This window comes from Crocuta crocuta, unplaced genomic scaffold (assembly GCF_008692635.1).
Source record: "Crocuta crocuta isolate KB4526 unplaced genomic scaffold, BGI_CrCroc_1.0 scaffold231, whole genome shotgun sequence".
NCBI classification, from domain to species: domain Eukaryota; kingdom Metazoa; phylum Chordata; class Mammalia; order Carnivora; family Hyaenidae; genus Crocuta; species Crocuta crocuta.
Genome location: NW_027528357.1, coordinates 7,565,807 through 7,637,895, shown reverse-complemented (window position 1 = coordinate 7,637,895; position 72,089 = coordinate 7,565,807). Strand labels below are relative to the sequence as shown.

Genomic DNA, 72,089 nt, shown 5'->3' with positions numbered 1-72,089 from the left:
AAGAATGGTTAGGCAAACAGTAGTACATATATATTATTAAGGTATGGTACATACAGTATTAAAATTAGAATTATGTGAGAATTTAGATACAAGGAAATACATAATCCAAAGTACTTAAAGAGTAAAGATACCCAAATAATATGTATGTTTGTGCTATTACTATATAAAAATAAATGGCTGAAATTGATTTAAAAAATGAGAGTAAATTTTAGACAACATAACATTTTATATACTTTATGTTCTATTTCCCTGAGATGTTAAATGTACATAGAAATGAAAAGCTATCAAGGAGAACTCATTTGAGCTGCAATAGCTCTCTAATCTCATATTCATTTGAGGCAACAGTAAAGATTTTTAGAGGGGTCAGACGCCAGAGCCCAAGGTGAGAGGAAACACTTCCCACCTCCCAAGGCCACTAAGCTTTTCCATTCATAGAATGGAGAAACCCTAAGATGACGCCAGAAAAAATGCCACCATTAAGGACTTAGGCAAAAGAGAAAATTAGCGGGTGCCTGGGTGGCTCAGTCAGTTAAGCCACTGACTTCAGCTCAGGTCACAATTTCATGGTTTGTGGGTTTGAGCCCCACATTGGGCTCTGTGCTGAGAGCTAGCTCACAGCCTGGAGCCTGCTTTGGATTCTGTGTGTGTCTCTCTCTGGCTCTCCCCTGCTCACGTTGCCCCCCACACCCTCTCAGAAATAAATTTTTAAAAATATTAAATAAAAAGAAAATTAGGCAACTTGTTTTCATAAGAAAATCTGGTTCTTTTCCACAAAATCATTTCAATATTTTAAAAAGCTAAGCACATGGAAGTAGCCCCATTAAAAATCAAAACAACTTTGGGGCTCCTGGTGGCTCAGTCGGTTAAGCATCTGACTTTGGCTCAAGTCATGATCTGATAGTTTGTGGTTTTGAGCCCTGCGTCGGGGTCTGTGCTGACAGCCAGCTCAGAGCTTGGAGACTGTTTTGGATTCTGTGTCTCCCTCTCTCTCTGACCCTCCCCTGCTCACACTGTGTCTCTCTCTCTATCTCAGGAATAAGTAAAAAACATTAAAAAAATTTTTTTAAATCAAAACAACTTTGAATTCACCTCTCCTATAAAGTCCAATATCTCACTGATAAATAACAACTTCTAGCCACTTTTTCCTCATTAAGATCCTAGATATTATGAGTAAAAATAAAAGAAAAAAGGCTCTATGTGGAGGTTTGGAAAGGTATTCAAATTATATCATAGATTTTCCATTAAAAAGTATAATCACATTGGAGAGAATATTCCAAAAGTCCTGTTTCAATGTTGGTGTTAAAGAACAGAATAAACTTTCACTTAATCTGCTATAACATTGCTTCATTCAACTCTTACTTTGTGCATAAGCTATATTTTGGTAGACATATATGGCTTATCATATAACTAAGTAAAATTAACAAACCATAATATTTATAATTATTGCATATTATGGATTTATCAATTAATATTCATGGCTTAGGTGTACATTTAATCATCTCTAAGCCCTCTTTGGGTTGATAAGTAAATTTCAACCTATGTTTTAAGCAATAGTTTCTATACAAATTGATAGGCAATGGTAACACAAAAAAAATTTGGAAAATAATAGTTATTGAAAAAATTTTAATTTAAATGATAGGACTGCAATTTTGAATAAGAGATAAATAATAGTCTTCAGGAGGGTATTTGCAAACTGTAATCCTAAAGAGAAAACTTCCAGTATTTCCTTTCAGCTCAATATTCTTCATTCATTGGACAAATATTTATTGAATGCACATAATATGCCCAATAATATTGCTTTGGAAATAAACAACAGGACCCCAGACTGCTTCATAGAAATAACAATTCAGAGGTGCCTGGGTGGCTCAGTCGGTTAAGTGTTCAACTCTTGACTTTGGCTCTGGTCATGATCTCATGGTCATAGGACTGAGCCCCCGTGCCTGGTTCTGTGCCAACAGCATGGAATCTGCTTGGGATTCTCTCTCTCACTCTCTCTCAAAATAAATAAACTTTAATAAAAAAAAGAAATAACAATTAAGCAGCAAAAAGTATTGAACAATTCATTATAAATGTTTATAAATTAAGTAAAGGATGCCATATGACAAAGAGAGTATGAAAACATCAGGCCTTAGGTTAGTCTTGGGTATTATGAAGCGTTATTCTAAGGAATTTCCATTTATTTTCTCTGTCCTCTCTTTCTTTTCAGCTACCTCTGCAATCCTGATGGCTGAGCAGCTTTTATACCCCACAGTTTACCAAATCCCAATCATAGTGAAGGACAGCTTTAACAGAGCATGTGAATTGCCACAGATCGTGGAATTAGAGGCCTGCGATTGTGACGACAACCACATATGTTTGTACTCTAGTACCACGGGCATCAACACAGGAGACGGCAGCTCAGTGACCAGTGATATATATGGGACCATCACTGATGACCACATTGAGGGTTCAAATGTTGGTCTTGGACCAACAGGGATTGGCATGATCGCTCTGGGACTCTTACTACTGCTTTGTAAGTACTGGATTGAATCTCCGTTTTCAGCAGTTCTTCAAAATAAGAATGTAACCAGGCCCACTGGGATGGCTAGGTTCATTTGGCCATTTCTTTTTGGTATCTATAGCAATTCTTGTGGGAAATTTCAAAATAAACAATGGGACTAATAAGGGCATGTACCTGTTCAATAATGATGATTAGAGTTAGTGAGGGTCATAAAGATGAAAAACACAACAAATTTGTAAGTATAATATAGCAAAACAGAGAGTAAATCCTATAATGAAAAATTCAGCAAAGTGCTTTAAGAGAGATAGAAGCAATTAAGTCCAAGTGGGAAGGCTGGGAGTCTTTATGGAGAAGTCTTTATGGCTTCAAGCCAGGCCCTAAAAGCTAAAGATTTTCTTAGAAGGAGGATGATATCTGGAGACATCTGAAAGGAATAACACAATCATAAACAGGGAGAGGGATGGAAGGACATAGAACACTTGGAAAGTTGACAGGTCTAAAAGATAGGCTGGGATCCATCTGCAGGAATGTTCGTGATAAGCGAAACATTCTGGGCTTCAGTCCACAGGCAATGAGAAATCAGTGAGACTGTGTGAGATCAGGTGACCTGTGTTCACTCTGGTATAACAGGAAGCAGACAGAAGAGCTTAGAAGAAAGAATTAGCCTCTGGACTCTTGACAGGAGTTCATTTTAGGTCCTCCCCCCAATACTTTAGATTTTGGGGAAATCAAAAATTGGATTCTAAAATTAATGACTAAATCCTTCAAACTATAGCATTAGCACGTTCCAATGGGTAAGTATAAACTAAAATATTATCATTTTGAGGAATGAAAAAAAACAAATGACTTTTGGGCAGACTTTCTTCTCTTAAAATAATATGAATTTGCAAGATTCTACCAGGATTATGAGTGATTATCATAATGATATTGGAGATATTTTTCCAAAACATGACAAAAGCAGATGAGTCAAGGTGTCACCTTGCCTTTAGGCCAGTGGTTCTTGGGGCACCTGGGTTGCTGGGTCACTTAAGCATCTGGCTTTGGCTCAGATCATGATGTTGCAGTTTGTGAGTTTGAGCCCCACATTGGGCTCTGTGGTGCAGCTCCGACCGTGGACCCTGCTTTGGATTCTATGTCTCTCTGCCTCTCCCCGTTCATGCTCTGTCTCTCTCTCTCTCTCTCTCTCAAAAATAAACATTAAAAAAAAATTTAAGCCAGTGGTTCTCAATCCTTGCTGTACATTAGAATCATTGGAGGTCTTTAAAATTAATCATATTCAAGCAGGAGTACTCAAAATGAGACCCAAGTTATGGCATGGGTAAGCCCTCTAGTGAAGCTAATGTGTAGTTCGGGGATTAAAAATCCAGAATTAGACGCATTCCCAGAGGACTAGCATTCAAACTTTCATAACTGTTCCTTAATCAGGTCAAGAAAGCACAAGAGTTGTTATGCTGATTGTAGAATAGAAGTGGAAGACCCTTCTGGACAGTCATTTGCTCTCAGAGGGGAAGCCCGGGCTGTGTTTTGGAGGGGGAGGTGCAGTGTTGATAGTGAGAGGAGAGGTCCTTGACCCAAACTTATATTCTCAAAGGGCCATCATTCCACACTTTGGATATTTGCTCTGAGTGAGATCAACTGTTTCAGAAAAATCAGTAAAAGCCCTGACTCTGCAGCTTTGATATTTTCTTCCATACCTTTAATTAACTCAGTGGAATGTATGTTATATTAGGGAATTTGAAAAGTATAAAAAAACAACTAACCCAAAGAACTAAATTGAGTACATTCTAGAATCTTAGAAAACTTAAGAAAGGTCTATATTTCTGGATTAAAGTGTAGAACTGAGGTAAAGTTTTCATTATATTTTGTAGACAAGATCTTAAAATAAATGTAAAGCTCAATTAAATTTAGTGGGTGATAATTTGATTGGTTTTAAGTATAAATATAAGGGTTGAAGAAGAGTCCTATTTCTAGGTCCTATAACTGAAACCTGCATTCAATCTTTTTGATTACATATATTGATTATGTATTTATAGTGTATATATGATGTTTGGTTACGTGGATTTCTACATATCCGTTTTTATATGGATATGCAAATATATATACATATCCAGAGAGATAGTCTATGGGTATATATATATATATTCAGGCACCTGCACTTATACACATGCTCTTGGAGATAAATACATATTTATTCATGTGTGTACATAGGGTTGCAAATACGTATACATATGCAAATGATTACATGTGCGGACATACACACATATAAATGCACATGCATGCACATGGGGGACTAGGAATCAGAAAGCTAGATTTGAGCCCTGGATCTGCCAGCAGCCAGTTGGGAGTCTTGGAACAGAGGGAAGAAAGGGCCTGACTTTCCTAATCTATCAGTAAAGAACCCCAATTACCTGAAGCCCTGATCTTCGGTCCAGCTCTAAAAGTCTATGAGATTTGGTGGTTTTGTATATATAAACATAGACATGTATATTCAACTCTTCAGGGAAAACTGATGCTTTCTTATATTTATATTCATCCCTCTGCTTCTAAATATAATTCCACGTGTTTAAAAAATGATACATTCAGTGAGTTGCTAAATTGAGCAACAGCATGTGAAGGGTCTATCTGCTTTCTTGGGCAGTGGCGCCACTCCTGCTCCTCATGTGTTGCTGCAAACGAAGACAGCCCGAAGGCCTGGGGACGAGGTTTGCTCCGGTGCCCGAGGGGGGAGATGGAGTGATGCAGACCTGGGGGATAGAAGGGGCCCACCCCGAAGACAGGGTGAGTTGATGGCCATGTTCCAGAGTGGGTTGGGGTTTCAGTGCAAGCGAGCACATCTTGACAATTGTACGACACATGAAAAGAAAAATATGTCATTTTTTGTGTGTTTCACATAAAGCATTTATTTTAAAAATTGTTTTTCTTTCTTTTCAGGATGTGTCAAATATATGTGTACCAATGACAGCCTCTAATACCCAGGATCGTATAGATTCTTCCGGTCAGTAGACACCAAAATCTGTGTTTCTTGTTAAAATTTGCAAAATTATTTAACCTGATAAATCTCACATATAAAAAAAAACAGTATATTTGCCAATCTTTTTGGATGATAGCATAATGAGAGGGCAAGTGACATGTTTGAAGTCATTGCTTTACTTTTCTTAAACTACAGGCAGTGGAGTACGGGGTAGCAATTTAAAAGGCAAACTCTAGAACCAGAATGTTTGAATTTGATCCCTAGCTATGCGCTTGGGCCAGGATTTAACCTTTCTGGGCCTCATTTTCCTTATCTCTGAAACTGAGTTTATGACAGCACCTGCTTCAAGGTGTCACTGTGAAGAGTGATACACACACATATATACATATTATGTATGATAGATATATAATGTATGTATTGTATATTATATAAGTTATCTGTAAATTATAAATAAGTTATCTATAAATAACTTACATAATATACATCACAAAATATACACATATATATGTACATACAAAATATGTATATATATATTACAAAAAAAACTTTAGAACAGTACCTTGCACAGAGAGCTACTGGAGCCATTATCTGTAATACAAGCTGTTCAAAAATAAAAATAATAAGAGAAAAGAAAAAAGCAGCCAATATCTTCTTCTAATAACACACTGAAGAACTTTTCTTAAATCCACACATGTATTTGCCTCACCAGACATATTCTCCAACTTTACCAGTTCCATGGTATGCCTAGGAATACTGTAAAATACTCAGCTAGTGGGCAATGACTGAACTAAGTAGAGAGGTTGTTCTAGGATAGACATGAGAGTCCTCCATGGTGGTTCCTCAGTATTCCAAACCAGACTCTGATGTAAAGAGCAACTGAACCCTCCTATGAAAGCCAGCTCTCCCTCCAGCACTGGAGTGAATGAGGTCTGTTTCAGTTTCTACTGGCCTTGCTGTGAGGTGCTCCTGAGGGGGGTGCAAGCCCCCTCAGACCGGCCAGGGAGCTTGCCAGAGGCGGTGACAGAAGGACTGGTGCAGAGAGGCAGAGGCCCTGCTCCCCTTGGCTGGTTCCATACCTGACACTCTAGGGCAAATGTGAGGCCACGTCCAAAAGCTGGCTCCCTCTGTATGATTTACTGACTTTCATTTTATGAGCTAAGAGTGAGTAGAGTTTGAACGGCTCCTGGCCTTGCTTTCCAGGACCCACTCACGTCGTGTGGTGGTGTAACATGGCAGACAGTGGCTGGCAGTGTTTGACATGGATGAACAGTGCAGGCCACTCAAGCACGGTTCCGTGAACACCCTCTCCTTTCAGAAATCTACACGAACACCTACGCGGGCGGAGGAACGGTGGAAGGCGGTGTGTCAGGAGTGGAACTGAACACAGGCCTCGGGACAGCCGCCGGCCTGGCGGCTGGAGGATCCGCAGGAGCTCGACGGAGGAGGAGTTCCACAACAGGAACCCAGTGGGAATACGCAGACACGGGCCTGAACATGGCTTTCCTGGACAGCTATTTCTCTGAGGTAATCCCCCTGCACACGGCTACATAAAATAGTCTTGAGACGGAATGGTAACAATGACGGCAATAGGTTCTTCTGAAATACATTCAATTATTCTCAACTCTACCTCAATCCTGAATAAAAAGTACGTCATTTCTCCTTAGAATACAGAAAGCCAATTTGCCACAAAGCATTAAGTATTCAATTGACATACAACCATCTTACTATTGTGGAAAAGGCTAGCATCTCTCATTATTCCTTACTTCATTTTTTCCCATTTTTCTGTCTTCTGTCTCCTGGTTTTACCACTTGGTTTCCCATTACAGCAGCAAAACAGGAAGACCCTGATCAAGAAAAAAAAAATGTGTATCCATGTCCTCTATTTATGGTGTCCTTCCTACCCTGCAGGTACCTCCAATGAAAGGAGGAAAAAAAATAAATTAAAAACCAGGACTGGGAAAGGAAGAGAATGGTAACTCAGAAACAGAGCATCAGCATGACTTGGTGATAGATCAGGGCCTAGAATCCCAGTCTCCTATTCTCTCTCCAGTGCCCCGTCCCCAAGGGATATGTGTCCCTCACTAAGAGAAGGGATCATAGGTCTGAGCATCCCAAAGAAGAAAGCTCCGTAGGCATTGGGTTGGCCTACCAGGGTAGCACAAAGGGTAAATAAATCCCCTGTGAATCTCTATATAGTATGTTTATTTCATTTAAGAGCAATCCATTTCATCCCATATTTCAACTAGTCTGTTTTATTCCCTATGTGGTAATACATGAGTTATTACCTGCTACTAACAACAACAACAGAAATGCTAAGGATGTTGTTGTAACTGTCAGCTATACCTTAAAATTATCAATTATTTAAATGAGTGATAGATATCACTAAGTACACTCAATAAGTGGGCACAAATTATATGTCATAGAAATGTCATAGAAATTATATTTAATGAATCATTCATAAAATTCACACCAACATTAAAAGAGCTTTACCATTAATGTCAAAATTCCACTGGACACTTTATCCGTTGGTTACAACTGGTGCCTGATATGTTAAATAAAATCAAAATCTGTTCTCCTTTCCCTATGAGCACTTGAGGTCATCCTTCCCAAAACATTTTAGGGTCACCTGGGTGGCTCAGTCGGGTAAGCGTCTGACTTCAGCTCAGGCCATGATCTCACGGTTCATGGGTTCGAGCCCCACATTGGGCTTTGTGCTGACAGCTAGCTCAGAGCCTGGAGACTGTTTCGGATTCTGTGCCTCCCTTTCTCTCTGACCCTCCCTGCTCGCACTGTCTCTCTCTCTCTCAGAAATAAATAAAAAACATTTTAAAAAATTAAAAATAACATTCTAGCTCTACACTTAAAAAAATGGCACTTTATTTCAGGGGTGCCTGGGTGGCTCAGTTGGTTAAGCATCTGACTCTTGGTTTCGGCTCAGGTCATGATCTCAGGGTTTGTGAGTTCAAGCCCCACATTGGGCTCTGTACTAACAATGCAGAAGCCTGCTTAGGATTCTTTCCCTCTCTCTGACCCTCCCCCACTCTCTCTCTCTCAAAAAAAAAAAAAAAACCTTAAAAAAAATGGCACTAGATTTCAGAGGTGGTGAGATGCAGCCTCTCCCTCTACCAGGTAAAACCTCTGCAGAACAGTACAGTGTTTCTTTTCTGCCACGTTTTACACCACTAGCCTCCACCCCCACAAGCAACTTGTGCCCCAGGCAAGAGGGGATTATCCTCTCACTGAGGTGTCATTTGAAAATATTAAACAGCAAAGTTTATGGTAATACCCAACTCATGAATAATTACTTTCAAGACTTAAAACCATATATTTTTATTGGTAGAATTTAGGGTCTCGTACAGACCAGTGGGTAAGCAGCATGATGTAGGGTAAAAAAGGATAGTTGGATTTGAGGTAGCATTCTATGATTATTTGAGTCTGGGGCATGCCATTCACTCTCTCTGGGCTTCTGGTTACCTTATTTATGAAACAGAGAGGGGGAAGATTATATCAGGCCCCATAGGATTTCATGGACTCAAAAGAACCATAGCGGCTGGGAGAAAGCATTCCCCTCCCCCTACCCTCTTCCCACAGACAAGTTCCCTTTCATTTGTTCTACATACAGGGCTCCTACCTAGGATTCCATTCAAAGGGTTTGTCATTAAAAGTAATTTGAAAATCACAGTAGATAACCTCTTAGTGCCTTCTTCCTGTTAACCTAACTCCAAAGACATCTTGGCTCTTTTTGCTTCCGTCACATAAAAGCACTGAACATTTGGACATAAGTCTCTGAAGCTTAAAGATACTTACATCTTTATTTTATACATGTTTTTCTTCCAACTTGATCAAATATCTCTTCTTAAATAAATAATATATTGAACATCACTAAATATATTTTGTTATTTCTAGACCCCCTTAGAAACAGGAGACTATAAATCCAAAAAGTTAAAACACTGTCTCTGACAAATTCAGATTGTCAAAATCTGAATAAATTATTATTTGTTAGCTTTCAAATAAGAGCAGTTCACATTTATTCGAAGTCTATGCACCACTAATACCCACTGATCTCCTTTAAAATTTCCAATTATTTAGAAATACAGCAAAAAATCATCAGGGTTTTTTTTAGTTCATTCCATTAAAATCTTCTCAGATCAGATGTCTCTAAAGCATTGTTGTTATTCTTTGGTTATTTTTTTTAAAGTAATTTCTAACTTCCTGTTTTGCCTCTAATTTTAGAAAGCATATGCTTATGCAGATGAAGATGAAGGTCGACCAGCCAACGACTGCTTGCTCATTTATGACCACGAGGGAGTAGGGTCCCCTGTTGGCTCCATTGGTTGCTGCAGTTGGATTGTGGATGATTTAGATGAAAGCTGCATGGAAACTTTAGACCCAAAATTTAGGACTCTTGCTGAAATCTGCTTAGACACAGAAATTGAACCATTTCCTTCACAGCAGGCCTGTATACCTATCAGTACTGACCTGCCTTTGCTGGGGCCTAATTATTTTGTTAATGAATCTTCAGGAATGACCCACTCTGAGGCTGAATTCCAGGCAGAAATGGCGATGCCGGAACCCATGATCCACGGGGATATCGTAGTGACGGAGACTTACACAACTGCTGACCCATGTGTGCAACCCACAACAATTGTTTTCGATCCTCAGCTTACACCCAATGTTGTAGTGACCGAAACAGTGATGGCACCTGTGTATGATGTTCAAGGGAATATCTGCATACCTGCTGAGTTAGCCAACACGCACAATGTAATCTATGCAGAGAGAGTGCTGTCTAGTCCTGCTATGCCTGACACGAGCAATGGTAGCATGACTGAAGGCTGTATGGGGCCTGTAATGAGTGGCAGTATTTTGGTAGGGCCAGAAATTCAAGTAACACAAATGATGAGTCCCAACATTCACATAAGCCAAACATCTGGCTCTACATCCCCAATGACATCTCGACACAGAGTAACGCGATATAGTAACATACATTACTCCCAACAGTAAGTGCTTTTTGGTCAGTATCCTATATGGACAGCTTGCACCTAGTGATCACCAACATACCCATCAAAGATGTATAATGTACTATGTTTAACATTTTAGCACAACAAATATTCAAACATTCTAAGATCAATGCCACTCTTTGAATATATCTTTCAGGGGGTGAATACGGCTAAGCACTTTAGATAAGCCTTTTGTAATTCTTTCTGGTTTTAAGTAACGTGCCATGAAATGTAAAGAAAATGTTTTATATCCTTTGATACTGTCTAATAAATAGCACATAACTCATAAGGTGAATCTTAGAGGTCTTAGGCCCATAGGACTGGTCACATAAACCAAGAAGTCCTCGTTCTTGGAGGTTGCAAAAGAAATCTTCCCTGCATTTACCAGTCGTATTTATCTTTAGAGAAATATTTCTATTAAAATCTGTTAATTGAAAAAGTGAATGAAGTACACATTTCTGAAAGATTTGAAAGGAAAATAGAGCAACTATCTTTAGAGACCTGAAGTCATTTGTCTCTTCAAACAGTTTCTCAAGATATGCAATATCTAGGGCATGATTAATATAATACAGGGAAAGCGTTTGCCAGCTGAATGTACCACTGAAAATGGTTCACTGGAAAGAATTATATATGCATAGATACATAAATCAATATGGATGAATTTGTATCGCACTTTATTGATTTATAGCAGTAACTGTAAAATAATTTAGGATAGTAAAAAGAATTATGACAACAGTGGAATACAATTCTTAGGGAAAGTAATAGAGTATTTCCTTCTTATGGGACTGTTTTCTCTATTCTTGCTAATTATGTCAGAAAACTGTATGAAATACGGTTATTTGGTCTCATTGACCTGGGTCGTTGAGCTTTCATTTTGCATTCAGATAGTCTCCAAAGCACCCCTGTAGTTATGCACATATTCAACAATATTTACTTAGAATCTACTCTGTGTGGAGTGTTGGTCTTGTGTGTGTGAATATATAGGGGAAGAAGACAAACGTGATTTCTCTCTTCATAGAACTTCTAACTCATTTCTAGACTTAAAACCCTGGGGAGACAGCTTTGGGTTCCTATCAAGAATAATTAACAAAATATTTAAATCCACTACCAAGTTGTGTCTCTCTTTAATATTGCTGCTTCTGCTGAATGAATACAATGGAAACACTTGCACAGAGAAGCACTCCCTGTAGGTATAAAGTGGGCTTGTGAAAAAGAAGTTCTAGCAAGACAGTTTTATTTAATTCTGTAAAATATGTAAACTATATAGTGGTAGCTATAATGTGACTAGTAAGACAATGCAAATGAAATAAACTTATTGTCAGGGCTTATTCCTTTTGGAAGCAAGTAACCACAGTGCTTCTTCCTCTATTTGTTCCTTTATAAATAAAACTACTGTAGAATTTAGAGCACCCCACATCACCTCTTGCCCAATTCTCTTATTTTACAGAAAAGGAATCTAGAACTAGAGAAGTAAAATGACCACAACCTGATAGTTGTGGTACAAAACCTTGAGGGCGTTGCTTGGGCAATCTGGCCAGTGTTTTAATATTATAACTTCATCAGTCAAGGAGAGGATCTAGTTTGGTCTGTTGCAGGATCTTTGCTATTTCCTAATTGAGAGAAAAACTGTCTATCAAAAAAATGAGGTTTTGTGAAGTCTAAATGCCGAATGGCTAAAACAGTATAATGCCAGAAGGTTATTTATATGTTTTCTCATCTTTTCCAAATCATATGTATTACCAGTTGTTATAGTCATTCCATACTGCAGTTATTCACAACCAAGATTCTTCTATATTTCATAACTCTATAATTTGATGAATCCATAGCATAGCCAAGGAGCATTATGGCCACTTTAACAGTCAGCAATCAGCCCTGTAAAATGTCACATGCATTCAGTCCTATGGCATATCCTGATGTGCATATTTCTCTTTTGAAGTTTGCATTGTATTGGGCCAATAATGTTTAAAATTATGAAAAAACTAGTGAATAATTAAATGTAAGGTGCTAATGGTATTAAAACGGAAAATACTTTAAGATTGAGAAATTAAGAAAACAGCACTATGCATAAGCGTTTCACTGGAATCACTTGTGAGAAGGATGAGAAAATTTCTCCATGCTTTTTCTTCTATCAATACACAAAGATTTAAGGGTGCTTCTAAAAGAGATAATCTGCATCTGGTGGATGTTTTCCCTTATACTATTCATGGAAACAAGACCACAGCCATTTCATTTTCTCTTTTAACATTATCAGTGAAGAGGAACTCCTCCATCATTCCAAGACAGTCAGTATCACTCACATATGACTTAAGCCTCTGAAATTGCGTATTTTTAAAATATCATTCCAAACAAACAAGGAAAGCAAGATTTCCTCTTCACTGCTGAAGAGTTAGGATACTGATTTATCTAGGATATAAGGATGATATAGCACTTATTTTAAGGTTTGAAAATGAACCCAAAAGCCCAAGAAATGAGATTTAATTAATAAATATAATAATATATGGTTTCAGTCATATCTCTTACCCTAGATAATTACCTGTAGGGAAAGCATTATCAAATGCATAAATGGTTCACTTAGAAAAGTTTTATTAGGTGAAGGGAAAGGAAGACATTAAGAAGACAGAGTATTTAAAAACTTGTTTCCAAAAAAAAATTTTTTTTTTAATTTCCTTTTCAGGTGCCTGGGTGGCTCAGTCAGTTAAGCCTCAGACTTCATCTCAGGTCATGATTTCGCATTCTATGAGTTCGAGCCCCATGTTAGCTCTGTGCTGACAGCTCAGAGCCTGGAGCCTGCTTCAGATTCTGGGTCTCCTCTCTCTCTGCCCCTCCCATGTTAGTGCTCTGTCTCTCTCTGTCTCTCAAAAATAAATGTTAAATTTTTTAAAAAGATTAAAAAAAAATCCTCTTTTGGGTTAGATATTTCTGATTGCAATGTATTCCTGAATGTAATAATGTTTTATATATTTCTTCAATAAAAATTATGTGATAAAGAAAGAAATGTTTCATTTCCTCTTTGGTGCATGTAATGTTCTACACACAAACACACATCTAGACAACTTTTTTCCCCAACAAACAACTAGACAACTTTTTTCCCCATCATGTTACTAGGTGATTATCATCTCTATCGTTATGTGTATAACACAGGAGCATGGATTCATTTGTAAAATGAAATTCAGAATAATCATTTACTTACTGACAGTAAAATTTGTCAGTAAAATCATTATTTTCTTACTAGATGCTCACTATAAATTAACAAGTCAACTGAATAAATTCCAGAAACTGCTCTAGACATTGTATGTGTTAGAGAATTAAATATCCTCTTTTTCCCACTGGATTTAAATTCAATAAGATTGTCATTATTGTTCCTCTTCTACCAGAGGCACTAATTTCTGTTGAAGTAAGAAAAGAATAATTAACTTCAATAAGGGGGATTGAGGAAAGCTCCTTGAAGATGGTGAGATCTGAAGGAGGCCAAACAGAATGTCATCTGACAGGGCTTCCAAAGGTATAAAAACTAAAAACATAGCACATTCAAAAAATATTGAGTGGTCAAATGACATGTAATAAAAAAATGTTTGAAGCAAAATAGGCATTATAAAATTAGTTCATAGTCAGCCATTTTATACGATGCTTACTATACTAATTACTCAGAATAATATTATCCTATTAAATTCCTAAAACAACACTATACGGTATAACTGATATCCATCTCATATGTGAGGACATTAAGCAAAAAGAACTTCTTATTTTTATGTAGAGCTTAGTGAGTAGCAGAGTTAAAATTCAAACCCAGGATGGCCTACTCTTATTCTTTTTTTTAAATTTTTTAAAATTTTATTTATTTTTTAAATGAATTTATTTTTGAGAGACAGAGAAATACAGAGCATGAGTCAGGGAGGGGCAGAGAGAGAGGGAGACACAGAATCTGTAACAGTTTCCAGGCTCCCAGCCGTCCCAGCCATCAGCACAGAGCCCAGCATAGGGCTTGAACCCACAAACCACAAGATCACGGCCTGAAGTCAGATGCTTAACTGACTGTGCCACCCAGGCGCCCCAGGCTTACTCTTATTCTTAACCTTGAAATTCTTCTGATTTAATTCTGGAAGGATATGTGAGAAAGGCACATGGTAGAGAATCTTGAATCCCATTAGGGGTTTGGTTTTAACTTGGTATAAAAGGAGGAACAAGTGAAATTTTGTGTGCTGGTAAATGGCCAGGTATTATTTTATTAGATGACACTGGGGCACCATCAGGAGGCCTCCCAACAGTTGGTGTGCTGTTGATCAGAGACACCGCCGAGGCCATCACTGAGGCAGAGAGCCTAGGATTCTCCAAAATGGCAACATTCCAAGCGAGCTTGCTGGCCCTAAAGCCTCAGAGATCTTCTTGGGTCATCACTGCAATGAGCAGGTATCTGTTGAGTGGTCTAACGTGACTCCAATCAGGGGCGCCTGGGTGGCTCATACAGTTGGACATTCGACTTGATTTCAGCTCAGGTTATGATTTCACAGTTTGTGGTACCGAGCCCCGTGTCCGACTCTGTGCTGACAGTGTAGAACCTGCTTGAGATGCTGTCTCTCCCCCTCTCTCTGCCTCTCTCCTGCTCATTCTCTCTCTCTCTCTCTCCCTCCCTCCAAGTGAATAAATAAACCTAATTTTTTTTAATATTATTAAAAATATTTTTCAACATCTATTTATTTTTGATAGAAAGAGACAGAACATGAGCAGGGGAGGGGTAAAAAGAGGGAGACACGGAATCTGAAGCAGGGTCCAGGCTACAAGCTGTCAGAACAGAGCCTAACTCAGGGCTCAAACTTATAAGCCGTGAGATCAAGACCTGAGCGGAAGTCAGACGCCACCGAGTGAACAACCACGGTGCCCCAGGTAATATTTAAAATGACTCTAAACTTTTTCTACACTGAATGTCCTTTACCCTTTTTTTTTTTAACTTTAAGTGAGGTGCGTGGACTATTTGCAGCTTCTAGAATAGGGCATGCTTTCTCATACCTCTGTCCCTCTGTCCCTCCTTGGTTCTTTTACCTGGAGCCCTCTTCACTCTGCTCATCTAAGTAGCTTGTTCCTCCTTACCCTTCAACACTCACCTCAAGCACTGCCACTCCTTGGGAGCATTTCCTGATAACTCTTTCACAGCCCAACCTGCTGGCTTAGCTAAGTCTCCTTGACTCCCACTAGTAACACGCTATTTGTCCTATGCCTTGAGAACAGCAGCACTGCTTTTCTCCAGGGTTAATAGAATGCCTAGTACACAGCATGTACTCATTAATTTTAGAAGTGAAGAATATGGTCCAATTCTCTCAGGCACCTAAAAGGAGGTGTCTGCAACTCAACAATATTGCGTCTTCATAGCAGTCCTTAGAATAATCTTTGAAATACTTGTGTAAATGTCACTCTTAGCAAGAAAATGCAAGTATATAACTCACAAAGACAGTTAATTTCAGGAGAAATTCACCTTTTGCAGGAAAAGTAATAAAGTTATTGAAAGCCTCATGTGCCTTTTGAAAGAAACTATGTTATAGCTGAATAAAATACACTTTAAAATGTTACAGAGAAAGTGATTTTAGGCAAGAAAAATACTTCAGAAAAAAGTTAAAATTTCTGAAACTTTGAGAGGCTGCTGATAATAAGATTACCTTTCATTAGAACAATTGATTGTGGGTTTTTTTCTCTTTCAAAACCATTTCTCCTCTTTAAGTTTGGTAACAAAATGTGTGTGTGTGTGTGTGTGTGTGTGTGTCTGTGTGTGTATACACAGAGTGTACAGCAAGAAAAAAAGAGTTCCCAATATTAAGATAAAGGTTCTTAACTTTTCATCAAAACAACCATTAAAAACCAAATAAATGAACTCTAAAAATTACACTTAACTTGTTACATGGCAAAAAACTCATTCCCAGAAAGCCAACACCTACTGTCACTAAATATGGTATAACTTCTTGAACATTACAATGTTCAAATGGTTCTTACAATATTTTAAACATAGACTAAATACAAAGCACAGATAATGAAAATTAATTTGCTAAGACAACTTCTTTAAATTCTATTTCAATTTGTTTGAAATGACAGTGAGACCGAAGAAACAATTCACATCGGAAGAGATCCCTGGTGGGTGGTTGCCAGTGCTTTTGTGGATTGCTAAGAAAGTGAACAAAAGATTGTGAGATGTCTTATCATTTTTAAAAAATATAAAGAGAAAGGCAATAAAACCCTTCTACTAATTACACATATAACTTCTCCTTTAGAGACAGAGACAGCAATTGTGTGGGCCTGAACTGCCGGCAGACAGGCATCCGTGCTAGCACAAAGTGCTTGTTGATCAGCTCGTATGTGGGTGGAACTGTGCACAGGAAGGCAACATAAAGGTGCCAATATATAATGTGGATAAAGTGAGTTGAATCATAGTGGAACAAATGAAAATTGTGGACAACCTCTATGTATTGTTGTTGGCATAAAAGATCAACTCTCAGCATTGAAAAGTTTTTCTCAAAAAGAGGACCCCACTTGGGCTGGGAATCCATAGAGCTGAGTTTCTCTGTGATTAGTAAGATGACTAAGTCAGAGGTAAGCGAGATGCTGACTGTGTGCTTAACAGGAAGGCAGTGAATATGTGTGGTGAGTGATGGTGAGGTGTTGGTACAAAAGTCACAGTGTACACATGTGGTCAGCATAACCACTTGTTGACTGGAAAGGCTTCATTATGTATTTGAATATACAGGAGGCACTGACTGGGTGGGGACTTTGGTGTCAGTGGGACATGAGCCACTGGGTGTGAGAAACATGAAAGTAGATAGGTGTTGTAAAGAGAGAAGAATAAAAAACCAAATGTTTCTTTATTATTATATGCAAAGCATTGTGCTAATTGCTTTTCAAACATATTCATATTTAATCCACTTATGATCTTCCTTTAGAGATGGAGAAAATTAAGAGAAAGAAGTTATGAGAACACTGTGACTTCATTCCAAAACTCATTCATTCACTTATTCAGTTGTATTTGCTCACTTCACTGTGAGCTAACTGTTAGGAGCAGAGAGGTGAACTAAGCTCCTTGGCACCAAGAACCTCACAGTTCAATGCAGGAAGAAGAGGTGAAATGCAGTATGACAAGTGTTACCCAGGGAAATAAACAAGAATGCTATAAGCAAAGACTGGGGGCCCTCAGCTGAATGAAGCTGGGAAAAGCTTCTCAGAAGAAGTGGCCCTTCAGCTGAGCCTGAAAGGACCCACGAGAAATAGCCAGATGAAGAAATAGGAAGGGCACACGAGAATGGGAGAGAAGCAGAGAAACAGGAGACATAGAAAAAGAGATTAGCTCCTCTGATAACTGGAAGTTTTCTGGTAAGGCTGGAGAATGAAGGAAGGTGGTTGTACAGACAAGAAGTCAGAAGCCTAAATATGTATGACATACTAAGGAATTCTTATATTTATCTTAAAGAAAATCACAGAAATATTTAAAGGAGAATAGTGAATTTGAAATCACTCATGTTTCCTTTGCTGTGCAGAAGTTTTTTACCTTGATGAAGCCCTAATAGTTCATTTTTGCTTTTGCTTTTGTTTCCATTGCTTCTAGAGATCTGTCAAGTAAGAAGCTGCGGCAACCAAGGTCAAAGATGTTGCTGCCTGTTTTCTCCTCTAGGATTTTGATGGATTCCTGTCTCACATTTAGGTCTTTCATCTATTTAGAATTTATTTTTTAGTATAATGTAAGAAAGTGGTTCAGGTTCATTCTTCTCCATGACACTGTCCAGTTTTCCCAACACCATTTGCTGAAGAGACTGTCTTGATTCCATTGGATATTCTTTCCTGTTTTGTCAAAGATTAGTTAGCAATATGTTTGTGGGTTCATTTCTGGGTTCTCTATTCTATTCTATTGATCTGAGTGTCTGCTTTTGTGCCATTACCATACTGTCTTGATGAGTACGGCTTTATAATATAGCTTGAAATTTGGAATTGTGATGCCTCCAGCTTTGATTTTCTTTTTCAATGTTACTTCGGTTATTCAGGGTCATTTCTGATTCCATACAAATTTTAGAATTGTTTCTAGCTTTGTGAAGAATGCTGGTATTGTTTTCATAGAGACTGCATTAAATGTGTAAGATTGTTTTGGGTGCTATCGATATTTTGACAATGTTCTTCCAATCCATGAGCATGGAATCTTTTTCCATTTCTTTGTGTCTTCTTCAATTTCTTTCATAAGCTTTCAATAGTTTTTGGCACAAAAGTCTTTTTATCTTTTTGGCTAGGTTTGTTCCTAGGTATTTTGTGGGTTTTAATGCAATTGTAAGTGGGACAGATTCCTTGATTTCTCTTTCTGTTGCTTCATTATTGGTGTGTAAAAATACAACTGATTTCTGTATGTTGATTTATATATATCCTGTGACTTTGCTGAATTTATGTATCAGTTCTAGCAGTTTTTTGGTGGAGTCTTCCAGGCTTTCCACATAGAGTATCATGTCACCTGGGAAGAGTGAAAGTTTGACTTCTTCATTGCTGATTTGGATGCCTTTTATTTCTTTTTGTTGCTGTTGTTGTTGCTACTGTTGTTGTTGTTGTTGATTGCTTAGGCTTGGACTTCCAGTACTATGTTCTTTTCAAAAAAAATTTAATGTTTATTCATTTTTGAGAGACAGAGCATGAGTGGGGAAAGGGAAGAGAGAAAGGGAGACACAGAATCTGAAGAGCTGTCAGCACAGAGCTTGATGCAAGGTTTGAACTCAAGAGCCATGAGATCATGCTCGGAGCCGAAGTTAGACGCTCAACTGACTGAGCCACCCAGGTGCTCCAAGACTTCTAGTACTATGTAGAACAATAGTGGTAAGAGTGGACATCCCTTTAATGATCCGGACATTAGGGAGAAGCTCTCAGTTTTTCCTCACTGAGGAATATTACTCGGTGATCAAAAAGAATGAAATCCTGCCATTGCAACGATGTGGATGGAACTAGAGTGTATTATGCTAAGTGAAATAAGTTAGTCAGAGAAAGACAAATGTCATATAACTTCACTCATATGTAGAATTTAACAAACACAATGGATGAACATAGGCAAAGGGAAGGAACAATAAGATTAAAACAGAGAGGAGGCAAACCATAAGAGACTCTTAAACCCAGAGAACAAACTGTGGGTTGCTGGAGGGGAGGTGGACAGGGTATGGGTTAGATGGGGGGTGCATCTTAAGGAGGACGCTTGTTGGGATGAGCACTGGGTGTCATATGTAAGTGATGAATCACTGGGTTCTACTCCTTAAACCAATACTACATGGTATGTTAACTAATTTGAATTTAAATAAATAACTTAAAAAGAAAAAAAAGAAATCATTTGTGAACTTCACTCTGGTACAGATCGAAGAGGCACAAGGAGGCTGTTGATAAAGAGATCAGCGTGGAAGTTGTTTCAGTGAACCAAGGCAGTGAGAGAATGGAGTTTCATCCACTCATCATAATCCTTGGGATAATGGACCAATGAACTGCCCATATTAACGGCCCATATCACAAAACCATATTATAATTGTGTATTTCACATCATCAACAAATGGTGACAACCAGCTATGCCAGCCATCTCCCAAAGATGGCACTGTAACCTCAAGCCATCAAGCCAAGCACATGCCCTTGAAATAGGTGTCTCCCTGGAGGACAATCTGCTAAAGGAGCAGAATATGGATACTAAGGCCCAACCTTTCATCTCAAGAATAAAATGCTTTCTACATTTACAAAGGAAGGAAATAAAAATTTTGAAATAGGTCAGTATTAAGATTTTAAGGTTTTTGTTGTTTTTATTTGCTTGTTTGCTTGCTTTGCTAGTAGTGCAGCTTTCATTATTTTCCTAGGATAAAATTAGTATGCAGCTATTGCAGAAAATTTAGGAAATATAAAAAGATAATGGAAATCATATACAATTACCCAGAGACAATCACTGCTAACACTATGATAGTTTTCCTTTCAGTTAACACTTTCCCAGTTCTACCTTTCAGCTGACAGACTAATGCCCAAGAAACAAACCCAAACTTGTGACTGTTAAACCTAGCTTCTATATCCCTCCTCTACACTCTTATTCACTGAGTCTCATTTAAAAAAAATTTTTTTAATGTTTTATTTATTTCTGAGAGAGAGAGAAAGAGGCAGCGTGAGCAGGGGAGGGTCAGAGAGAGGGGGAGATACAGAATCGAAACAGGCTCCAGGCTCTGAGCTGGCTGTCAGCACAAAGCCCGATGCGGGGCTCGAACCCACAAAATGTGAGATCATGACCTGAGCCGGAAGTTGGACACTTAACCGACTGAGCCACCCAGGAGCCCCTAAAATACTTTTATAAAGAAATTTAAATATAAAGTAGGCACGAACTTTTCTATATGATAATTTCAACTTTAAAATGATACTCAGGGGTGCCTGGGTGGCTCAGTCAGTTGAGTGTCCGACTTCAGCTCAGGTCATGATCTCACATTTTGTGGGTTCGAGCCCCGCATCGGGCTTTGTGCTGACAGCCAGCTCAGAGCCTGGAGCCTGTTTCAGATTCTGTATCTCCCCCTCTCTCTGACCATCCCCTGCTCACGCTGTCTCTCACTCTCTCAGAAATAAATAAAACATTAAAAATTTTTTAAAGTATTTTAAGGGATATTTCATACCATGAATGAACACTGAGGTTTCTTCCAGTCTTTTTGTATTGTAAATAATGATGTGGGACTTTACATATGCTTTACATTATTTGCATTGGAATTTAAATTTCTACCAGACCATGCACTTACTTAAGAAACTGTATGTTAACTGTATATATGACTTAAGAAACTGGGTGGCTCAGTCAGTTAAGTGTCCAACTTCTGCTCAGGTCGTGATCTCCCATCTTGTGGATTTGAGCCCCACACATGGCTCTGCGCTGATAGCTCAGAGCCTGGAGCCTTCTTCAGAGTCTGTGTCTCCCTCTCTCTGCCCCTCCCCTGCTCACACTTTTTTCTCTCTCTCTCTCTCTCACTCTCTCTCTCTCTCAAAAATAAACATTAATTTTTTAATTTAAAAAAACTTTAAAGAAACTCTGTATTACAACACATTACCAAAATAGTCCTGGATGTTTGTGAAAATACCTATACACCAAAGTACAATAATCACAGCTATAGTATACATTGTTCAACTTGTGAAGTTCCAGTTTCCCTTCCAGTACTGTGACAGAGGCCATGAATTCAAGAGATGTATCACATCATTATGAAATATATTTGTTTGTAAGGATGACAGCATTATAGAGGAATATTTAGATAGACTCCCCCCACACACACTATCAAGGCTTAAATTACACCAGGTTATTTCTGATGGCCCTAAAACTTACTCATTCTTACCCCTCAAACAAATATCACAAGCTAATAAGATTCATGAACTCTTACTGATGGGTGTTATCTATTCAACAACAGTATAATCTTCACAACGTGGAGAATCAAGAGCTTCGACTGACTGCTAAAATCGAGCAGTAACTTAGAATCATATTACACAGCAAGCACTACAAAAAGTCAACTGGAATCTTAACATTTTTCCACCACCCAGTTTCATAAAAATGTATCAGTGAAAAATAATTGATTATCTAAAGAAATGGAAAAGAAAATCCATTACCATATTCTGGTAACCAACTGGTTTAAGTACTTAGTGTCTTCTCCCTCAATCTTCAGATTTTCTGATAGGAGACCCCAGGAAGACTTGCTTCATGTTGGGAGGAAGCAAGTGGGAGAATCTGAAAGAGGGAGTAGTTCTTCAGTGGAACAGGATGAAACAGGACACCTACTCTCCTATAATTCAAACCTCTCCCAGTCTCTCACCAAGTCAGCGGTGTCTTTCTGCCCTACACCACAGGTTGCTTCATAAAGGAAAACCCAGAAGGTCAAGAATGCAGCACACTCCTCTAGGATTCCTCTTTCCCCTAGAGAGCAGAAGAAAGGGAAGAGAGAAGAGACTACAGAAAATCCCACTGGTTTAGGAATGATGGCTTACGTGGAATCAAAAGGGGTGTCCTTTCTCTGAAATAAGGGTGTGTTCAGTTCATTGCATGTTTTGTCAAAGTGCTTGTTAAGTGATCTCAGCTAAGACAGAAAAGCATGTAGCTCAACAGGAAAAAGGCTGCGAAAGGAAATCTGAAGTTGGAACCACTAAGCTCCATGACAGACTGATTAGCAGTGAATACATAAGAGAGAAAAACATCCATGACATTGTCAACTGGAAAATCTGGCCAAAATAAAAAAATGCTTTATAATGAGTTTTGTAATTTGGAGCAGCTGGCGATACTTAGGGTTGGGTGCACGATTAATAGTAACCATACTTCCTGGATTTCCAGGACAAGAAGTATTATCATCATGCCTTTCAGTCTTAACTTAAAATCATCTACCTGTTATCCACTGACATACTCATTCTCGTTAGACAAGTTGAGTTTTAGAAAATACAGTCACCACTGTAGGTATTCATTAAATACTTTTCAATGTCACATAACTAGTTAGTCATGTAAAATCTTTCGCAGCACGAACTAGTCACTCTATTTCTATACCTATGCGCACACTCTGATTCAAGATTCCACCAGTATTTCATTCATCTTTGTATCTCTAGTCCAAACTGTACATGGTAGATATTACACACTCAATAATGCCAAGGAATGAATACTTGTTTATTGAATGACCTTCTTCAATCAATTCTTAATATTGTTGTCAAAATTATCTCGTCTACTACCTGTAGATAATGGGAGAATTTATCTTTCTAAGAGAAAAATCATAAAATCAAAAATCATATATTAATAACTTACCAGGAGGTAAAAACGATTAGATATTTACCTTCTAGCTATGAAGGCTTATAGCTCTGAATAACTGGACTGGGAAATCTTTTCATTTTTAGGACAAATTCTTGGGTAAGTCACTTAAATCTGTTTACCTTACTTTGCTTATTTATAAAACTAGAGAATTGGATTATACCACTGTTTTTCACATGACAATGGTCATACTCCCTAATGATGAGTCATTAAGTCAATTTAGTACACCTGTCTAGATGAACATTTTTAATGTAATTAAACAAGATTTTTAAAAAAAGGAAATAGAGCACACCACACATACTACGAATATGTGTGCGTTGATTGGTGACATACACTATATTTTTGACCATGATTAAAAGAAGTTTGAAAACTACTAGACTAGATCATCTTAAATGCCATCAGGTTCTCAAATGCTGGGATTTTTTAAATAAGTTAAAAGAGAAAGGAGAGGGGTATAGTACTAGAAATGGGGAAGCTCAGAGCAATAGACAGGGGCTGTGCCTCTTGGAGCAGAGCAAAAGCAGTGCACGTGAGAGATACTATAGATCATGTGTCTATGATCCCTGCTCAGTAGCAATCTGCCATCCTAACCTGGATGCTGGAGCTGTGTTTCTCACCTATATTGTACCACTGATGAGCCTGCACTGGTAGACAAGTCCCTTACCTCTCTGAATTTCATGGTTACCACCTTCTAAATACATGCTTCTGGAACAACATATATCCCTGGGTATGAAATTGTATTAACTGCTCTTGCTTAATAAGATAATCCTTATTAGACACTAAATCTTTCCTACAATGAGAGTGACCTGAGGCATTCCAGGCATTCTGTTCAAGAAGAAACCAATTTTGGAGGATCCTCTGTGAGTAAAACTACAAGTATATAATCCCCAGGATGTCTTATGGTCAAGTGAGAAAGTTGGGGAATGAAGCCTCTTGGAGAGCAGCCAACTATTGTTCCCTTAGCAGTAAGTCTTCTGAAAGAGCCTCCGGAATTCCCTGAGATCTTTGTTTCCCTTTCCCTGTGCTGCCACTCTGGACAGGCTGGGGGCTGGGAGCTAGGCTCAATGCATCCACTGCCCTCACCCCCACCAGATATACATAGTAGCTTGCTTTTCTTCACGCTCTAGTGGAGTGGGGTTTAATTAAATTTGAATGAACAGTAAGCAATTTTATTAGTTGGATCTTCCTTTTTGGTTGTTTGTTGAGTTGACTCTTCTTGTAAGAGTGAGAAAACAATTAAGGGGTGTTTGTTCTAATGAAAAAACAAAACACAAAATGTCCTCTGATAAGCAGACTAACACACATTTCTGAGCTACATTTTATCCAGAGGTTGTGTAGAAGAGGGGAAAGGAAAAAGAGGGAAATAATAGAAAGAAAAGAAAGAGTGGATGGTCATATAAAGTGGGAAAATCTTAAAGGAGCAGGAGGGGAGAAGGATAAGAGGGAGGGAGAGGAACAGGAATGGAGAGAGTGGGCAGCATCCAGGGAGACAGGCTGGAGGATGAGGCACATACCCTGAAAGGGGATTTGGAGCCTGGCTGGGTCCCTAGCCCTAAGGTCCCCACTGTGCTCTGGAACCTGCCACACCCGCCCAACCTGATTCTGACCTCACCAGGAAGCCTGAACAAGGCAGAGTAGAGGTAGCCCTTCTTCTAGGAGAGACAGTCATTTCCTGGTTTGGAGCCAGTGAACTGACTCGTTGCCTGATCTGATTCCTATTCCTACTTTCTACTCCACTCCCATTGTTGTTGTTGATGTTGTTGCTGTTGCTGTTGTTGTTGCTGTTGTTGTTGTTGTTGTTGTTGTTGTTGTTGTTCTTCTTCTTCTTCTTCTTCTTCTTCTTCTTCTTCCTCTTCCTCATCTTCCTCTTCTCCTTCTTAGTGTTGTTCTCATGCTAATCCTAGATGCCAAACTCAGCTTTTATTTAGACTGCTCTGCCTCACACCTGACTTGGATTTCTGACTGCTAATATAATAAGAACTTGGTCAGACACTGAAATTTGCCTGCATCCCACAGCCTGACCTAGAGTCTCTGAACCTCATTTTAGCTTATCCCCCAAGGCCCCTGATCTGTCCTTTCAATGTAACATTCAGATGCATGATTCCCAGCCCACACTTTGCTGACTTTGAAACCACTGATTTCATTTTACCTCAACAAGTATTTTTAAAGAGTATCTTCCAGGGGCGCCTGGGTGGCTTAGGCGGTTAAGCGTCCGACTTTCGCTCAGGTCATGATCTCGCGGTTCGGGGGTTCGAGCCCCGCATCGGGCTCTGTGCTGACTGCCAGCTCAGAGCCTGGAGCCTATTTCAGAGTCTGCGTCTCCCTCTCTCTCTGACCCTCCCTTGCTCACGCTGTCTCTCTCTCTCTCTCCTAGAAATAAATAAAAATATTAAAAATTAATAATATTTAAAAAATAAAAAAATAAAGAGTATCTGCCATAAACAGACAAGGCACTGGGGCTACACCCTTGGATATGCCACAGAATAGTAAGAGGAATCAACTCTTAAGCAAATACTTCAGGATAACCTTTAAGAAACCTCTACCCAGTGCTATGTATGGGCACGCAGACACAGAGCCCCAGCTTGTCTGGCAGGTCAGAGATGGCACCTGAAGTACATAGGACGAGTTCTGGACAAAAATGTTTGAGTTGAATCTTACAAACCTTCAGATACAGTACACAAGGGATTAGAAATTCAAGGAGAGGGGGACAAGTTTTACACAAGATCAACCCAAAAGTGGGACATTTTATAGGATAACTGGCTCAGCCTATTTAACAAATTAGTGCCATTTTAAAACAGTGGGGGATGCTGCTAGAGTAAAATAAATTCAAGGTGGACATGCAATCCTGAGTTAGATCCTAATGTGGAAAAATCACTTCTAAAAGCCATTTTTTGGCTTATTTGAGGAAATTTGAATATGGGCTGAGTATTAGAAAAGATAATGTGTATTGACATGGAAAGACAGAGAACACATAGGCATAAAGCAAGTGACAAAAAGCATGTATAATAAATTTAAAAATGGTGGGGGTATGTGGTGGCTCAGTCAGTTCATCGTCCAACTCTTGATCTTGGGTCAGGTCATGATCTCACAGTTCATGATTTCAAGCCCCATGTCAGGCTCTGCTCTGACTGTGACCCTACTTGGAACTCCCTTTCTCTCCCCCTCTCTCCTCCTCCTCCTCCTTCTTATTCTCTCTCTCTCTCTCTCTCTCTCTCTTTCTCTCACACACACACACACACACACACACACACACACAAAATAAATAAACTTTTAAAAAAAGCATGTACAGTTGAATCTCCTTTTGGCTAAAACAAAAAATCAAACATGTGTATGTAGAAAAGTAAGTGGAAGAATTTGAAGCAGGAAAGCAAAGTTATATTTACCTTCTAGGTACTTATATGTTATGCTAGGAATTTTGTTTCTATCATTTGATTTTTCCAAACACCCTGCAAAGAAAATGAAATTAGCCTCATTTTCCAGATGAGACATGTATTTGAAAGCTGTTAATAGAACTAACCTCTTGGTGGTCAAAATTTGATGGCTTGATTTTCTTTTTGCTTGCTTGGACTTTTAAACTTTCTACAATGTATGTTTACTACTTACATAATAACAAAAAGCTAGTTTTTTTATTAAGAAATAAATGAAGACAAAATAGGCAAGTACCTTTCAACTTCTGTGACGCTACATCGCCTTATGTCTTTCTTTCTAGAGTCATTGAGGTTAGGAGTAAAGCATAAACTTTGAGATCAGACAAATCTGGTTCAAATCCCAGTTATAATATGTAGGACCTTAAAGAAATTACTGAGCTTTGGTTGTCTCTTCTGCAAGATGGGGTTAAAAATATCTTCCGTGGGGAAATTAAATAATTAAACAAACAATATAAAGAAAATAGTATCACACTTAAGCACATAGAGGGTACTCAATAAATATCAGTTCCCCCGCTGACTGAAATGAAAACGTATTTAGGTGTTCAAAAAGCTTGAGCTCTAGCCTCCTTAGGGGAGCCCTACTCGGTGCCATTCATTCCCCTACCAGGTCCTCTGCTGTACCTCTTACTTCTAGCTTTGATTCATCTTCCCGCTCAATCTGGAGCCCAACTAAGAATCACAGTTCAATACCCTTCATCTCTACCTCCTCTTCCAATCATCATCCATCCACTTATTTACTCAACAAGTGGCTATTGCGAGCCAAGCAGTGGACCAGATAATAAGTGGCCCCTGCCCTCTCGAAGCTTGTGGTCTAGACCTTGTTAAGAAGACCCACTCTTTGCATTGCTTGTATTCATTCAGGACTGCCTTGATTTATGATGGAGTCACCCACCTGAGGCCACTGCCTAGTGGCCCCACAGTCTACCCTTGTGAATCACTGGATGGAGATGCTAGCTCACAGTTGACTAGATGCTCCAAGAGTGTCCCCTTGGACTTGGTGATGAGGACAGCTGCTCCCACTCTCATCTGCAAGGAGCTACCCACTTACTATAGGCCAGGCCCCCAGCCAGGACACAAGGGATCACTTTTTTAGATCTTTTATGCTTCTAGAAATTGCCAATAAATCCCCATGGGACTAGTAACATCATTTTCTCATTAATAGTCATTGCCAGAACAGGAATTCTCTCCCTCTATCTTCAGCATTAAGAATGTTATATCCAAAATAATTAAATATGTTATTTGGGCTTTTCATTTCAGATTGCTACTAAAAATAATGGTTTTCCTTATTTTTGTCCCATCTCTCTCAATTTAAGTGCACATCTCTACCAGTAATACCAGAAAAAAATGCACACAATTGGTCAATATGCCAACACCTTCAGCAGCATGTACAGAGCTGATTCATGTGTTTTCAGACCACATTGTTCTTATTTAGGGCAAAACACACACACACACACATACGCACATATGTATACACAATATATATATATTAAGTAAAATATATATTTTTTAATTTGACATAAATTAACAAATGTGATATTACTATACGTTTTTAGTGCGGTTTTTTATATTTCCTCCTTAGCTTAATTATCCCTCCCACTCCTAAATGATAGTAGTAGTATTCTCTTGCATGAAAATCCATTCTAACAGCATAGTATTTGTGCTTCATATTTTATATTTTTCTCTATGTTCAAATAATCATTTATTGTGATACATATACACACACATACACATAGACATGCACACATACATGTAACAATGTTATATACACTATTCTATATCTTGTTCTTTTCTTACCCCATATAAACATCTCTAAGTCAACTGGCATATCTTTAATTAATTATTCTTTTTAGTGTCTGCAGAATATTCTACTTTTGGTATTCTATTTGTCTATTCCTAAAACAACCCCATATTTGTTAGAATATTAGAGAATCAACTTTTGTCACCTCCTTATATCAGAAGCAATTGAGAAATAAGGTATAGGAGACACATACACAAAAATAAGTCATCAGTTTTATTATTTGTAACAACATAGATGTGGATGATGTGGTTGAAATGAGCAGTCATGATGAGTACCCTAATATTCATTCCAGAATTAAACTTGCTCACCCAGTCACAGACAACTCCCACCACCAAGACCAAAGCATGGAGCCTGCCCCTGTGAGCGTATAGCTAGGAAAAACAGGAAAGGTGTCTTGTCAACAGGCTGGAAGTTTCTCTAAAACAGAAAACCCTGTCTGGTAAGTCGGGAGCAGGCAGTAGGCTGACTCCATTGTGTAGAATTCCTTTTCCCAAACCCATTAATTGGATTATTTGTCCTGCACTCACAAACAGGAGCACAGGAGAGATGGGGAATAAAGTCAGCTTTCCTGTAGCTGAGTCCCCATCACATAAAAACATGAGTCCGGAAGCAAGAATTGCATCTAACAGTTGTTTTTTGTAATAAAAGCAGTATTACAGTTATTTTTGATATCTGATAAGACGAGACCCTTCAATATTCTTCTTAATCATTCTTTCATCAGCTGTTGAGGACATACTTCTTTCATATAGACTTTAAGACTTATTGTAACCTCCTCTGTCTCTACTCCTCACATAAACTAAGGATCAAGACTGAGAACGTTTTTTCTTTGAGAAACTGACATTTTATAATAGTAATTCTTTTCATCCAGGAGCATAATATATTTCTATTTTCTTAGATCTTATTTTTGTCTTTCATTAATATTCTTCTGTGCATTCTTAAGAAGGTTATTTCCACATCTTTTGCAGTTTTTAACTGAGACTGTGAATGGATTTTTTACCTCATTTCACTTTTTAGATCCTTATTATTAAGGCAAAGAATAGTTACTTATTTGTCCTAGAAAAATCCACCTTAAAATTTCTTTAAAAAAAGATCTGTGTACCAACGTTTGGTAATAAATTTGAAAACACTGGAAAATGTCATTTCCTCTCAAGATATGCCTCCCTCCCCCACAAAAGTGGAAAATCTCAACAGACCAACTGAGCATTGAGGAACTTCAATATAGTGACACTTGGAGTACCTGGAGATAATTTTCATAAGATGAAATCACTTCCTTCAAGTGTAGGCTAACCAACTCCAAGTATTATAAATTGTATCACTTCAAACTCTAAAGGATTCAAAAGGTGTTTTGGGAATCTGTCAATCTGGGCTTCACATGGAGAATCGGAGATTAACGTTAAACCACCGTGTTGCACAAGTTAATCAGCATGCACAAACATCCATAAAATTGGCCTTGTGTCTAACACAACAAAAATGAAGCCCGAAGTGACTCATGGGTGTGTTGTGCTAACAAGGAGAATAGAGGCAGAGTTTTCTCTACCTTTAATCTCTTCAGGTGTATTCTTTCAGAAATTGGTATATGTTGCAGCTGCGCCAGCACTAGATCAAAGAACATCCATGCACCCTGCAAAGACTGTGCTTTGAGAAATGCTCAGCCTAAACGAACCCAAAAGAATCTTCAGAAATTTCACTAAAGGAAAGTAAATGGAAACGATGTTCAAAAAAGTGAATGTGCTACAACATAAAAAAAATATAGAAAAAATTCTATAGGCTCAACATTTTTATGTAAGACATGGATTTATTGTCAGTTAAAGTAGGTAATGGATCCTGATCCTCTTCTTAATGTCAGTGAATAGAATAATGGTGTTTATTCAGAGGAGGGCCAATTAGACATGCCCAAAACTGAAGAAAAAGCATGTTCATGTCTTTGTTGAAAGTTCAGTGCTTCCTTAAGTTCTATGAGAACACAAAACTGATCCACATGATAAGAAAGTAATTCTGCCCCAGAGAAAAGGCAGCAAGAAAATAAACTTGAAGTTTCTGTTCTCTTTAATTAATCTTTTCAGAAGGTTTTGTAGCTCCACCAATTGTAAAAGGCACAGTACACTAAGTTGTACAAGTTTTACAGGTTTGCCAAACTTACTTGCAACTTACTAATCATAAAAGTATCAGTGCATGATGCCTCACTAGGTAAAAAGCTGGTAACACATGAGGTTAGTAGAAAAATGCACTGACCCTGAATAATAAAGAGGCTGCCCATTTTTATTTTTAAAAATGTTTTTTAATGTCTTATTTATGTATTTATTTTTGAGAGAGAGACAGACAGCATGAGCAGGGGAGGGTCAGAGAGAGAGGGAGACACAGAATCAGAAGGAGGCTCCCAGCTCTGAGCTGGCAGTCAGCACAGAGTCGGACATGGGGCTCCAGCCCACGAACCGTGAGATAATGACCTGAGGCAAGTCGGACGCTTAACCGACTGAGCCACCCAGGTGCCCCGAGGCTGCCCATTTTTAGAACCATCTCCCTTCCTTATCACACTAGAGCTAGTAGTCCTCAACTACAGTCATTTCTGGAATCCTTGATCATTTTTTTGCATGTTCCATGCTGTTTTCAGATTCTATCTTACCACTGATTGGTGTCTGTAACATAACTGGGAGCAAAGACTCAGTGGATCCATTTCCATTGGCAGTCACACCCTGTGTGCGGCATGTGGTTTGGGAAGCTGGTGGGGCATTCCACACATTTCTTCCCACAGGTGGAGTGGTAGGTTGAAATTTAAGTTAAAACAATCACGATTTTTTTCCCTACTTAGGAATTACCAATAATACTGGTACAATTTAATTATTAGAAAAGCAAAGGATATGGATCCCATGATACTTAAAAATATGTGAGGACAGGGACACCTGAGCGGCTCAGTAGGTTAGGCATCTAACTTCGGCTCAGGTTATGATCTTGTGGTTCATGAATTCTAGCCCCGCTTTGTGAGCTCGGAGCCTGGAGTCTGCTTCAGATTCGGTTTCTCCTTCTCTCTGTCCTTGCCCCACTCACACTCTGTGTCTTTCTCTTTCTCTCTCAAAAATTAACATTAAAAAAATTTTAATAAAAAAAATACTTGAGGACATGGGAGCCTAGGTGGCTCAGTCAGTTAAGCATCCAACTCTTGGTTTTGGTTCAGGTCATGATGAAGCCCCACACTGGGCTCCGCACTAGACATGGAGCCTACTTAGGATTCTCTATCTCCCTTAGCCCCTATCCCCTGCTCTCTCTCTAAAACAAAACAAAAATATAAATATAAATACTTGAGGACATATGTGAAATGTGCTATTTATCATCAAAAGGAAGATTAAAATGTACAAATGAAGCAATCATAGCAATACAACAGAGCATAGTAAATTAATATTTAACTGCATATTTGTTTTATCATATCCTTTCCTCTCCTGTCATCATATCACTTGAGATGGTGAAAAGGCAAAGGCAGGATAATGTTAGATCCAGGAAGGATGCCAAGTCCTCAGGATCTAACCAAGATCCAGAACCTACCTAGCTCTGAATCCGATTCCCTAGAGAGCTACACTTAGAATCTTGACTTTAATTTATTATAATCTAATAAATTATTGGCATTTCAATAAACAACATTTAAATCCCTTAACAGAACTAAAAAATATTTTTCAATAAGAGTACTATTTTCTCAAAGAAGAAGCAGCAAAGAATTATGACAAAGTTTATGCCTGATAAGGAGGAAGGACCAGCATTTTCTTTCACTATCAGCAGGAACGCAAATTAGTATAGCCTTTTGGATGACAGTCTATTAAAAACTTGAACTGTATGTGTCATTTGATCCAGCAGGTATACTTGCACAAAATGTTTAAAGATATACTCATTTGTTCACCCCAGAATGTACGGGGGATATGCTATGAAATGAAACAGATATGATTCTTCCCTGATAGAGCTCACAGTCAAGTAGTGCAAAAAGGCAATAAAAGCAATCTGACCAACGAAAAGCAACTTAACGTATGGTGCTAAGACTGATACACAAAGCAAATTGGGATGACTGATAAAAAAAGATGCCCACGTGTGGGATGTAGGAAGCAAAGACCTCTCTGAGAAGGTTGTATAAGCAACCATCTGATGAGTGAGAAGAAGCCAGCCAGGAGAGAAAGAAATGGAGTGAAGGCCTAAGGCAGGAAGATCACTGAGGGTTTTTTGAGAACAAAAGAAGACACAAGCAAGAGGGATGGAGCATGGGATGTGGTTGGAAGGGAAAACAGAATCAATCAGACAGTTCCTTGTAGGTCTTGACAGGCATTGTTGCTTCTGTTCCAAGTACACTAGAAGCCATGATTCTTTTACAAGTAGCACTCAAGGTGCCAAGGGAGAGGTGGATTGGGCGAGAGACAAGAAAGGAACAAGAGCTCAGTTACCGGTCCATTGCCTGAGCTACATGAGAGATGCTCGGAATTTTGCTGGTACAGAAGCCCATAGAGGTGGGAACTAGATGGGTTTCAAATACATTTTCTAAATAGTTCCCAACTTTTCAATTTCAGGCAAACCATAAGAAGCAAAGAAAAGCTATCCGTAAAGAAAACTCTTTGCTGGAGTAAGCACGCCGTGCATTTGGAAAATTCCTCCTTCATCCTTATTACCTGACAAGAAAATTCCCACAAATAAGCAATTGACTAATTAGATTAAATCAAAGCAAAAAGATGTTGACCCTGGTCCACAGCTTATGTAAAAAAATTTTAGCATTCACGCATAACTACCCATCTGAACTTTGGGCTTCAATCAACATATGCTAAAAATTACAAAAATCTTTTTATTTCTTATTTTCTTAATTTTTATTTAAATTCTAGTTAGTTAACATACAGTAAGTGCAATATTGGTTTCAGGAGTAGAATTCAGTGATTCAGCACTTAAAACACTCAGTGCTCATGGCAATAAGTACCCTCCTTAGTACCCATCACCCATCCAGCCCATCCCCTACCCACCTCCTTCCATCAGTTTGTTCTCTATTGTTTAACTCTCTAAGGTTAAGAGTCTCTTATGATTTGTTTCCGTTGCTCTATTTTTTCTTTTTTCTCCTTCCTATATGTTCATGTGTTTTGTTTCTTAAATTCCACATGAGTGAAATCATGTAGTATTTGTCTTTCTCTGACTGACTTATTTCACATAGCATAATATACTCTGGCTCCATCTATGCCATTGCAAATGGCAAAATTTCATTTTCAATGGCTAGTATTGCATTATACACACTCTCCATACTGTTCTCCAGAGTGGCTGTATCAGTTTGCATCCCCACTAACAATGCAAGAGTGTTCCCCTTTCTCTGCATCCTCACCAGCACTTGTTTTCTTGTGTTGTTAATTTAACCATTCTGACAGGTGGGAAGTGGTATCTCATTGTGGTTTTGATTTGTATTTCCCTGCTGATGAGTGATGTTGAGCATCTTTTCATTATACAAATCTTTTTAAAGAAATAATTCTAGGAATCACAGAAGCATGGTGAACCACGTTACACACCATCTAACAGGAAATTGGATTAGCAGTTCTATTTTCACTAATAAAGTGCAGACTGCTCTCTGCTGATGCACATTTATTCCATTCTCTGACTTTTCTGCAGAACTTCAAATACGATCATAATGGAAAAGGTCTGATTTCCATTACCTTAAACAACACAGAGTGACAGATCACAACTGCCACAGGCATTTCAGGATGTATAATTTTGTTAATGCATTATTTGTGGAACTAATATTTTAATTCATGAATTTTTGAATATTGAAGATTAAATATCAAAAAGTAGTGATGTCTGACATATAAAATATATTACATACATGTTTCCAGTCAAACAAAAACCACTGAAGGTTTGCCAGTGAAGGCAAAGTCTCATTAACATTCTCTACTTGGTGAATAATAGAACTGCTATAGATAATGAGTGTCAGAAACATTCTGGAAACCTTGGGATTCATTGCCCACTTGAATAAATATTCATTCTTATTGCTTCACTCCTTATGCCATGGTTCAATTTTTAGCAAACTGAGGAATGGCTTCTTTAGCTTTTTAAATGTGTGATGTGTCCTACTGTCCAACTGTTATACTTTCAACATGGCACATCAATTGAATCACAATACACACATACAATGAAGCTCCCTTTTAATGATTATGATCCTTATTGTTATGCTCCTCATTTTAATTTCAGCTTCTTGAGTAAAAGCCAGTTTCAAGTTGGGCTTAGGTTTCCAAACTCATTATTCATTGAATAATAACATAACCACTCAACAGAAACCACTAGAAAATCCTTCCTTCTTTCCTTTTCACAAACAAATGAAATGGCAAGTAACAATACTGCTTAGTCCAAAGACGTGCAAATACACTCCCTAGCAGAAGTAATCTCCACTACCTTCCCATCACCATCCAAATCCGTCCCCAACAACACAATGTGTTATTACCTTGCTGAGGTCTCAAATCCTCCAAAGAAAAGGAGGTGTTGACTTAAAGCATGACAAGAGCACATAAAAGATGAGAGAACACTGCCTGCCTTTAGAGTGCACAATGGATTTGTCGTGGATTTCTACAATTCTCCTTGACTGGGACAGGTAGATGGAGCCAGTCTGCAACAGGCCAAGTCTGGTATTTTACTTCCTACAAGGGTGCCCACAGCTTTTATACACCACCTGATCAAGAATCTGTAACTGGTATTTTAAAATACAAAAGTAAAATACTTCTTTATCTGTGTTCAGATGAATGATACTTAACATTTAAGCCCCAATTAATTAAAGTTGTCAAAGAACTAGAGTTTTAGGAAAGGTAAATCAGAACAAAGTCAGTCATATCTAGAATTTAGATTCAATGCAACTTATGGGTATATATAGGAATATCATACTTCAGTGCTATCATCTTTTTCATCTTTTGTCTTTAGTACAATACTTTGAAGAATTACACAATAGGGGGTGCCTGGGTGGCTCAGTTGGTTAAGCATCTGACTTTGGCTCAGGTCATGATCTCACGGTTCTGGGTTCGATCCCCACGTCCGGCTCCGTGCTGACAGCTAGCTCAGAGCCTGGAGCCTGCTTCGGATTTTGCGTCTCCCTCTCTCTCTGACCCTCCCCTGCTCATGCTGTCTCTCTCCCTCCCTCTCAGAAATAAATTTAAAAAAACATTTAAAAAATAAAATAATAAATCTTGTTATGTATATTTTAACACAATTAAGAAAAGGGGAAAAAAAACCCAGGAGATTTTGCTCATGAGGTGGGTTTTTTTTCCCCAATTTTTAGACTACAAAATCCCTTCTGCCTAAAATACTTTGATTAAGTGATTTTCCTGAAACTAAAGAGCCTCCAAAACCTGATGCATAAATACTTACAAAGATAAAATCGTTCTTCTACCAAACCTTTCCTTAAGTATCCTGGAATGTTGAAAAGTGTTTTTAACTCTAGTGTCATAAGCAAATTAAAATGGTGCTGGTAGGTTGTCCCTTACCCACTAAGTTAGGCTGGAGTTCAAATATTTAGAAATGCATAAAAATACGGCAGTAAGCAGGTTGACTGCTCTGGAGGAAATCTTTTGAGTAATAAGAAGTGTACAAAGATAACCTCTTTCACTAGGCAACGTACCTTTTAAAAAAATTATAAACAAAAAGGAATACAAGAGGAAAGATGTCATCTGATTATTATCAGGGAACTGATTTTGCAATGCATTATTTATATATTTCAAATATCCAAAGGTAACATGTAACTGTTTACTCCCATTTTATTCCTAATTATTTTCAATTACTTCTAATATTTTTCCAAATGTTTTTCAATTATTACTAATTGTTTTTCAAAACCTGCATCAATAGTTGCTTAACGTGACAGTTTTCTTCTTTGGCTTGGTATTACTTTCAATAAAATATATTATTACTTAACACTGATGTTTCGCCTAACTTTTAATCTACCCACATATATACTCAGGCTGAAAATAAATGCTCTTCCAAACAAGTTAGGTTTTAGGGATTTTTCTGTTTCGTTTTGCTTGTCAGTTTTAATTGTAACCCTGAGTAAAAGCTAACTAGATTCTTTTTCAGTGTAGTCAGGGCTAGCTTTTGCACTTCCACACCATGATTAATTTATTATTCATCTGGGACCTTCCTATTAAACCTTGTCTTTAGCCTGTGAACTCTTCTTTCAGCTTCCAACAAAGGATTTCATTGCTTTTGGAATTGAGGTGTGTCTAAGTTTTTACCTGGAGCAAAAGTGATGCAAGCGTTTCTGGTGAGACCAATCCTTGGTTTAGGGTGGGGAGGAGCCGCATAACAGGCCGGCTGTAGACTCCAGAAAGTAGAGACGCGACCAAAGGGCTTTTCTTAGACATCCTATGCAGACAGTTGGAAGGGCTGAAGCGGCAGCTCCCTTGGATTTGTCCACCAGGGAAATCAGACACAATGACTTGGCTCCTTTTCAGAACGTCCAGGGCTCTGGCCATTTTAATGGTAAGTCCAAAATTTTTTTCAAATAATAGCCACTTTCCCTGTTTCCTTCCTTGTTTGATAATACAGTATTTGATTGCTGAATCCCTACTATAAATTTTAAAAAGAGTTCAGTAAAAATAAACACTTTAGAATGACCTTGTAAAGATGACCAATTTCCTCCTCTTGTTGGATATTGATGTTGTATTTTACACAGAAAATAAACCAGAGAGAAACAGAATTTGAAAGTCGACATTTAGCATTTCTTTAGGTAATGAATTAATTAATCGTGATCTCAGATCCATTTTCTACCACACTTTCACTTTCTTCAAAGTAATGCTTTTAGTCCTCTCTCTAATACACAAACTGAAACACATGAAAGAGAACCAGGTCTATTTTCCAAGGTTACCTATCTCTTCAGCGTATGGTTAAGAACTGTACATGCCTGGTCTTGATACCTGACTTGTTTTTAAAATAGACCGTTGAATTAAAATCAAAGCAATGCTTGACTCCAGGGAAGTTGAAAGGGTTATTAAGAAAACAATGTTTATGTTTAGCTTTATATGCAAAAAATATACCAACTTTAGGGGACAAAAAAATACAACATTTTATAAGCCACTTTTTTTCAAGAGAATAATACTTTTGTTGGTAGGGAAAGATTTATACAATGCTATCTAAAAAAAAAAGAAGTGGAATCTGGAGAGCAAAGCACTAGCCTGGATATTACAGACTACTTTGTTTCTTAACTATGTTGTTTTGGTGAAGGGGAAAATATCCATAATTGTATCAGTGACACTAAGATACCAAAATAGTGACATATACTATAAATGAATATTTTAAAAATTCCTAATACTAATTCCCCACTTCACAATAAACCACACTGTCCTCGGCATTGGTTTCCCTCACCTCCTCATCTAAAAAATTAAGATGAGCATTGGACTTCAAGATGTTACAGGAAGACAGATCTCAAGAAAGAACTTCCTAAAAATTAAAAGTGTCTAAAATTAGAATTGGCTGCCCTGTGAGCCAGTTTCCAAGTCTTCCCTCTCACCACAATGCCCAAGCAGAAAGTTGGTATCCTTCCTTTTGTTAAGGCCTACTTTTATTATAACAGTGTAACTAATCCTTTTGGTTATCTAATGAGTTTATTTGATCCATGAATGTTGTAAAGACTAGTGAGACAATTGTATGACTTTCCCACCTTTCCAGATGGTCATTTCCGGACTAAACTGCAAGTAGCCTTATAACGCACATGTCTGAGCCAATGATCAAGTCATGAAATTATGGGAAAGGTGGCAGGGGGTGTCAGAAGGTATCACAAGGACACAGAACTAGAGCAGCAAAAGATTAAGCGAGCTCTTTTCCCTGTTTTGACATAGACCATTCTCAAGTACCCCTATGGTTCTAGAGTGACCATAGATCCTTATACTACGGGCTGTTTCATTTATCTTTCTATCCTTAATGCTTACTATATAATGTCTCTCTTACAGTGGACACACAATTGTTTGAAAAATGAGGCCTCTCTAACCTATAACCCCCCACAGTGCCTCTATAATGCTAGTCATAAAGAAACTGAAATCTAAGACATTTTCTTCTAATGGAATGCAGTGTCAGTCAAGAGTGAGGTCAGCAAGCAAGGCTCCATAGACTAGGTGATATTTGAGCTGTTTTTGATTAGTACAGATAGGCCAAGGGATACCTTGAGTTGTCAGACCAGCATGAGCAAAGGAAAGAGTGATTACAGCATTTACCTAGGGGCAATGGACACACTGGTTTGGCCAGAATGACAGTTTGTGTTGGACATGAGTTGGAAAGGTAGATGAGGGTCAGACTGAAAAGTGCATTCTGTGAAAGCTAATGAAGTCCTTTTAGAACAGGGGAGACACCCCAAGTTTCGAAATGGTGTGGTGAGGGGAAAAAAATCCAATGTTTTTAAAAGCATTATGGAGTGAGAATGCACATCTTTTGTTGTTGAAGGGTGAGGTCTGAAAGCTGGAAGACATATTTGGAGATGTTGAATTAATTCCACCACCCTATGACCATACAAGGGTTGCCTAGAGAAGTGAGATACGACACCAAAGTCACAGACTTCAGTCTACACCTGTATGACTGACTCATTCCAGGCCTTGTTTCCTCAACTGTCAAATGACAATAATCAGAGCCCCTTGCTATGATAAGAATAAAGATGCAACAAGTGCAAACAAGTGCTCTGGAAAAGATAAAGTGGTTTGTAGGACTCTGATCACTTGTAATGTTTACATTAGTAATACAGGTGATTTTTGATAACTTGTTAAAATTCTGCCTTGCTATTTTAAATAACCACCAACACCAGTTTTAACCAGTCAAGAAAGGACTTACATTTTTCTTGAGTGAAAGACCCTATCAAACTATGTCTTAAATTTGTATAATAGTGGGTATGAGAAAATAAGATTTTCAAACATGGAGCATTACTCAAAATTTCAACTGTTCAGCCTTCTAGATTAATTACTTGAGAGGCAAAAGTATGGGGAACACCTTCCTGCAGTCGAAGAAAACTGTAATAGTTATCAGTTTCCTGTTCATATTCGATCCATTTAATACAGTACAAAATAAACATTTTTGGGAGAAAGCCTGTGATTGAAAAACACTTATCTTCAGAGATTTTACCTTTTAAAAATAATGTCTTGGGGCGCCTGGGTGGCTTAGTCGGTTAAGCGTCCGACTTTCGCTTAGGTCATGATCTCGCGGTTCGTGGGTTTGAGCCCCGCGTCGGGCTATGTGCTGACTGCCAGCTCAGAGCCTGGAGCCTTTTTCGGTCTGTGACTCCCTCTCTCTCTGACCCTCCCCTGCTCACGCTGTCTCTCTCTCTCCTAGAAATAAATAAAACATAAATTTAAAAAAAAAAAATAATGTCTGTCTTCAAAGGAGACCATTGTCCACAAAATCTGCAATACAGTTTGTCATATAATACTATTAACATCTGGACAATAAGATGTTTAATTTTATGCTTCTATATTGTGTAAAAATTTACTCCCTGCAAAATTAATAGCGATGTTTGAAATCCAAAGATTTTTAAAGCACAAAGTTATAAGAAGTTAGTAGTAGTAGTTCTGGAAAAAACAAAAGTAGTTTAAATATCAAGGTCTGCATTAGAATGTGTTCTAAATATAGCAAAACTATCTTCAACCACCTTCTTCTACAGAACAAACAAAAAGCAAAATTTTAGAAAAAGAATTGTAGTAAATGGCCCCAACTTTTTCTTGAAGTTTAATCAACACACAATATCCTATTAGCTTCAGGTGTACCCCATAGTGATTCAGTATTTTGGGGCATTACAAAATGATCTTCCTGATGAGTCTAGGTACATACAAACTTGTTACAATATCATTGACTATATTCCTTATGCTGTACATTACATTCCCATGACTTATATATTTTATAACCGGAAGTCTGTACTTCTTAATATCCTTCATCTATTTCACTCATTCTCCAACCCCTCCTCACTCTGGTAACCAGCAGTTTGTTTTCTGTATCTATGAGTCTGTTTCTTTTTTGTTTGTTCATTTGTTTTGCTTTTTGGATTCCACATATTAGTGAAATTGCACGGCATTTGTCTTTGCTTGACTTATTTCACTTAGCATAATACCTTCTAGGTCCATCTGTGTTGCTGCAAATAGCAAAATTTCATTCTTTTTTATGGTTAAGTAACATCCCATTCTATCTATCTATCTATCTATCTATCTATCATCTATCTATCCATCATCAATCTATCTATCTATCCATCCCACATCTTCTTTATCCATTCATCTATTGGTGGACACTTAGGTTGATTATATACCTTGGCCATTATAAATAATGCTACAATAAATATAAGGGTGCACATATCTCTTCAAATTGATATATTCATTTTATTTGGATAAATATCCAGAAATGGAATTACTGGATCATACAGTCATTCTATTTTTAACTTTTTGAGAACTGTCCATACTGCCTTCCACAGTGGTCATACCAATTTACATTCCTACAAACATGAGGATTTCCTTTTCCCCACATCCTTGCCTACTCTTGTCATTTTTTGTCTTTTTGATTATAGCCAATCTGATATGTGTGAGGTGTGAGATACTATCTCATGCATTTCCCTGATGATTAGTGAGCTTGAGAATCCTTTCATGCCTGTTGGCCATCTGGAGTCTTCTCTGAAAAAAAAAAAAAAACTCTATTCAAATTTTCTGCTTGTTTCTTAATTGGGTTTTTATTTTTATTTATTTATTTTTTTTACAAATAGTTTATTGTCAAGTTGGTTTCCATATAACACCCAGTGCTCATCCCCATAAGTGCCCTCCTCCATGTCCATCTTCCCCTCACCCCCCACACCCATCACTCCTCAGTTTGTTATCATTCAAGAGTCTCTCATGGTTTGCCTCTCTCCCTCTTAATTGGGTTTTTTAAATACTAAGTTGTGTGAGTTGTGTTTTGGATATTAACTTCTTATCAGATACATGATTTGCAAATATCTTCTTCCACTCAATAGGCTGATGTTTCATTTCATTGGTTTCTTTCGCTGTGCAAAAGTATTTAAGTTTGATGCAGTCCCACTTGTATATTTTAGTTTTTCTTGCCCTTGCCTGAGGAGACTGATCCAAAAAAAAAAAATATTGCTAAGACCAATATCAAAAACCTCACTGCCTATGTTTTCTTCTAGAAGATTTATGGTTTCAGTTCTTACATTCAAGTCTTTAATCCATTTGATTTTTGCATATGGTATAAGTTGATGGTCCAGTTTCATTCTTTTGCATGTAGCTGTCCAATTTTCTCCACACCATTTATGAAAGAGGCTATATTTTTCCAAATCATACATTTTTGTCTCCTTCATTAGGGATTAACTGATCATATATGTGTGGGTTTATTTCTGGGCTCTCTTCCATTCAATTGATCTGTATGTCTGTTTTTGTGCCAGTACCATACTATTTTAATTACTATAGTTTTATAGTACAGTTTGAAATCAGGAAGTGTGATCCTCTAGCTTTGTTCTTCTTTCTCAAGATCACTTTGGCTCTTTGGGGGCTTTTGTATTTCCATAGAAATTTTAGGATTATTTTTTCGAGTTCCATGAAAAATATAAACAGCCCAAATTTTTAACAGAAGGAAAATCTTTGAGGTATCTTTCTTTCTCTTGATTAATGGAACAATCCAGTTTCCAGTGCTAATAAATATATGAAAATAAATTTCCCCCTGAAACTCTCCAAAAGTTAAGATTGTAAAATCGGAATAACCTTGCCAAGCAATTCTGACCAGTCCTGCCCGACTTGGGCAAATGTCAGGAAGATGTAATTACATCTACCAATTACCACTCCCACTTACTTAATACCTGAAACTGGTTTTCATTTGGAGCTAGAACACTTAGTGCCCCATGTGGTTTCTCATAAACCTGCTAGCCTTTGGCTCTTCCTTTACAGTTAAGAGTCAATCTGATAGCCTAAGGTAAAGGCTTGTTTTGGGAAGTTGATCATAAGAAAATTATATGGGCAATTGGTTACTATCCATAATTATACTGTGAATAATTGAATCCATCTAGTATGCACATTTTTCTTACATGGCTCCTGCACTTGGCTAGGCTATATATTGCACAACTCCAGGAAGTAAACTACAATTGAACAGTTCCCCCTGAAGTTGTGTAAGGAGCAGCCTACACAATTGTACAGTGGAATACTAGTTCTTGACTCTTTCTGATGCTCAAGAAAGAGAAAGTTTGTATGCGCCTTGATGTGAATAATAATAATAACATAANTTGGTGACAGAAGTGATTAACTCTTCTTTAAGCACTTCCTGTGGGCTAGCACTCATCTATGTGCTTTCAACCTATTAGTTCATTTAATCCTCACAACAAACCTAGAAGGTAACTAGAATTATTATCCCCATTTTACAGATAAGGAAATTGAAAGATTGAGTGATGTTCCCGAGTTATACAACTGGTAAATGGTGAGACTGGGATTTTAATTCAGGGATTCAAGATCTGGTGTCCAATTTCATATTGCTACACTTAAGTATATTTAAATTAAGCATTTGAGAATATCCAACTTGTTGAGAATATCTAGTATATGTTTTTCTTAGCATCTCCATCATGATACAAGGCTTAACTTTCTAAATTGAGTTTACTCAATCAGTTATTGAAAACTGAACTGACCAAAATTAAATAGGTAATTTCTAAATATTAAACATATACCATTTTTGTTTCATTAAGAAATTTGTCCTGATAAATACAAAGCTTGTTAGAATGTTTTGGGGGTTTTAAATTTTAATTTTAAACAGTTTATATATATTTGTAATAGAAAGAGAGAGACTACATACATATACATATATGCTATGAGATATCATAAAAGACAAATCACTCATTTTTTCTTTATGTGAAATTTATTCATCAAACATGTATTGAATGATCTTTATGATTGAACTCATTAATAATCATTGTATCTAACCAATTATAAAAATAATACCATCAGCCTATTTATTATATTTTCCAAAAATAATTAATAAATTTAAGAAATCATGTTTAAAACTTACAATGATTTATTTGAGTCACCTAATTCACTTTACAAATTTCCCAGAGGGGAGCGGATGTGATCCACTCTTATCCCATTCTAGACATGAGAGAGAGCTACCTTAGGCCAGCTAGCACTAGCTCCATGATCTAAGGCATAGTCTAACAGTCTATCCCTCCACACAGTAAAGTTTGATGTAACTCTAAACAAATTCTTGACCAAACTCAATAAATAACAGTTGTTATTATAAATGCACTTTTAAAAACTAGTCACCCATATCCTCAAAATATATTTATTGTGTACCTACTATATTCAATAGGAACATTAATGATAAAATTATATACATTTATTTAACAAATAGGGCATATAGATATTAAATTACTTTATTTCGTATATTATTTTATTAATTTAATCATCTGATTTGCTTTCAATAAAATATTTATTTTTATGTATACGAAAGTATTTAGGCCACATTAATGCTTTAAAAATCATATAACTAAAATTAGGGTGCCTGGGTGGCTCAGTCAGTTACGCATCCAACTCTTGATTTCTGGCCAGGTCATCATCTCACTGTGTGGGACAGCCGAAGCCTGCTTAGGATTCTCTCTCTGCCCTTCCCCACTCACACACATACACAAGCATGTTCACAGTCTCACTCTCTCTCAAAATATAATTAATAATACAATTAATATAATATAATATATCAAAATAACCAGGAAACAAGATAAAGAAAAAGAAAAGTATAGGAATTCTCAAGATAAGTAGTGTTTAATCCACATTTGTCTTTCCAATCAAAGCAACCAGAAAAGACAACTTAGTTGATTTATATTGTCAGAAAACTATTGAAATATTTATTAAATACTGAAAATAATTATATATAAGTAACTAAAACCACTAAGTAACTATATGCATATTAATTATCTAAAATAATAAAGTTTTTCAAAAGCACTATTCTAAGTTAAATAAGGCTATGACTATATTTTTAAATATTTAAGAAACATTACAATACTCATAAGTTTTTTTATTAACTACCCCATATTCCTAAAAGCACAAATACCATCAGATTTCACAATATCCCCTAAAATTAGAGAACATTCTTGGTCTGACTTTCAAAGAGAGATGAGGAAGAGTGAAGGTTTGATTGAATAACTTCTAAAGGCTCTGATTCAGTGTAAAGATTGAACAAATAAGAAACAATGTTCATTCTCCATAGTTTATAAAGTTTGTACTCCCTTTGCTTCCCAGGAAAAAAAGTATGCCTTAATGTCTATTAGAAGAATCATTCTCTATAGGACTAGTGCAAGCATGATTCATATTTTCTGGATGACTCTTTCTAATTTTCCTGTAAAGGGAAGTGTGCCTGGCCCAACCCTCCCCTCACATGGGGCTGAGTCGTCTTTATGAACTGAGAAATTAGGTCAATTATGACAGTAATTGGGTTTTCTCTCCCAAGTAACTCATGACAATGTTTAAGAAAGAAAAGCAAAACTGTAAAATCATTTTGAGACCTATAATAACCATATGTAATAGTCACTTTTCACGACAATTTGCACAAATTCTGCACAAATATTTCAATGAAATTTTTTAATGGAAGGGTCCCGGCATCCTATGTCTGATATGGTTACTTCTTAGGTTCAGAGTTTGACCTGCCTCTTTATTATAACCTTCCAAAATCAACAATGTAATGAATCTACATTGTTTCAGGAGTAACCTCAGCCTTTAGCAGGAAGAAATCTAAATTGACTATCCTATAAATTTATTTCTACCACCAGTTTTTTTTCTATTTATTTATGCCAAGTTTGGTTAAAATCTACTGTAGTGATGAACTACACACTTTGGAGGCAGGCTGCAGAGGCTCAAATCCTGGCCCTGCTGGGGCTGTTGGCTGAGGCAAGTATTCACTGTCACCTGTCTCCATTCTTCATCCATAAAATAGACTACAAGAATAGTATCTCCATCAGATAGCTACTCTAAGTATAAATGAGATAATAAAGATCTATAAATAGCAACTGACACAAAAACCATAATAAATTTTAACTACTAATATTACTCTAATTCTTTTTCTTCTGATTTATTTTTCAAATCTTTTCCCTACCAGATTCTTTTCACATAAGATAATCGGCAAATCTGCAAAAACTTACTAAAAGTCTGCTGAGGGAAAGGTATTATAATAATTGCAAGAAAAAAAAAGCAATTGCAAGCAAAAAATAACATGGAAGCATTAGAGTGTTTACAATTCTTTTGGCCTAACATCATAATGCACACAAAACAATAAGAAATAGTAAATCATGACAAACCCTTATAAGTTAAACTTCCTGGTACAAAATATGTGCTGAAAAAACTCAGAAATAAGACATCAGTATGCACAGTTTCATGGAGATTGTTGGAACGTGAATTGATCTTAAAGGATGAGTAATATTAAAGTGGGTAAAGGGGAGATGTCACTTTACACCAGTTAGAATGCCTAAAATTAAAGTGGCAAAAAACAAAAAGTTTTGGCAATGATGTGGGGGAGAAGGAAACTTCATACACTATTGTTGGGAATTAAAATTGGTACAGCCTCTATGAAAAACAGAATGGAGGTTCCTCAAAAAATTAAAAATAGAATTATCATATGATCCAATAATTCCACTATTCAGTATTTGCCCAAAGAAAAAAAAAGTCACAAAGATATATGCATCCCTATGTTTATTTCAGCATCATTTATAATAGCTGTGATATGGAAGCAACCTAAGTATCTATCAATAGATGAATGGATAAGGAAGATGTAGTGGAATATTATGCAGCCATAAAAAGATGAGATCATGCCATCTGAAATAACATGGACGGACCTAGAGGGTATTATGCTAAATGAAATAAGTCAGACTGAGAAAGCCTAATTCCATATGATTCTACTCATAAGTGGAATCTAAATAAGAAAAGAAAAGAATAAACCACATGGGCTGGGGGCTGGGGCTGGATGAACAGACACCTCCCCCTGCCCNGGGGGGGGAGGGTTTCTAAAAAAAAAAGATCCTACTAAAAAAAAAAAAGAATAAACAAGCAAAAGCAGAATCAGAGCTGCCAATACAGAGAACAAACTGATAATTGCCAGAGCAGAAAATGGTGGGGGGCTGAGCAAAATGAATGAAGGGAAGTGGAGATACAGGAATGAATAAATCACAGGAATAAAAGGCACAGCATAAGGAATAGTCAATGATGTTGTAAAGGCAATGTAACAGGACAGACTGTGGTGAACAAAGTACACTACCCTTGTGAACATAGCATAATGTATAAAGTTGTCAAATCGCTAAGTTGTATACCTGAAACTAATATAACACTGTCTACTATACTCAAATTTTTAAAACCATGCATTCCAGGTAGAAAATAAAATAAAATGCAACACAAATGAAGTTTTTATATGTTCTTGAAAAGGTAAAGACCCTAGCCTGCCTGACTTCATTCTATCCTCATCTAATTTTTTCAGATCAGTACAAAAACTAAGTTCAACATTTAAGGTGAAATAACAGGGCAGAGATTAGCAGATCTGTGTCCCACAGTAAACAGCACTTGTGAGTGGAATAGTATATCCCCATCTTTTATGTTCTTCTCTAAACCTGACTAGTTCTGGTCCATCTTCTACACCCTTGTACAACTAAGAAAATGCCTTACCCTGTAACTGCAGCCAGCTAATAGCTTATCACAGTGATGCTCGCCACTGTTTCCCAAAGCAGTATCTCCCCCAGTTCCTGGAAACTATTCATAGAACAGCCAGGTAAGAAATGTCAGGTTGTTGCAACTGGCTGTTTGCCAGAGTTCTGCATAGTTCGATAGGTTCTTTTGTATTTCATTGAAATTGTGTAGTCAGATTAAAAAACTGGAAGAACTTGTTTCTATTGAGAGTATTTTCTTTTTCCTGGGAGGATTTTACCTGCTTCTCCAAATCTACTTCTTTTGAAATAAGAACAAACCACAATATGAATAAGATTATCTTATGCAATTACTTATTCGACGAATTCACATTTAATTTGACTTTATTTAAATGTCTACAGGTGCTCCTATTGGTTCATGGAGAATTGCGAATAGAGGTAAAGTATGCAAAAGTTTATGTAATTAAAATAGTTTAGTTTAAAAAATGAACATTGTATTTGAGAAAAGTAAGTATTTATTTAATGTTTAAAACTGTTAAATAATTTAATTGTGAAGATTAAATTAAAACTAACCCAATTTTAAATACCAACATGGTATAAATGTCATTACTGTACTTTTATCTCATGCATGCTTCCTTCCTATTATTTTTCTTCTTATTTTAAATAAATCAACAGGTTTTTTCTTAAACAGGTCCTAGGTACCCAGAGGAGTGAGATATTGTGGAATATATAAAGGAAATATAAAAATGATTAAATCCTAATATTAAAAACCATATGGTTCTGTAATTGTTTTAGTTATTTAATGTTTCTTCTCTGCTTGACAAAATGTGAGGCCAAGCACAGAAACAAAGGGGGCTCCTCAACATAGGTGTTAATAATCAATACTCATAGCAAAACCTTCCAACAATGTGCATAATAAAATGGGATGCCTTTTCACATAAGACAAAAGATCAACACGGAGAAGATGAGACTGCAATACAAGGCAAAAGGAGATATAAACGTGAATGGGTGAAATTTGCAAAACCCTGCAGAGAAAGAGAAGACAACTCGAAAAGAAATCCAATTGCCAAGGTAAGTCATATCAGGAGGGGCAATATGAGTTTTTAGAATACATGTAACAGATGTAAATTAAAATGATATGGCAATTCCATTTAGCAAAATGCAGATTGGGGAGTCCACAGAGAAAATAACCTGGTATCTTCAGGAAAAAAATACAATAATAATAATATACAGAAAGATGAAGGAACTATGGCTTCTAGGGTATTAAAAAAAATAGTTAAGACACATGTGGACCAATTTCTATGAATAAGCCTTTTGCAAATAGCAAAAGATATACGGATAAGACAATGAGAAAAATGGTTGAGAGTTCATGTATTCATAATTATTAAAACTGGGTGATGAGATATATCAGGGTCATTATACTACTATTACTTTCTATATATTTGAAACTTTCCATTTTAAAAAGATTAAAAATTATAATAATAAAAAATAAAATAATAATAATAAGCAATTTATTTTAATACCTATTGGTAACACTGTATAATCCCTTTCCTCTTTTTCTCTCCAGCCCCTCTTATTTAAACTAAAATAAATGTGTTTCTTTTTTTAATTTTATCTATTAAGGAAGGGAGCATTCAGAAGTAGTCTTGTCAATATTAAGTACCCATGACTTCTAGCCTTTTAACATCACCATGGCAACCACAATCTGAGCAAACATTCTAAAGCCAAAATGATTAACATATATTGGACTATACTGTTCAACAGAAGCAACAATTTGAATTATTTCACATTCCTAGTATTTATCAAGGCAAAAAGTAACCATCACGGTGTCAGAAAGAGTAAATAAAATCAACAGATGACTTTAGATTATGAAGGTGGAGAAAAGGGGAAGGAAAAGGTCTAAAGAATGATCACATTAACATTTTGGGTATTTGGGGCTTCAGATTACTTCAGATTTCCAAGCAAGCCAGAAAATAACCTACAAGATTTCTGGAATGGGAATCGATCAACCCCCTTTTGGAATCTTTGTTGTTGACAAAAACACTGGAGAAATTAACATAACGGCCATAGTCGATCGTGAGGAAACTCCAAGCTTCCAGGTAAATTCGTGTCTTCAATATTGGCACCCTTACATTCGTGCCTGGTGGCTTTAGAATGTGATACTCTTCTACTTGTTAAGTTAGAAGAGAGATCAGCACATGAATCAATCCACCAACAAATAACAATATTAGTTCCTCTATGAAGAGCTTCCATTTCTGGTTGTGCCCCTGAAGGAATATAGCAGGAGGGTGCATGAGTAGGCACTGAAATCCAACATGCATCCTGCAAAGTGGTTCACCTTGCCATGAGACACTGCCAGCTTGGAAGAAGGGGCAGCTTGCCTAATTGGTCTGCCCAAGGTGGCCACCTTTTCTTTCTATGTCTACTTGTTGGGAAAATATTTTTCTTCTTTGCACAAAAGATCTGTGCATGCCAGCAGAAGCCTTATTTCTACAAGTTTTAACAGTATGCAAACTGAGTTTGTAGAGTAATGAGTGACTTTCCCCTCCTTTTTCTAGATAACCTGTCATGCTCTGAATGCCCAAGGACAAGATGTAGAGAAACCACTTATATTAACAGTTAAAATTTTAGATGTGAATGACAATCCTCCAGTATTTTCACAAAGTATATTCATGGGTGAAATTGAAGAAAACAGCGCGTCAAGTAAGTCTTTTTACAATATCTACCACTTCTAATCTTTTTCATTTTAAAATACAAGGATCACTATAGTTTATCATTTTTAGAAACTAATTTATTGTCTTAGTTTCACCAATAGTTTTGCAGAAAAATTCCTCAAAATAACCTGGGTCTTCCTTTCTAATATTTGTACTTGAGCTAATTATCCACTACCATTGTATTTCTAGGCTGCAATATTGTTATCAAGTCAACAGTACCTTATTCTATATATTTAAGTCACATGAGTACTTGGCAGTAGTCATAACACTAAAAGGTTAGGTTTAGGTAGCTTGGCTGCATCAGATGGACTTTTTTAGATTATGAAGGACAGAGACACACAATTACTTGGATAATGTGGGAAAAAGAAAGAATGATAATGCCATCCATGAAGGGAAGAAGTAAAGACAGAAGGTGTAAGGAAATGAGAACGGAAGGCGGCACACTTCTACCTGATTGAGACAGTAAGAGATATTTAAAAGACATGTAATTTGTTTTTGAGCATACACATAGACTTAAGATTTTTAAAAACAAAGGTCAGTTTGGAATGGTGTTGAATATTTAGTGTGAACAGAATGTCAGTCTTTAAATATTCTTTAATGAACTACTTCTGTATTCCTAGACTCTCTGGTGATGATACTAAATGCCACAGACGCGGATGAACCAAACCACCTGAACTCTAAAATCGCCTTCAAAATTGTCTCTCAGGAACCTGCAGGCACACCCATGTTCCTCCTAAGCAGACACACTGGCGAAGTCCGTACTTTAACCAATTCTCTTGATCGAGAGGTAAAGTAAGGCACTTGGGAATATTCAGACAAAGGATTTGATTATAAGAAAGCCAAGAGAGGTGATCTCATTTTACCTAAGAATGAAAGGAGAAAGCAAAAAAGGTTCTCCATACTCAACTAGGCCAATCTAGGGAAACTGTTTGCATTCCAGTGTGATTCTAGCGGGGTGAGATGTGTTCCTCAGACCTGTAGAATCAATTGTACCCCAAATAAACAAGTATCAGCATTCCAGTAAGAGGTAAAGTGGAGAGTAAAAGGAGGCATCAAAGCTTCCAGGGACAAAAACTGAACTGTAATTTATTCCTTATATGGTGGAGGAAAATGAAAATTATCAGATGGAGGAAGAAATTACTTTCTGGAATAAAAGCTTTCTCTGATGTTCCACTTTTTCTACTGAATAGTTTTCCTTTGTCCCTGCTTCCTGAACACCAAAGAACCCCCTTCCTCTCTTCCCCATCATCGTACCACCATAACTACCATCACCAGCACCACTATCTTTATCACTACACAATACCCAAGCTGACTTTCTATTACTTCTATGCAAATGGTTCTCTGAAGAGACCAAAAGAAAAGCTCTATAAGTGAACTTTCCTTAAATAAGCATCCCACCATCCTCATTGCCCATTCTTGCTCCAACTGCACTTTCTTGCCCTAAGAAACTCATAAAAGCGAAAACCTGTTTTTGCCCCATAAAAACTTACCCAACCCTCCAGAGCCCCCCATGCCTCCTCTGTGATGAACAAGGAACAGCTCATGTTATCCTTCTTGAGAATAAACTATGAACTTGAATATTTTCACCCCCATAGGAAACAGGTAGTTGTTATTTGTATTCTTGGTGCTGGAGATTAATTATGTTTATTTTTCTCCAAATTTAGCAAGTTAGCAACTATCGTCTTGTTGTGAGTGGTGCAGACAAAGATGGAGAAGGACTATCAACTCAATGTGAATGTAGTATCAAAGTCAAAGATGTCAATGATAATTTCCCAAAGTTCAGAGAATCTCAGGTACACCTTGACTTCTTGAAGAATAATTTATGTATATTTTTTATTTTATACTAAAATACTACCATCCTATCATATTTATACAATATATTGCCATCCTAATTCAGTATTCACCTGCTTGCTGGCTTCTATTTACATTGTGTGAACTTTTCTTAAAAAATAAGCTTTTGTAAAATACAAGACTTTAGTAACCAGCAAGAGGCAATACATAACTTGAGAATTAATGGTTAATACTATTCAGAATAAATATAATCTCTTTAGATAAAACCTGACAATAACTCTTAAATTCTGCTTCTCTCCTTTTTAGTATTCAGCACAAATTCAGGAAAATACTTTAAGTTCTGAGTTGATTCGATTTCAAGTTATAGATTGGGACGAAGAATTCACAGATAATTGGCTTGCAGTGTATTTCTTTACCTCTGGAAATGAAGGGAATTGGTTTGAAATACAAACTGATCCCAGAACCAATGAAGGTATCCTGAAGGTGGTTAAGGTAAGGTCTATTTCTCTTCAGTGGTAAAAAAAGATAATCCATATTAGCCCAATCTCTATCATTTCTATGAATAAACTTTATTCACTTATTAATAATAAACTTCTTCTTTACAGAAAATTATGAAAACACATAAAAGTAGATAGAATTTTTTAAAGACACAGACACAGCCCCAATACCTAAGGACAGCTTTTTTTAAATGTATTTTTTAAGCTTATTTATGTTGAGAGAGAGAGAGAGGGTGGAGAAGGGAAAAAGGGAGAGAGAGAGAGAGAGAGAGAGAGAGAGAGAGAATTCAACGTAGGCTCCAGGCTCCGAGCTGTCAGCGCAGGGCCTGACGTGGGGCTCAAACTCACTGACTGAGAGATCGTGANAAAAAGGGAGAGAGAGAGAGAGAGAGAGAGAGAGAGAGAGAGAGAATTCCAAGCAGGCTCTATGCTGTCAGTGCAGAGCCCGACATGGGGCTTGAACTCACATACTGTGAGACTATGACCTGAGCCGAAACCAAGAGTCAGAAACTTAACCAACTGAGACACCCAGGTGCCCCAGGATGTTTTTTTTAAACATGTTGATTTATTTCTTTCCAAGCTATCATACTTTCTATAGTAAACACAAATGCACTAACATACATATATTTATAGGTAGGCCGATTTTAAACACCAGAATGTAATACACATTTCTTAACTTAATCCATTTACTCTTTACAATTAAAGTTAGGAAAAGATAAGAATACATTGTATTGTGGCTTGTGAATTTGTCATCTTGTGTTAAGTGGGTTAACTACAGTCATAAGAGGGGGAAAATAATTTGGAAAATGGGAATATATCATTCAATCTGCAAGATAAAAAATAATTGAGTAAACCTTCCATTTAACATGCTTGGCTATAACAAACATCCCCGACCCCCCACCCCCACAGAATCCAATCTGAAATAATGTAGGGTAAGGGTATTTCTGCCTGGACACTATATAGAGTAGAAAAAAATAACCACTGCTTGAAAACATTCCTTGGCACAGGACACTGGACTATCTGGGACCTTCTTTCTTTATTTCCTTGAGTCCAGTAGAGTGTCAGACCCATAATATGCCCTTAACAAGGAAACTGCTGGAAGATCTCATTGCTGGAAGTTGTGCAAACAGCTCCTATGACTCTGTTTTTCAGAGAGAGGGCTGAAGCCATCCTCACTTGCAAGGGTGTATTATAAACTCCCAGCAATCCCTGAAAATGTCGTATTCCCTCTCCTGTAACAGTGTCACCTAGTTTCCAAACTAGAAACCTGGGCTTTATCCTTCAATCATAGCATTTCCTCACAACAAACAGCCAGTCTTCCAATTCTGCCCTGGAATTGTCCTTTATGTCTGGCCCTGGTCTTCCTTCTGCAGGCCTGTGCTCTAGCTGGCCTTGCCTCCTTGCCCCTAGATGTCCATAATCCTCCTGACAGATGTCCTTACCTCCTGTTTATCCCCACTTCATTCTCCTACTGTCACCAGTCTATTACTATGCTTTTCTTAAAACCAATTCGGGTCACTCTGTTCTTTAAAACCTTTCCTTGTTCTCCATTGGCTGTGAAAGTGGCCTTCGACTCTTCTTTTTTTAATTTATTTATTTTGAGAGAGAGAGTGAGAGAACATGTTGTGCATGAGTGAGAGAGAGGCAGAGAGAGAGAGAGAAGGAGAGAAAGAATCCCAAGCAGGCTCCACGGTCAGTGCAGATCCCAGCATGGGGCTCAATCCCACAACTAGGAAACCATGACCAAAGCCAAAATCAAGAGTCAGTTGCTTAACCAACTGAGCCACCCATGCACCCCAACCTTCAACTCAACTTTTATTGCTCATTTGAATCACCTGCAACTTTTCTTCACCCATGGGAATTTAGGAACTAGGGGTTCCGTTGGTCTGTGGGGAAGCCCCGGCAAGGGAAGGTCTTAAATGCTCTTCAGAGAACTCTAATCACAGCTAAGATTGATGACCAGCTGCTGGCCTTAAGGATGACATTCAGGCCCCTCTGAATTATATGCAAGGCCTCTCACCATCTGCAGCCAGCTCCCTGTCACTTTCTGTAGCACTGAGCATTTGCAAACACTTGAACCTCTGCCTAAAAACTCCTCCTCATCTTTCAACACTCGGTTCACTTGAAATATCTCAGAAGGTTTCCTACCTGTCACAAGTAGAGGTATTCGCTCACTTTTGTGCATAGATTCTATAATTTCCCTTGTTATTTTCCCCTTGTATTATAATTACCTATTTATACTTTCTCTTCCACTCCCTGGGGAATGCTTGAACTCACAAAACTAGTCATTGCAAACTTAAAACTCAAATCCAGATCTCTTTCCTTAGTCATTTTCAGTAATATATAACTGTGTCCCCAATAAATATCTCTTTATCTCATCACACTCAAAACACATATTAGTGAATGGAAGAAGCTTTCCTGGGATTCCTCAGGCCTTGATGTGGGCCACCTCAAAAAGAGGTTCAAACAAATAGTTTTCCTACAAGACCATCTGAAAATGTTTCTACAAAGAGTGGGGGGATCACCCACCCACTGCGTTTCAGATGCACATTGGCCAACCAAGTTGATTATAATGGTTTTCCTTTGCCACCTAGGAATTTTTAAATCAGGAAAGACTCTATTTCACATAAATCCAATAGCTATTCTCTGAGTGGCTACAATTGCCATTTTTAGGAATGTATTTGAGGACAAAATTTGTGCAGTCCTCACAACAATCTGATGAGGTAAGATTTGAGCTTTTTTTCAGAAGTGAAATTTGAGAATCAGAGAAATTAAATATTGTGCTATGAGTCACACAGCTATTAGGCCACAAAACCAGGATTCAAACCATGCTACCATAGCAAATCTGGATTCTTTCCATCACATCACAGAGCCTAAAGGAGCTATAATGATGTTTTAGTAGTCTAAAAATGGGTACCTTGTTTTGGAAGTATCGGTTAAGAAGCTAAGGTCTTACGAGCTAAAAATTTAAATAATTTCTCTATCTCAACATTACAATGATTTCTGAAATTGTCTTGCTATATAGAAATAAAAGCAGCCATTCATAGTATGTAACATAAAGTTTTCCTCTTCTGGTTTTGCCAGATTGCATTTCTGTGATACATCTTTCCTTCTAATTCTTTTTACTCTAGGCTTTAGATTATGAACAACTACAAAATGTGCAACTTGGTATTGCTGTCAGAAACAAAGCTGAATTTCACCAATCAGTAATCTCTCAGTATCGAGTCCAGTCAACCCCAGTCACAATTCAAGTGGTGAATGTGAGAGAAGGAATCACATTCCGTCCTGCTTCCAAGACATTTACTGTGCAGAAAGGCATAAGTACTAAAAAATTGGTCAATTACGTCCTGGGAAAGTATGAAGCCACTGATGAAGACACTGGCAAAGCTGCCTCATCTGTCAAGTAAGATTGTTTGTACATTCAAACTACTCTTTCATGTAGTTTTCATTTATAAGCTACTACAAAATAACACCTAAACTATTGCATGCCAAGAATACAAAGAGATACAAAGTGGCCAACGCAAGGAACTGGCTAACTCAAGAAGAGACATGTAACCAAATCACAGAACATACTCAGCTATGAGCATAGATAACATGAGCATAAGTTAAAGTAGAAAGTAAGGAAAGAATGCCTTAGACTGTCGAGAGAAATCAGGAAAAGATTTCATAGAAACTTTCAGTTGAGTCTTTAAAAAGAGTAGAAGTTGACCAGAAGACCATGGTACACAGCACATACAAAACATACATGCCCCAAATATGAGAACACCATGCAAAGTAGTTACTGTAAGAGCAAGGACACAATTTTTTTTATTGCACAGGCTAATATTTACGGATTAGGAATTACTGCTTGTCCATGCTAATATGCTATTTTTTTTGCTGCTGTTTATAAAAGTATCTTTCAACGTCTTAAACTAAGCATTAAATATAAAATTAGTCATTTTCATTAAATAAGTACACATTCCATATTTGAAAGAAAACTATTGTCTTTCTATCATAAAACAGGTACATCATGGGACGTAATGATGGTGGTTTGCTATTCATTGATTCCAAAACTGCTCAAATCAAATTTGTCAAAAACATCGATCGGGATGCTACTTTCATAGTTAACAAGACAATCACAGCTGAGGTTCTGGCCATAGATGGTAAGAAAAATATTTCAAAATGGGGCCCCTGGCTGCATAGAGCATGTGATTCTTAACCTTGGGGCAAAAAGCTACACAGGAAACAACAGAAATTATTCATATAATCCCACTACTGAGAAATTTGATTGTCAAAGTTGGAATATTTTTCTTCAATTAACTTCTATACTTTGGATAATAAAAATAAATCATTGTTTATTCCAAATATTTTGGCTCAAGGTTTAGAAGCAAAAATCTTTCACATAGTGCCAGGTCCATGCACTAGGATACATTTAAGAAAATTATTGTTTTTATGTTGATTTCATTGGTAATCAGTGAATGGATCACCTTACAGGTCTTGGTTTCAAGCTTATTAAATTAATAGCCAATGCTACTAATATAGTCACCAGCTAAGTTGATAAATTTAAATTTGCTTTTTATAAGATGTGGAAATAAAATGGCACCTTTTTACTTGTAAGAATAACAAACATAATTTCTCATGAGAAGACATGAGTGTTGGCTGTGTGCAAGACACATTTAAAAGGTTTTCTTGGGCGCCTGGGTCGCTCAGTCGGTTAAGCGTCCAACTCATTATCATGATCATTATCATCCGACTCATCAGATCATGATCTCGTGGTTTGTGAGTTCGAGCCCTGCGTCTGGCTGTGCTGACAGCTCAGAGACTGGAAACTGCTTTGGACTCCGTGTCTCCCTCTCTCTCTGCCCTCCCCCACTTATGCTCTGTCTCTTTCTCTCAAAAATAAATAAACATTAAAAAAATGTACAAGAGTTTCCTGGGTACAACTATTCTGTATATTTCTTTAACTCTAAAATGTTATTCTTGCAGAAAACACGGGTAAAACTTCTACAGGCACCGTATATGTTGAAGTACCTAGTTTTAATGAATATTGTCCAACAATCATCCTTGAAAAGAAAAAAATTTGTAGTTCACGACCTTCTGTGGTTGTCTCAGCTAGAGCACTGGAAAATAAATACACTGGCCCCTACACACTTTCCCTGGAGGAGGGACCTCTAAAATTGCCAGTTGTATGGAGTATCACAACACTCAATGGTGAGTAATAGGAAACTTGCTTCCATAAATGAAAGTTGGTACTGCTTTATATTTCCGGATGGATAAAGAGCTCATTTGGGAGCAAGTCTTTTCCAAGAATGACTGAAAAAATTATTTGCAATGAAGATGTGGTCCTAGTCTCACGAATTTCTTCTCTCTTCAGAAGAGAAAAGGAATGATATGATATAATATTAGCACCATTTAATGTTTTCTGTTTTTCATGTGCAGTCTGTTTTATAATTTCATGTTTTTACTGTTTTATGTCTACCCCAGAGCATACCATAAAAAGAATAGAGTCAGGCATCTATTTTATTGTAGAGCTGTTTAAATTTCTAAATATATAAACTTTTCCTAATGGGGCAGATTGTGAACAGACGCAAATCACTGGAGGAGTTGCCTGTTCAAGGCTCAATGGAAGTGCTACTTATTCTGTCACTAGTCAGGAATCTTGAGAGCACAGTGGACTGAAATCCCCATTAGTCCATTAGCCAATAGGAAAGAGTTAATCCATCCTTCCTTTTCTCCTTTTATGATGCTAATTTTACATTTCCTATGTTTTCTAGGAGTCTCATAGAAATAGCCATTGGACTAAATAAAAATCTTCTCATTTTTCTCCAGCACTTTTTTGAACCTTTCTTGCTTCCTTCCGTGAATGTGCTCTATTGCGTCCTAGTCACAGGTGTCACCAATTGCTAAAGTCACCAAAGGGACCTTGTTCTCCATGGCCTTCTTTCCGAGGACCTTACTGATCTTGATATAAGTCTCTAGCTCCAAATTATTTGTGTAGCATTTGGGTCCAAATGGGTTTACTGGTACATGGCACATGGCCAATAAAAAGGCTGCAAAAGAAACATCAGAGACAGATAAGACCCAGCACTGGGCACGCCTGCTTGGATGAGGCTGCACAAGGCAACAGTGGTTGGACTAGGTGGATCAGTCATGATCTCAAAGGGCATGGTAGGGTCAAGAGTGGTTCAGTTGACACAACTCTGCAGCGTGCAAGAGCTGATGTTGGAGCCCACTTAGAAAGGGACAACACAGAAATAGAGAATGGAGAATGATCAATATTCAAGAGTCAGATAGGCAACAGACCGTCACTTCAGAGAATCCCATACAAAAACTGGCATTTGGGTACAGGGGATGCAAACTATCAGGAACAGCTGAGGTAGTGGCAGCCAAACAGAAATTCAGTCTTGATAAATCAGGCATAAAAACATGAACTCAGAGGGAAGGCATATGTTCAGAAGGCCACACACGAGAGTCCAGGGGGTTGGTGCAGATGTACAGGTGAGTGGTTATGCCACAGGAAAGGGGGCCTTCATACCAACATGATACCTGCCTCCTGTCATCTTTCAGGAGAAGCATCAGGGTAGGACTGAGTTTTCAGGGGTGTCAATAACAGGGGCAGAAAGGAGGACAAGGAGGATGTGCAACCTGATTTACCCAACTGAACCCCTTATCACTAATAACTGCTCAAATCTCACCTTACTATCAGCCTCACTGTGACAATGTTGTTTAAGGTGCCCCTGGTTCTGTTAACAAAAATAAGTAGTTTTAAGAACAAAAGACACCTTGTCCTGCTGTTGATTTGTATGATGTTTGTCTGCAGCTACTTCGGCACTCCTTAATGGCCAAGAACAGATGCCTCCTGGAAGGTATACGATCTCGCTGACAGTTACCGACGGTCAGAACAGACAGTGTGAGGCACCAGAGAGCCTGACTCTGGAAGTCTGTCAGTGTGACAACAGGGACACCTGTGGAAATTCTGACGGGACCAAAGGCCCTGTACACACAGATAGAGGCTCATCATGGAAGCTGGGGCCTGCAGCCATTGGCCTGATATTCCTTGGTCTTCTGCTATTGCTGTGTGAGTACACCAAAGCCGACTTCTGTTTTTGATGGGGAATCAGTCTTTGCGGAGGACTGCTGCACAAGCAATGCCATCTTTGCAATGTAGAACCATCCCTTAATTGTGTTATAGGCAAAATAGGGGAAAGTGACATTCTCAGGAAGAATCTGACATGTTTAAAGTTAAAGTGTCATTTGCCAACAATCTATATTCATAATACAACAAAGCATGTCATGTATGTTAAACATTTAGAAAACAGCAGAAGAGAATCAACAAAAAAAATTAAACTTTGAACTAAAATTAAATAGGACTTTCTACACACTCCCGGTAATGTTCATAATCAAAATAATTCCTTTACCCACAATGCACTACTTTCTAAAATGTCTTCTCCATATTTAAATCTCATGAGATTTTATTTATTTTTTTTTTACAAATAGCTTATTGCNTGGAGGTCAAGGAGGTTGTTTCCTGCATTCTCCTCTAGGGTGTTGATAGTTTCCTGATTCACATTCAGGTCTTTTATCCATTTTGAGTTTATTTTTGTGCATGGTGTGAGAAAATGATCTAGTTTCATTCTTCTGCACGTTGCTGTCCAGTTCTCCCAAAACCATCTGTTAAAAAGGCTGTCTTTTTTCCATTAGATATTCTTTCCTGCTTTGTCAAAGATTAGTTGGCTGTATACTTTTGGGTCCACTTCTGAGTTCTCAATTCTGTTCCATTGGTCTATGTGTCTGTTTTTGTGCCAATACCATACTGTCTTGATGATGACAGCTTTGTAGTAGAGGCTAAAGTCTGGGATGGTGATACCCACCGTTTTGGTTTTNGTTTATTTCTGCTCTAATTTTTACTATTTCTCTTCTTCTACAGGGTGTAGGGCATTCTTGTTGCTTCATGAGATGTTAAAATAGAAAGAGTAGAGACCTATTACATTCAAAATATTATTTGATTCACAAGATTTTGATTTAAATGCAACTTTTTAAAAATCTATCCATTAAATAAAATAAATTTTACTTTTCCTGAAAAATAAAACCTGTGTAGTTTCCTTAAATGTGTTCAGTCAACTTAATCTTATTAATGAAAGCCTTTAAGAAGATGTGTATATATGTGGTAAGCTATTTTCAGGAAGTGCTGGATTAAGCAATAATTTCTCAGAGCCCCTGATGTATTAATGTTCATTATAAAGCTCAAACTTCTATATTATCTATAGTTTTCCTTAGATTTATTTGGCCAGGGTTCTCTTTCTATTTTATTTAATGGATAGATTTTTAAAAAGTTGCATTTAAATCAAAATCTTGTGAATCAAATAATATTTTGAATGTAACAGGTCTCTATGTAAAAGAATTTCATGGCAAATTCTTGTATAAATAAGAGAAACCTTTGAAAAATTCAGAATCACTTCCCAAATTTATTACAGAACCATAGGCTTGTAGAATAAAATGATTGTTCATGATAATCAAGTTCACTCCTACCCCTTCGTTTAAACATTTTAAAATTTGTGAAATACTTTCAAACCACAAAGAAGTACAGAAAATTACATGACAGCCACACATATAACCATCATTCAGACTTAACAGGTATTAATATTTGCTGTATTTGTTCAGATCTCTTTTCATAAAAAAAAAATAGTAAGTTGCTATACAACTGTCAGCATGACATCTAATGTTCCTACATATGGCATATATTCTCCTTCCTCCTTCCCCAGAAGTGTTTCCTATTTTGCAGTTTATCATGCATCATTTCACTTAATAGCTGAAAATGAAGTACCTTTCAGTTTTTCAATATCATATTAGTCAATTTCAAAACCAATTTTTTCAAGTCCATATATGTGAGTCTTGACAAGCATCCAGCTCAAAAAGGGAACCTGATTCAGATTTTCACGTAGTTCACAGATTTATGTGTGTCTAACTCTATGGAAAAAACTACACCAGGATACAGCTATAGTAGAATTTACTACAAAGGGGGATTACAGAGGCTTCACAGAATAGAAGGATCATCAATTAAGGCTTGAAAAACCAGTCAGATATAAGTAGAAAAAGAGGGGAAAGTGCTTCCAAAGGGTGGAGGCTAACAAATGGTGAAATTGTGAACATTAAAAGAGATGAAACTGGAGAATGCACAGGCACCAATTTGAAAGGGCTTACATACCATGTTATGGTGTTTGTACTTTAAGCTCTGAGAAAAAAGAGCTACTAAAAGCATCTGAATAAAAACCTAGCATGTTCATATTTGTGTTTCAGAAAGATAACACCGGCAGTGGTGTGTACTGTAAATTAGAAAGGAAATTACAGTTAGGAGGTTATTGTAATAATTCAGAGGAGATGATAGAAGCTAGATTCAGAGCTGTGACATGAGACTGGAAAGGAAGGGGTAAATGTGTGTGAGGCTTTACATGGAGAAGATTTGGAGACTCATGAATATGAAGAGTGGATAGGAAATCCAGCTGAACCATTGAATGCAGTTGTCACTTAAATCATTCAATGAAACTGAAAATATTAGATGAAGCACATATACATAGGTTGGCACTGACAAGCTTAATTCTGAAATGCTGACTTTTAGGTTGTGGATAAATTACAGAGGCAGGTCTTTGTACATTTGGGATAATGGCTCCGGAAGGCATTCAAAGAAAATACACTGTGTTATTCTCACAATCACATCTGTCCTGTCCTGCTACAGTTTGAAAACTCTCCATGTTTCGATTTTTGTGCAGGACAGAACACACATTTTTCAGACCGTAGAAATGCACTTGACACTTTGGAAAACTTTTTCTGGATACATTTATAAAAACCAAGTATATGTTGCAGATACAGCGATAAGCAAGATCTCTAAAAGATTATGTATGCCCACTTACAAATACTCACCATCCAGATGTACATTCGTCACCTTAAAAACTAACCAACTCACACACACAGACACAAAAAACCAACTAACCAACTCACAATATTCCATCCAACACAGTAACAAAGTCATAGAATTGAGAATGGCAATTTTAAAAAGCCAATAGAAGTATCATTTATATGAACATTATATTAAGCTTTATGAAAATACATCAGTTATGTCCAACCTATTTTATTTACGTACTTGGCCTAACTATTTTCATGCTGTGTATATCTAATATATATGACTAATATAATTTACATAACTAATGTAGCCCATCCAAACAATACTAGCAAATAGCACTCACCACCACCTCAGAGCACTCACTCACTCCTCACAGCACTCACTACCACCCTTTCTTATGCTACTCACTTATTTGATCCTCACAATAACCTGTGATGTAGATAATATACATTCTCCCATTCTCTGGATGAATTCATAGACACGAGAAAAGACGATATAACGTATCTAGCTGGTAAGAGGTGGTACCAAAATACAAATCCTGGAAGTCTGACTGGAGAGACTATGCTCTTAAGCCTCTCACTAAATCACCTCTAAAGGGACAGAATTCAAATGTGAGGATTCAAGAGGCCTCGAAAAGCAGAGGGAGGGGTGGGGTCACTGACTACCTAGCCTTCCAGTGCTTCTTTTCAAGTGAGAGTACAATATTTTTCTCTTGGTCCATTAGCATGAGAATGAAGTTTATCTTTATTGCTAAGATGTGACAGATATGCACAGGAAGAATGAAAATTACCCTGACTGGAAGGTCCCTCCAAGCTAGAGATTCTTAAGTCACAATTAAGAGTGCATTGCTATTAGCTCATCATTCTACTTGTGGAGGGAGTTTGCTGGTTAATTGCTATTTACTACAAGATCTTTAGAATCCGGGTTACAGGAACATTACCCTGCCCACCTACCCCAAATCCTGACCATCCAGGTGTGTATTCACCCAACATAATATATATAGCTCAGCATATACAAATAAATACAATGAAAATATATATCTAATACAGAAAATGATTGAGGAATTAACAACCACCTTTATCATTCATCAAACAGTGCCTGTTTTAAGAAAATACACATATCACAAGAATGATCTAATCCATCTCCTTCAGCTTCCTAATCATATGAAATTTTAGTATGCTTACATTTTATTTTATAGAAACTAATTTTGCTTTTTATTAGATTTTCCACGAGTACTGAAAATATTGTATTTTCTTTTTAACATTTCAGACAATTGTCATGTCAAAATGTTTCCAAATGATTCAAACGTTCCGATATTTTGTTTTCCTTTATAACCAGTGGCCCCCCTTCTGCTGCTGACCTGTGACTGTGGGATGGGTTCTATGGGGGGAGTGACAGGAGGATTTATCCCAGTTCCTGATGGTTCAGAAGGAACAATTCATCAGTGGGGAATCGAAGGAGCTCAACCTGAAGACAAGGTGAGGACCCAGTTTCTAAAACATTTATTTCAGGGCACTTGGGTGGCTCAGTCAGTTGAGCATCTGACTATTGATTATGGCTCAGGTCATGATCTCATGGGATTGATCCCCACTTGGAATTTTCTCTCTCCCCTCTCTCTGCCCCTTCCCTGCTGGCAAGTGCTCTCTCTTTCTCTCTCTCAAAATAAATAAATAAACACTTAAAAAGATTAAAACATTTATTTCAATCACATAGAACAAAATTAGATTTATACTCAGGTTGGAAAGGGGGCAATGGGGTATAAAAATAAGACACTCCTTGACTTTTAAAGACCTTTGTGAGTCAGTGCTGAAATGAATGGAGTCTTTTAGGATCATAGCTCTTCAGATGTTATATCATAAAAATGGTTAGTCCTGCAAGAATTTGGCCATCTTGTAAAGTCATCTTTTGCAAAGAGCCACATTTCACCCATACTGCCATGAAATTTGGTTCATTTTTAAATATATTTATTTTTGGAACATGGTTTGCAGGAAATCACAAATATTCGTGTGCCACCTATAACTGCCAATGGAGCCGATTTCATGGAAAATTCTGGTAAGTTAACAACAAATGGGTTTTTTAAGGCAATACTGGGCTAAATAAAAAATGCTGAGAAATAATAAGTATTCTAAATCATTTTCTTAATAATTTGCATATATGTACACATGCTGGGGAGATGTTACCAGTGAACAATGGGTTTAAATGAAAAGATTTACTATTAGTTTATCAGTCAATTCCATGACCTAGCTCAGGTTTCAGTAAGTTCGCTGAAGTTCATTATCCACTGAGGCTGCCATTTTTAATAACTGAATATTTGTTATACATTTTCCAAATTTTGATAAAGTATAGCTCTCAGTCAATTACTAGTTTTTTAATTAGGAAAGATTTCACACATGTAGAAAATGTAAAAGGACATATAACAAGCACTATGTACCTACCACTCAATTCTGACTATTCTTAGAAATATTCTAAGACTGGAATATTCTTCAAATATTACATTGGTAATATTTGCAGTTAAACCTCACGTGTGCACATCCTCAATCTTGTTGCCCTTCTTCCTTCCCCAGAATTAACGATATCCTGATTTGAGTTCAATTACCAGTTTCATATTCAAGCATAATGGGACAAGACAGTTTATGTTGTGATAGAGGTGAAATTATTTATTTCTTTGGCTTATCAAATGACTGTTTTATTCATATTATCTCAATGCCACAACTAAGGCATAAACTAGTGGAACAAGAAGACCTAATGCTTAATATTAAAATTTTTCTTGGGGCACCTGGGTGCTCAGTCAGTTAAGCGTCCGACTTCAGCTCAGGTCATGATCATGCGGTTCGTGAGTTTGAGCCCCGCGTTGGGCTCTGTACTGACAGCTCAGAGCCTGGGCCTGCTTCGGATTCTGTCTCCCTCTCTCTCTGACCCTCCCCTGTTCGTACTCTGTCTCTCTCTCTCTCTCAAAAATAAATAAACATTAAAATGTTTTTTTCTTAATTCCATATTTAGCAACAGATTGTTTTTAAATGTCCAGGCTGCAAAGTCTGCATGAGATCACCCCAAAATGTCTGCCTTTATCAGCTGCCCCAGATCCTCACCTGCTTCTCCCATTTTATTTCCATAGCAAAAACTGTATTCAGAATTCTCTAAAAACATATAACTTTCCTTTAAAGTATAATGTAAAGGTAATAGGTAGAACAGTCATACTCATTACATTTTCTTTAGGCACCACAACACTACATTAGTTCCTGCTAATTTGCATAATTATATTATGTATGTTTCCTCTTTGGTTTCTATACTGCAGCAATATGACAGCTTAATTTCAATGTCTTTTTTACTGAAAACAACTAAGCATTGCATTACAAGCTTTCCATGACTACGTGCTGAATATGAATATTCTCTTTTTACTTTATTATTTCTGGCTCTTGTCACTGAAAATCTATTTCCTGTATGTGTTTTTCAATTAGTATGTTTTCAGAGCTGTTTCATCTGCTAAGATCATCTGTACAGCCTGCACCTGCTCTGTTACAGCCTCAGCTCCTCCGTTACCCTCACATAACAGACCATAGGATGCTCTTATCACCTCTAGTCATTTAACTGTAATTTCTCCCACTTATATACTTATTTGCTTTATTTCGCATCTGTTCAGGGATATCAAAAAACAGTTAAAAATAATAATAATTACTGCATAGGTTGCTACAGAATTGTCTCCCCTGTTTTTAGAAGTTTGTACGAATACCTATGCTGGAGGAACAGTGGTGGAAGGAGCTTCGGGAATGGAACTGACCACCAAGCTTGGAGCAGCAACAGGAGCTGGGGCCGCTGCAGGATTCGGAGCAGCCTCTGGACTTGGCATTGGCTCTGCAGGACAGTCCGGAACAATGAGAACAAGGCATTCCACTGGAGGAACCAATAAGGACTATGGGGAAGGGGCAGTAAGCATGAATTTCCTAGACTCCTATTTTTCTCAGGTAATTGGGTGGAAAACTCTGTGGCTTTGTTATCTTTACATTAGATGTCTTTTCACTTGACAATACTTCAGTTTTGCAATTCGTTTGTATTTTATTTATAGCTTGTTAAAATGGAAGAAGAAAATAGGGTTCTTTGATGCCAAAATAATACAGATGACGTAAGGTGGCTGCCACAATGGAGCTACTAGTCAAAAGGAAAAATGGTAGATGACACAAAGGGAGATAACATAGCAAGTGGAACGTCATCCCTCCAACCAGAATAACAATGGAAAGCAAAATCTTTTGCATATTGGGGTCAGCAGCATCTTCTGTAGGAATACAAAGAGCTTATTTTGTGTTTCATAGATCATGAAGTATGTCAGAACACACGTGCGTATTTTTCTGAGACAGGGTTATAGTATTCTTCACAGTTTCAAAGGAGTCTATGCCCCCAAAAGTTGAAGAACCATTGAATCAATGGCCCAAAAATTAAAGTGGGGAAAACGGATGTGATTGAAGATCACATGAAGTGTCAGGAAGCATAGAACTGAAAGGAACAAGTGTTAGAAACAGAGGAGACTCTGAGGAAGGTCTTGCCTCTTGACTGGTGCATCCATAGAACAGATTTCACACACAGTTTTGGTATCAGAGCTGCTAAGTCCTGGGATGCGGCCTGTTGCTGAGAAGACAGATCCTGACACAGTGACCGGCAGGGAGAGCCTGTTTGGGGTGAGGACTCTTGGGATTGGGGATGAGGACTCTGAGGTGTGATGTGGGCCTTATTAGGGGTCAGGCTCCAACAAGGAGTCTAGCATTAACAGAAGCACACACAGGGAACCCCACACGTAGCTCAGTGAAAAACCTCCAGACTTTGAATACATTCAGTTTGTAGGCCAAGATCCACATAAGTACCTTCAAAAACCCAGAATTTAAACTTGAGCCTAGTCCATATTCAATTTTGAAATAATGTCAACACTATTGTTCTCCAAACACCAGATCATTTCTGTAACAAGACTGTTGATATACAGAGCATGCCTTTACTTCTATGGATTACCTAAATTACACATTCATGATCAAATCTTTGAGTTCTATGAACTGTACTGTAATCTTCAATCGATGCTCTTTTAATATTCATCTCTTCCACTTTTCTCCACCTTTAGAAAGCATTTGCCTGTGCAGAAGAAGACGATGCCCAGGAAGCGAATGACTGCTTGTTGATCTATGATAATGAAGGAATGGGTGCCCCCAGTTCTCCCGTGGGCTCCGTGGGTTGTTGCAGTTTTATTGCCGATGAGCTGGATGACAGCTTCTTGGACTCACTTGGCCCCAAGTTTAAAAAGCTTGCAGAGATAAGCCTCGGGATTGATGACGAAGCCAAACAATCTCAGCTGCCTACCCAAGACAGCCATTCTAGGATTGAATCTTGTGGCTATTCCCTAGGACCCCAACAGCCAGAATCCGTTAGGGGCCAGACTGCGTCAGGCAGTCAAGGAGCTTCTGCTTTGTCTGCTTCCAGCTCTGTTCTCCAGCCAGCCATTGCCATCCCTGACCCTTTGCAGCATGGTAGCTATTTGGTAACAGAGACTTACTCAGCCTCTGGTTCTCTCATGCAACCTTCCACTACAGTCTTTGAGCCACATCTCACGCAAAATGTAATAGTGACAGAGAGAGTGATTTGTCCCATTTCCAATGTTCCTGACAACCTACAAACTCCAGCAGAGCTACGAGGGTCACGTAATACTATCTGTACAGAAGATCCTTGTTCCCGTCTGATATGACCAGAATGAACTGGAATTAAACATAGCAGCTGAATACAGATATTTGGACCAAACTGTTCAAAGTAGCATAGCAAAGCTCACAGTATTGGTCTAATTAGGCCCTAATTTGGTACCCTCATAAACTGATCATGATTAGTTTCAATTTTCTAGTTAATACCCCCAAACTGAACGTGTCACTTGTACTCCTCAAGTACCATTAAAGTGGTAGTAAATCTTGATGTTTCTCAAAAAAATCTCAAGATCATATTCAGTGGGAAAAATTTCACTTAACAATTAACAACTTTTACACCGCTATTGTGGCAGTGCTGATGAAAGTTATTTGTTGCTTTAAATAAAATGCAGTGTGTTTCAGTGGATTAGGCACTTGGAGTCAAGAGCCCCAGTTCTTGTCTCTGTCACCTTTTCTTCTGTCACTAATAATGATGTAAGAGTCAAAACATCTTTGCTAAAGCATTTCGAGCTGCTTGGAAAAAGGACATAGTTGCAGCTGAGTTTTTGCCACCTTCTCGGTGTTGGGAAACCTTAAGTGCATCTTTCGCTCAAGCTAAAGGCTGTTGGCTTATGCATTAAGCTTGCTGTATCTATATTCCTCAATTCTCAAAACAAGACAGTTTTGAAATAGAAATGTGGAACATTTAGGAAACTTTAGAGTGGTGTAAATAATATTTTGTTTCTGTAAACTACTTTGAAGCGATCTATCCAAGGAAAATATTTTACATTGAGCTCCTTCCTACATCCTTCTCGGTACAAATCTTGTGTTAATAGTTCTTGAAAGTTACCCTATTTTTAAATGTCAGTGAGTTGATGTAGCTTATGTATGACATAGCAATGTTTATTGTGTTAACAATGACTACAGGCCTCGTGAGAATACAAAACATGGTTTTTCTCATAATCAAAAGAGGCATCTGACTGGAATGACATATGGTAAAATTTTTGAATATGTATAATAAGCACCATTTCAAGTAAAAAATGGATATGGAAAGAGATTGTCAATAACCTCTATTAAGCCTCACTCCTTTTAAACAGCTTCACCAATTTAATTCTCTAGCATAACAGTGTTAGGTTAGTGAAGATTTAGAAGTTATTACTTCATGCACATGGCCATGACAGCAATGCAGTTCTTCAAATCATTTCTGGTCATTCAAGATCTTCAGCCTTTAGCCCATAGAGAACACCGACTTCTCGTCAACATTTTTGTCATAGCTGAGTCTTTACAAGGTCATTGTTGAGCTCCATTATCTCTAATTGTATATAAAATACTCCTCTCTGGGTTTGTTTGTTTGCCATATTCAAAACATATTTGCTTTTCCAGAAGGAATGCAAAGTAATAAAGTGTGTTTTAACACAGAAGGGTGCAGTCCTGAGGATACCTGAGTAGGTAGAGACCTCCTAAATGTCCCTACATCTAACCTTCTTCCCTCTCCCTGGTGCCATGACAGCCAGGAAGATATGTGCTAGGAAAGCCCAAGACCTGCGGGCAATCTGTTCCGTCAAGATAAGCCTGATGCTTCAACAACAGCTGCAGTGTGCCCAGCTGGAAGTGAGGGGAGCTAGTCTCTGCGGGGGGAACTAGACCCTGTAGAGGGAACTCTGTGGAGGGAATTAGTCTCTGTGGGGGGGAACTAATATCTGAGGGAGGAACTAGTCTCTGTGGGGGGAACTAGTCTCTGAGGAGGAACTAGACTCTGGGGGGGGGAACTAGACTCTGTGGAGGGAACTAGACTCTGGAGGGAACTAGTCTCTGCAGAAGGAACTAGTCTCTGAGGGGGGAACTAGACTCTGTGGAGGGAACTAGTCTCTGAAAAAGGAACTAGTCTCTGCAGAAGGAACTAGTCTCTGCAGAAGGAACTAGTCTCTGTGGAGGGAACTAGTCTCTGTGAAGAGAACTAGTCTCTGCAGAGGGAACTAGACTCTGAGGGGGGAACTAGTCTCTGTGGAGGGAACTAGTCTCTGTGGGGGGAACTAGTCTCTGTGGGGGGAACTAGACTGTATGGAGGGAACTAGACTCTGTGGAGCAGCTGCCAATCCTGAGAAAGCTGCCTTGCTGGTACCACTGGGAAGCTTGCTCTGGGTTCTAGATCACACACGGTTGATTTGTGCCTCTGTTAGGCATGGGAATTAAATTAATAATCATAATTATCCTTATTCCAAGTTCAAAAGTATTTTCAGGATCCTCCAAGTATTTTAATGTCACCTCTTAAAACCCAACTTAGCATGAGTTGGAAATGTTGCCACATTGCCAAACTGCAAAGGAATCCATGTCACGGCAGTGAGGCCATGTAAGGGGAAAGTTGACATTAAATGTGTTTTCTAATAAAAATAGAATAATCTTGTCTAGGAGGTCCTAAAAATGATTTGCCATGTAAAAGTAAACTCGAAGCAAAAATGTATCTCTATTTTTTCACCAAAAATAAAAATTGTTTCAAGCAAAAAAAAAATTTAACTGTCTTTTTACTTGATGTATTATAAATTTTACACAGTATACCCTAAAACTTTAACAGAGTAACACTGTTACATCAAAACTGTTTGGCAACAAATTTATGAGTATTCCTTAGCCATTTAGTAAAAGTGGAACTACTCTATAATTAATAAGACATATACATTACAAAATATAATATAAATAACTGACTTACGTATGTATTTTTATCAGTAATCTACATTTTTTTCTAGCTGATATGTTTTTCTGTTCCATCCTCCCGGTCAGGAGGGAAATACTCTGGGTCTCTTCCTCATGGCGGAATAGCACTAGAGGAGTGCTGGATGAGGTCAGGGCTTTAACTCACTTATTATTTGTTTGGTAATTTGGAACGATCTTTTCAGACAAACATTTTGACATTCTAAGATGCCTCAGAGAGAAAAGCTGGAGTAAAGAGAAGGTAAGGTCTCCAACCTAACAATGTCATGGCTCTGGTGACAGCTATCAGTTCCAGAAGTCTGGGTTTGTCTCCCAGAAAATGACTGGGAGACCAAAAAATACATATATATATTTTTTTATGTCTTCTTTTAAAGGGATGCCACAAAATAAGTCTCTTCAGAACTTTAGATCTTGCTTTGGCTAACCTTCCTCATTCTTTTATTGTACAATTCACCTTGGATCTGCAGGAGGAAGAGCAGAAGCTGGATTAGAGTGGGTGTTGAGTAGAGACCACTGGATGGCTTGATTTAGATGTTCCAGATCAAACCCAGGAAAATGAAGGCCATATAGATAAATTCCAAAAACATCCCCAGATCCCCCTATTTATACAAAGTTTGAAGGATAAGAACAGCAAGGTCAATTTATCTTAACTTTCAAAAGTCAAGTTAGAGTGTGAAAAAAACACACTCAACTGACAATCTTCAGTGCATTTAAAAATTAAGAAACAAGTAAACGTTAAGGATATTTCCCTCTTGTTATTGGCAATTCAGCATTTTCTCCACGCCTTCGCTAGGTCTAAAAATGAGGGACTCTGAATCAGAGATGATATGTTTTAACACTTGTTCAACAACACAGTCTGAGATCATTGTTAATTAAGGGGAATAACTGATAAGAAAAGAAGATAATTGTTTTGAATTCCAGGTGCCAGAAACCACATGTTTTCCACACGTGAATACCAAGACTTCTTCTGTTCTGCCTGATCCCTCCATGACAAGACCTGGGCCATTCTAGGTCGGTGTCTTTGCTTTTATGTTTTTATTTAAAAAAAAAAAATGTAAAGCAGAAAAATCTAAACACAATGCAGCCGTAGTTAAAACTCAAGGGGAAGCACCTGGGTGGCTCAGTTGGTTAAGCGTCTGACTTCAGCTCAGGTCATGATCTCACAGTTTGTGAGTTCAAGCCCCACGTCGGGCTCTGTGCTGACAGCTGAACCTAGAGCTTGCTTCGGTTTCTGTGTCTCCTTCTCTCTCTGCCCCCCCCCCCACTTGTGCTCTGTCTCTCTCTGTCTCTCAAACATAAATAAATCTAAAAAAAATGTTAATACATAGAAATAAAAAATAAAAATAAATTCAAGGGAGTGGTGGTCTAAAAGAACACGTACAAATGGATATAGTTACCAGAGTAGGAAGAAACTAGACACTGGTAAGAGCCACCAGGTGGCCAGGAGAATTAAATATTCTAATTTAATTCTTACAGGAACCCTAATTGTAGTCAGGCAAACAGAGACCCAGAGAAGCAACTTCCTTCCTTAAGGTCATTCAATAAAGTGACATAAATGTAAAGGTTTATCTATAGCTCTTCAGTAGTAATAATACATAATTACTACTCTGTCGAAATACTCTGCTTACTTTCATCTCTAAAACTTGGGTAGAGCATAAAAATTGGAAAGAATACAAAGAAAACAGTGAAAATAATTTTTAGGAGACTAGAAATCTAGGTAGAACTCTAAAGATTAAAAAAGTAGTACATTGTAGGCCAATACATCTATCTGGACATAGAGGACAGAGTATCTCTTTCTGTATAGCTAAGA

At 37.6% G+C, this 72,089-nt stretch overlaps 2 protein-coding genes across 2 annotated transcripts in view; both read left to right on the top strand.

Annotated features, from left to right (window-relative positions):
* The window catches only part of DSG4 (desmoglein 4), a 40,071-nt gene extending 29,599 nt beyond the window's left edge, over window positions 1–10,472 (top strand). The window contains exons 13-17 of the mRNA XM_077753855.1: window positions 2,207–2,512; window positions 5,139–5,278; window positions 5,432–5,495; window positions 6,787–6,995; window positions 9,705–10,472. Of these exons, the coding sequence (XP_077609981.1) occupies window positions 2,207–2,512; window positions 5,139–5,278; window positions 5,432–5,495; window positions 6,787–6,995; window positions 9,705–10,472 (1,487 nt within the window). The remainder of the gene's footprint in view (window positions 1–2,206; window positions 2,513–5,138; window positions 5,279–5,431; window positions 5,496–6,786; window positions 6,996–9,704) is intronic.
* Window positions 10,473–36,792: 26,320 nt separating this feature from the next.
* Window positions 36,793–68,994, top strand: DSG3 (desmoglein 3). The gene is made up of 16 exons (XM_077753837.1): window positions 36,793–36,923; window positions 47,449–47,484; window positions 47,989–48,117; window positions 48,990–49,145; window positions 49,605–49,749; window positions 50,381–50,547; window positions 51,425–51,553; window positions 51,858–52,043; window positions 55,180–55,451; window positions 56,051–56,190; window positions 57,014–57,238; window positions 58,848–59,105; window positions 63,264–63,403; window positions 63,914–63,977; window positions 65,640–65,887; window positions 67,027–68,994. Exons 1-16 carry the CDS (start codon window positions 36,876–36,878, stop codon window positions 67,642–67,644), a joined length of 2,961 nt encoding a protein of 986 aa, XP_077609963.1. The 5' UTR covers window positions 36,793–36,875; the 3' UTR covers window positions 67,645–68,994.
* Window positions 68,995–72,089: the final 3,095 nt, after the last annotated feature.

Excerpts from the sequence above, each read along its gene's own strand:
- DSG3 (XM_077753837.1), top strand. The coding sequence starts at position 36,876 with ATGACTTGGCTCCTTTTCAGAACGTCCAGGGCTCTGGCCATTTTAATG. Across the intron at positions 56,191-57,013 it reads TGAGGTTCTGGCCATAGATG|AAAACACGGGTAAAACTTCT; the intron begins GTAAGAAAAATA and ends TTATTCTTGCAG. Across the intron at positions 59,106-63,263 it reads TGGTCTTCTGCTATTGCTGT|TGGCCCCCCTTCTGCTGCTG; the intron begins GTGAGTACACCA and ends CTTTATAACCAG.